Source organism: Chamaea fasciata, unplaced genomic scaffold, assembly GCF_029207755.1.
Source record: "Chamaea fasciata isolate MVZ Bird 193981 ecotype frontalis unplaced genomic scaffold, bChaFas1.0.hap1 SCAF_32, whole genome shotgun sequence".
Lineage (NCBI taxonomy): Eukaryota > Metazoa > Chordata > Aves > Passeriformes > Sylviidae > Chamaea > Chamaea fasciata.
The window spans coordinates 3380128-3450289 of record NW_027094117.1 but is presented as its reverse complement, the minus strand read 5'-3'; the positions used below and the strand labels follow the sequence as shown (position 1 = coordinate 3450289).

General features: G+C 52.6%; 3 protein-coding genes, 1 long non-coding RNA gene and 1 pseudogene across 5 annotated transcripts; 3 read left to right on the top strand and 2 right to left on the bottom strand.

Annotated features, from left to right (window-relative positions):
- The first annotated feature begins 6572 nt into the window (after window positions 1–6572).
- On the top strand, window positions 6573–10462 carry LOC136303345 (zinc finger protein 892-like). The gene has a single exon (XM_066207038.1). It carries the CDS (start codon window positions 8045–8047, stop codon window positions 8951–8953), a length of 909 nt encoding a protein of 302 aa, XP_066063135.1. The 5' UTR covers window positions 6573–8044; the 3' UTR covers window positions 8954–10462.
- A 13990-nt stretch (window positions 10463–24452) lies between these two features.
- On the top strand, window positions 24453–28808 carry LOC136303344 (uncharacterized). Of its 2 annotated transcripts, none has more exons than XM_066207036.1 (2): window positions 24453–24554; window positions 26486–28808. In XM_066207036.1, exons 1-2 carry the CDS (start codon window positions 24513–24515, stop codon window positions 27419–27421), a joined length of 978 nt encoding a protein of 325 aa, XP_066063133.1. In that variant the 5' UTR covers window positions 24453–24512; the 3' UTR covers window positions 27422–28808. The 2 variants fall into 2 exon arrangements, with proteins under 2 accessions (XP_066063133.1, XP_066063134.1); XM_066207037.1 differs by lacking the exon at window positions 24453–24554 and adding an exon at window positions 26045–26160.
- A 3744-nt stretch (window positions 28809–32552) lies between these two features.
- Window positions 32553–35004, bottom strand: LOC136303377 (uncharacterized). The gene is made up of 3 exons (XR_010724211.1): window positions 34049–35004; window positions 33266–33388; window positions 32553–32901 (listed from the first exon to the last, which is right to left on the bottom strand). It is a non-coding gene; the product is annotated as an uncharacterized lncRNA (long non-coding RNA).
- Window positions 35005–37411: 2407 nt separating this feature from the next.
- LOC136303358 (zinc finger protein 256-like) lies at window positions 37412–39416 on the top strand. The gene is made up of 3 exons (XM_066207052.1): window positions 37412–38039; window positions 38460–38525; window positions 38997–39416. Exons 2-3 carry the CDS (start codon window positions 38517–38519, stop codon window positions 39342–39344), a joined length of 357 nt encoding a protein of 118 aa, XP_066063149.1. The 5' UTR covers window positions 37412–38039; window positions 38460–38516; the 3' UTR covers window positions 39345–39416.
- Window positions 39417–41496: 2080 nt separating this feature from the next.
- LOC136303359 (zinc finger protein 850-like) lies at window positions 41497–58396 on the bottom strand (annotated as a pseudogene).
- Between the last annotated feature and the right edge of the window lie 11766 nt (window positions 58397–70162).

The following is a 70162-nucleotide window of genomic DNA, read 5'->3' as shown; positions in this document are numbered from 1 at the left end:
CAGATCGTGAGCCCTCTCTACCTGGTTACCCGCAAGAAGAACAATTTCCACTGGGGCCCTGAACAGCAACAAGCCTTTGCCCAGATCAAGCAGGAGATTGCTCATGCAGTAGCCCTTGGCCCAGTCAGGACGGGACCAGATGTGAAGAATGTGCTTTATTCTGCAGCCGGGAACAACGGTTTGTCCTGGAGCCTTTGGCAGAAGGTGCCAGGGGAGACCCGAGGCCGACCACTGGGATTCTGGAGTCGAAGTTACAGAGGATCTGAAGCCAACTACACTCCCACAGAGAAGGAGATCTTGGCCGCCTATGAAGGAGTTCAAGCCGCCTCAGAAGTGATTGGCACAGAAGCACAACTCCTCTTGGCACCCCGACTACCAGTGCTGGGGTGGATGTTTAAAGGAAAGGCTCCCTCCACGCACCATGCCACCGATGCCACATGGAGCAAATGGACTGCCCTCATCACACAGCGTGCCCGTATTGGAAACCCAAATCGCCCTGGGATTTTGGAGATAATTACAAACTGGCCGGAAAGAGAAAACTTCGGTTTCACGGACGAAGAGGAGCAAGTGACACGAGCTGAAGAAGCTCCTCCATACAACCAACTGCCAGCAGAAGAAACACACTACGCCCTTTTCACTGATGGTTCCTGTCGCATCGTGGGAATGAACCGTAAGTGGAAAGCAGCCGTATGGAGCCCCACACGACAGGTTGCAGAAGCCACTGAAGGAGACGGGGGATCAAGTCAGCTTGCTGAACTCAAAGCTGTTCAATTAGCCCTTGACATTGCTGAAAGAGAGAAGTGGCCAAAGCTCTACCTCTACACTGATTCGTGGATGGTAGCCAATGCTCTGTGGGGCTGGCTGGAAAGGTGGAAAAAGGCCAACTGGCAGCGTAGAGGAAAACCAATCTGGGCTGCTGATGAATGGAAGGACGTTGCCACTCGTGTAGAGAAGCTGCCTGTGAAAGTCCGCCATGTAGATGCCCATGTTCCCAAGAGTCGGGCTAATGAGGAACACCAAAACAACAAGCAGGTAGATCAGGCTGCCAAGATAGAAGTGTCAAAGATAGATTTAGATTGGCAACACAAGGGAGAGTTGTTCCTAGCCCGATGGGCCCATGATGCCTCGGGTCATCAGGGCAGAGATGCCACCTATAAGTGGGCCCGAGACCGAGGGGTGGATTTAACCATGGACAGTATTTCTCAGGTTATCCATGACTGTGAGACATGTGCTGCAATCAAGCAAGCCAAGCGGGTGAAGCCCTTATGGTATGGTGGGCGGTGGTCCAAATATAAATATGGGGAAGCCTGGCAGATTGACTACATCACCCTTCCCCAAACCCGCCAGGGCAAGCGTTATGTGCTAACCATAGTGGAAGCCACCACTGGATGGTTGGAGACCTACCCTGTGCCTCATGCTACTGCCCGGAACACCATCCTGGGCCTGGAAAAACAAGTCCTATGGAGACATGGCACCCCTGAGAGAATCGAGTCGGACAATGGGACTCATTTCAAGAATAGTCTTATAAGCACCTGGGCTAGAGAACATGGCATTGAGTGGGTGTACCATATTCCTTATCATGCACCAGCGGCCGGGAAAGTTGAACGGTGCAATGGCCTGCTTAAAACTACCTTGAAAGCACTGGGTGGGGGAACCTTTAAGAATTGGGATACTAATTTAGCAAAGGCCACCTGGTTGGTGAACACTCGAGGTTCCACCAACCGAGCAGGTCCTGCCCAATCTGAGCCCTTGCAAAAGACAGACGGAGATAAGGTTCCAGTGGTACACATGAGAGGTATGCTGGGAAAAACTGTTTGGATTAATCCTGCCTCCAGCAAAGACAATCCCATCCGTGGGGTTGTCTTCGCTCAGGGACCAGGTTGCACCTGGTGGGTGATGCAAAAGGATGGAGAGACCCGATGCATACCTCAAGGGGACCTTGTTTTGGGGTGAACTACCCATGACAATGTGGCTGCATCCATATTTGCATATATATATATGTAGTTTTACTAGTTAAAACTCAATGTAATATGTTTGTATGGGAAAAAAATTCGGGGTGGATAATGTTGGGGGTTGGGTTTGTTCCTTCTTTCTCTGGGGAATTTTTTCCCCACGGGTTGCCAAGGGGACCGGGTGTTGGATACTTGAGAGTGCTTGGCTGAAACAAAGAGGTGGACAAAAGGTGGAAGGGGGAGATAACGCAGGTAAAAGACACAGCTTGAGGCAGCTGCGTGCTTTTCTGCTTCCGGCGTTCGGGAGACGCGTGTCGGCCGCTCCTCGAGGATCTCAGCCGCCGTTTTTCTGCCTCGCCGTCGAGCTGCTTCGGCGCTGCTCCTCTTGCTGCAGCGTGACCCTGCACTCCCTGCGCTGCCGGGACATCCTGCCCCTGCCTGCCGGGACACCCTGCCATCCCAGCTACCAGCCCGGGACTTTTCCACTGTTTCAGCTTGGTGCTCTGAGGATCCTGCAGGGACACCGAAACCAAACTGCTCTGGGTTTTGTGAAACAAAGCCCTCAAGGTTCTTGGTACTGTTGTCGTTTGTCATTAATGCTGTAGTTGTTTGGTGGGGGGGGAGGGTTTTTTTGTGTTTGTTTGCTTTGTATTACATACTAGTAAAGAACTGCTATTCCTATTTCCCAAATCTTTGCCAAAGAGCCTCTGATTGTAATTTTACCTAGCAGATACCTGTCTTCCTAAACCAAGACACCGGGTGAACAGGGAGGGGAAGCTCGCCCCACATCTCTCAGAGGGTGTCCTGGAGGGCCTTTTGCAACGGCTGGGATGTTTGGATCTCACAGGACCTGAAAGTTGAGCCACAAATGTCCCTTGGGAGAATCATGGAGGATCCACATGGTGATTGCCCAGTACCGGAGGACGTGGGGGGGTGACATCGGTTTTGGGGCTCGCGAGGAGTGGGGAGAGCAGCATGGGGAGATCCCGAAGCTAGGGTTCCTCAGCAGCCTGGCAGGGTGGGGGAGGATAGAGATGAGCAGGGTCTCGGCCCACCCAGTGGTGAACAGGTGGTGACTTCTTGAGCGGGACTTGGGCAGCGGGACCAGCTAACCCAAGGTGCTCACCCCTGCCTTTTCCCCCAAGCCAGGATTTGTCAATCTCAGACTGTGTCTAGATGGAGGTAAAGGAGGCTGCGAGGAAAAAAGAAGATGCCTGGGATACTGAGGCAGGTGAGGAGGAAGTCATTGCCCCTTTCCCCCTCTTCTCTGCTCCATCTCCCAGCCCAGCCTCACCCCCGGCTGCAGGATAACCCCACTGCCGACGCTGTCCTGCCAGGGGTAGGCTGGGGGAGATCTCCTTCCCCTTCCCTCTGACAGAGGCAAATCCTATCCTCTCCTTCCTTCCTCTCATCTTTCTGTCCTGCTTCCTTCCTCATTCCTTCCTCTCCTTGTCTTTCCTTACTCCAGGCACTGAGCTGCAGACAGAGACCAGGGAGAAGAAATCCCTGCCACAGAATCTTGTGGAAGAGGTTGTTTTGAGTGGCTTCCTGGCACAGGAATCCAATGGGGAGGAAAAGCCCAAGAGCACCCACACAAGGAGGGGCTGCAGACCAAGCCCAAGGAGCTGTGAGGAGGAAAGACCCCCACCCCTGTGCTGGGGAGGTGGCCGGAGATACAGCCAGATCTTAGAGATGGTGGAGAAGGCTCAGGCCAGTGAGAAGCCCCACCGGTGCTTGGAATGTGGAAAGGGCTCCAGGTGGAGCTTCGAGCTGAGGAGACATCAGAACATCCACACTGGGGATTGGGCCCTACAAGAACGGGGAATGTGAGATGAGCTTCAGGCGGAGCTCAGCCTATTCCTGGTGCCTCCAAAGACAGCGGTGCCAGATGCAGAGACCCCCCTGCAGCCCCTGGAGATCCATGGGGATGCAGAGATCTCCCCGCAGCCCCTGGAGGAGCAACGCTGGAGCAGGGGGATGCCTGACAGGAGGCTGTGACCCTGTGGACAGAGGGGCCCCCGCTGGAGCAGCCTGTCTTTGAAGGACTGACCCCGTGGCAGGGGACCCATGCTGCAGCAGTTTGAGGGGGGCTGTTGCCTATGGGATGGACTGAGGTTGGAGAAGTTCTAGAGAACTGTCCAGTGGGAGTTCCCCAGGGTGCAGCAGGAGAATGGCTCCTGTCCCTTAGCAGAGGAAGAAGCCTGAACTGAGGGGCATGAATTGAGCGTGGCCCCCCATTCCCTGTCTCCCTGCACTACCAGGATAGGAGGTAGAGGTGGAAGGAGGGAGGGCTGGGGATGGTGTTTTGAAGGGTTTTTTCCTCTCATTATCCTACTCTGAGTTTGTTAGCAATAAATTCAATTCATATCTCCAGTTTGGAGCCTGTTTTGCCCGTGACGATGTTTGATGAGGGAACTCTCTTGCTCCTTAACTCATGAACCCTTGGTTTAATTTTCTCTCCCCTGTCCTGCTGTGGAGGGCACTGACAGAGCAGCTTTGGTGGGTGCCTGGCATCGGACAGCACCACCCCACTACAATGGGACACGTCCTTGTGTGCCCCCGTGCTATGGTGCCACTGTTGCTGTTGCTTTTGTCTCCCTCATCAATTTTATCTTTTGCATTAAATGCTTGCGAAGTGCCCCCGGTGTCCCTCGTGTTCCCCCGGCGCCGGCAGCCCCGTCCCTGCCCTGCTCCCCCTCCCACGTCCCGTCCCGGCTGGCGGAGCCTTGGAGCTGCCGTGGGGGCCGTGGGGCTGCCCCGGGGGCTGCGCCCTGAGCCGGGGCCCCTTCCCAGCGCTCCCAGTCTGCCCATCCAGCCCGGAGCAGCCGGCGAGGGCTTCAGCTGGGACGGCAGGGGGGCGATGCTGAGGGGTGGGACCCACCTCGCTTGGGCTTGGTTTGCTCTTCCCAGCCTCAGGAAAAAAGATTTTTGGAAGTTTCTGCCAGAAATCTCTCCCCTCCTCCACTCAGCCCAAGGGCCTGGGGGATTTTCCCTTTTTTTTGGCGAAATCAAAGCCATGAACTTCATGCTCATAATTAGGGCCAGGAGAAGTGACGGCTTTCCTCGGAGCCGGTGCCGGCGAACACGCCGGGCTGGGAAAGGCGGGCCGGGAGGTGCGGAGAAGTTTGTTTGTGTTTCCAGCTCAATCCCGACTCGAGCCCGGGCCCGTCCCAGCGCTGTTCCTCATCTGCGCCTTTCCCCTCACACAGCCCGGGGGCGGGGCCTGAGAGCGCGGGGCGGGTGTGGGCCGTGTGCAGAGCCCGCCCTTGGCTCGCTGCCATTGGCGGATTGTGCCGTCACTCCAGAATCTCGCGCGCCGATTGGGCCGAGCAGGGCCAAGCCCGGCCCCGGGGCCGCCCCCCGGGCGGGCGTGGCTCGGCAGAGGCGCCATTGGCGGAGCGTGTGTGCGGGCCCGGGAGCGGCGGCAGCGGCCGGAGCCCGGTGAGGCGGCGGCGGAGCTCGGAGGCGGCCCCAGCGCGGGTGGGAGCCGCGCTCGGTTCTGCCGGGGCTCGGGGCCGGCTGCGGGCGGAGGGGGCGGCAGGGGGCTCTGGCGGGTTCCTTGTGCCGTGTCGGCGCCGTGTTCCCCGTGGCCTGAGGGCGCTGCGGGAGCGGCTGCCCGCGGTCTCCTTCCCGCCGCTGCCTCGGCAGGAGCCGGTGCCGGAGCAGCGCTGCCTCGTCCCGCTTCCTGCGGGTAGGACGGAGATGGCCGCCCTGTCCCCGGGGCTGTGCGGAAAAATTCCCGTCGCCAGAGCTTTGTGTCCCCAAAGGAGACCGAGGAGTCCTGTAAAAGTGACTTTATTCCTGAACAAAGGGAGAGGCCGTGCGGCGTTTGCCGTGGGGTCTCTCCAGTTGTTGTAGTACGGGAGCTCCTTTTTATCATGAGTTTCCCTTGTGCATCTCCCTGTCCCTTTGCCCAGTGGCGAAGGTTGGGGTTCCCAGGGGTTGGTCCATGGTGTTGCAGGATTTGTTCTGATGGCCGTTCATCTTTTCCCCATTTTTGGGTGCTCCCTCCAGCCAGGGCTGCATCAATTGATCTCTTTTCTCTAATTAAATCATTGAATACTTGGATTCCCAAGTGATTTCTCTGAACTTGTGGTAGCACAAACACCCCAGTGGTCTAATGCTCCCTGTGTGACACAGACAGTGAGAGCACATGTTGGAGTGGGGAGAGGGATGATTCCCCCCACTTATTTTAGTGAAGTTTTCACAACATTCTCCATTTGCTGTTTCCCTTTGCAGCTGAAGCATCCTGCATTACCCCAGTCCCTGAGGGTGTGGTAAATTCTTTTGATATTTTTTCTGCAAGGCTTGCCCAAATAAGGCTGGTGCTTCTGTGCATCCCTGCAGAAGGACCGTCCATGTCTTTCCCATTTTCCCTTCTCTTTCTTGTTCCCACTCAAAGGCCAAATCCTGTTCAGCATCCTGTGTCAGTGGGCATCCCCAGAAAGCATCTTTGACATCAAGTCCTGAATGGCAGCAGTGTGAGGAGAGAACCTGGTTCCAGCTGGTGTAAGGATCTGAGACTGTGGGGTGCCTGGGTTTGATCATCTCATTTCTTCTTCTTAGGTCCTGCACCATTCTGTGGATTCCATCTGATTTCTTGGTTGGCAGCATAGGAGGAGCATTATAGGGAGAGATGCCTGGCTCCCAAAGCCCTGCCTTGAACAGGGGCTGGATAACAGGCTGTACGCCCTTCCTTCCCTCCCTTGGAATAGGGGATTGCTTTTAGACACCACTTGTCCTGGTTGCTGCAGAGTAATTTGGAGAGGCTGGGTGTCTAAGTTTTCCCTTTTTCCCTGGGGCTGCCCACACTTGTGGGTTCACTTCAGCACAGGCCTTGCCAGACATTTGACACAAAGGTACCACAGAACTGGCCTCTGTATCATCTTTTACAATATTAATTTGCATTCCCAATTTGACCATCAAATCCCAGTAAATTACAATCACAATTAGGAGCAAATAAAAATTCCTGCATTCCAAAGCCATCCCCCACATCTGCCGGTAGTGGTTGACTAAAACACATCTGCTCACCTTTCCCACTTGTCCCCTGAATAATCAAAGACATTTTTGGGATTTTCCCCCCTTAGGTCTAAGATCCAGAGTGGATGGAGAGGCCCCTGTGTGTATGAGGAAAGGCCTCGTGTGGATCCAGCCCCAGCCTGAATGTTGTCAAGGGCTGCAGTGTGGTGGGTCCCTGGTGGAATGGGAGCTCTGGCAGCCCCAGGAATCCATGTCCATGCAGGGGTGGACTTGCTCCTGCTGAGGGTGCTGCCGTGTGTGCCTGCAGTGTCCTTGTGGCCTGCAGATGGAACCCTGCTTCCTTGCCAGGGGAATTTGGTGAGGTGGGAGTGGGGAGCGCCAAGGCCGGGCCCCCCCGCGCTGTCGTGGCGGGAGCGGCTGCAGTGGGCAGCGAGTGCGGGCGGGAGCGGCCGAGAGCCCAGCGCTGCCCCAGCCCGACCTGCCCCAGCTCCATCCGTGCCCCTGCGGTGGGATGCTGTGGGTTTGGGGGGAAGAGGGAGCCGGCAGTGGGTGCTGGGCCTGGGGGCAGGAGGAGAAGGGGAGGGGAAACCGGGCTGAAGAACAAGATGGTCAAATGTGCACGTGGGACTAGAAGGTGGGATCGTGCAGGAGAAAGAGGAATAGTAGGAGGAAGAGGAGTGTGAGGAAGAGTAGGGACACAGGAGGAGAAGGAGCAGGAAGAGGAAGCACCACAACGTTCCATGCCTCCCTGTACCTGCAGCTTCTCCCCCAGCCCCGGGAGCATTGCCTCCCCACATGCAGCAAGTGACCAGGGAGCAGGGTCCATGATTTTCATGGGGGTTAATCTTGGTGTTTCTGAGCTTTACTGGGATAAATGTGGATGCTTTGGTGTTTTTCAAGGGGCTGAATCTTTATATCTTAGAAGAGGTGTTGTCTGAGCCTTGATGTTTGGAGGATTTTGGGGCTGAATCTTGGTGTTTTGGAGGTTCTGCAGACACAAGGTGCCAATGACTTCCTGAGATGAAGTTGGGCAAGGGGGAACACCCATCCTAAGGTGCTCTCCTCTTGTTTTCTCCTCATACCATGATTTATCATTCCCAAGGTGTGGCCAGATGGAGAAGGAGGAAAAGCCCCGGAGATCCCGCAGGAGGAGGGGCTGCAAACCCAGCCCAGGGAGCTGTGAGGAAGAAAGACCCGCCCTGTTCCAGGAGGGCGGCCGGAGATCCAGCCGGAGCTCAGAGCTGGTGGAGAAGCCTCATGGAGGGGAGAAGCCCCACAGGTGCCCGGAATGTGGGAAGGGTTTCAGCTACAGCTCTGCCCTGATCCGGCACCAGGTGATCCACACTGGGGAACGGCCCTACGAGTGTGGGGAATGTGGGAAGAGCTTCAGGCACAGATCCAGCCTGAGGAAACACCAGAGGATCCACACTGGGGAAAAGCCCTACGAGTGTGGGGAATGTGGGAAGAGCTTCAGCCGGAATGGCTACCTAATGAAACACCAGAGGATCCACACCGGGGAACGGCCCTATAAGTGTGGGGAATGTGGGATGAGCTTCAGCCAGAAAAGCCACCTGACACAACACCAAAGGATCCACACTGGGGAAAAGCCCTACAAGTGTGGGGAATGTGGGAAGAGCTTCAGAGAAAGCTCAGCCCTGATCCAGCACCAGGTGATCCACAGTGGGGAGGGGCACTACACCTGCTTGGAATGTGGGAAGAGCTTTGGATGGAGCTCCAGCCTGAGAAAACACCAGCGCATCCACACAGGGGAGAGGCCCTACGAGTGTCCCGAGTGTGAGAAGACGTTTGTAATGAGCTCCAATCTCCTCGTCCATCAGCGGATTCACACGGAGGAGAGGCCCTTCCGCTGCCCCGACTGCGGGAAGGGCTTCAAGCAAAACTCTGCCCTCACTGTCCACCAGCGCATCCACACCGGGGAGAGGCCCTACGAGTGTCCTCAGTGTGGGAAGAGCTTCTCACAGAGGTGTAACTTGATCCAACACCAACAGAGGCACAAGTAAGGGAAGCCCTGCGAATGCCCCGAGTGCAGGAAGAGCTTCGTGCGCTGCTCCAGCTCCATCCCCCATGGGAGGATCGGCGTTGGATTATCCCCAGTGACCCCCGTCGGGCAGAGCCCTGGTGATCTGGGTTCTGGTGATCCGTGTTGGGAAGACACTTGGCTATGGGGCCTGCACATCTTCCTGTCTCCCTGTGGGTACCTGGATGAACACAGGGGCAGGAACATCCATTGGAACACAGACTGCCACTGGGAATTCCTTGGGGAGAGCAGATTCACTGATTTTCACCCCCAGAAAATCTTTTGCGTTCAGTCCTATCTTCTGGGGGTTTGGGAAGACAGAGATAGTGCTAAAGGCAATCCTGCCCCCGATATATTGCAGCTGTGTTAATTACCAAAGAGTGGGAACAGCCTTGCCCTCACAGCTGTGGGTGTGATAAAAGAGTGAGTTAGTCGGTAGAGAGTCAGTTGGAGTCTGCTGACTGTGCTGTGAGGAGGAAGGGACAGGAGGTCGTGTGAGGGACAGATAATTAAACCACTCTACGAGGGTTAAGTGGCCTTGCTAGGGACAGGAAGCAGCGACTTGGAACTGCAGAAGGAAGAGAGAAGAAGGAAAGAGCCAGAGCTGTGGGGAGCTTCCCATAGGATTGCTACATAGAAAAGGTATGAAAGATGTGTAGATAATAAGGTGCTGATACTTGAAGCTCTCTGAAGTTTTTAGTGAAACACCTTGTGTGCATGGCCATCTCAACTCCGACAGGACCCCCAGCCGGGCATTGGGCTCCTGGAAAGGAGTGAACGTCCTTGTCCTCAGGAGGGAAATCCCAGCACTCCCAGGGTGTCGGGGGCAGCTGAGAGGCCACAGCAGGGAGGGGAAGGCCAGACAGAGCTGATCCCCTCAACAACTGCACCCCAAAAATCCCAAAACTTAGGGATTCCTCCCAGGAAAAAAGATGCCAGGTGCTGTCTGAATTAATGAAAGGGGGTATGGGACCCCCAGACTGAGAGGAGGAACCTGGAACCCCCAAAACCAAGCATGGGTGACAGCGGTGGTAGATTCACGGGGAGTGGGGAAGGGGTGGAAGAGTGAGGGAGAAGAGGGGTTTGAGACCCTGAAAGAGTGGGGGAGGGTGCTGGGACCCCCAAATTGCTTTGGGAGGGTTCCCACTCCTCCTCCTTTCTAATCCCCTGCATGGAGCTCGGGCAGGTCAGGCTGGGGCAGTGCTGGACTCTTGGCCCGGCCTGGGCGCCCCCCATGCACCCCCTCCCCAAATTTCCCTGGTTGCTTAGAGGGGTCCCTGTGCCTTTTGGGGGTTCGCTGAGTGCTGTGCTGGGGTTCAGGTGCCTCCCAAGGAGTCACCAGAGCGGGGTGACACAGGGGAGGACACACAGGGGTCCCCATTCCCAATCCATCCCAGGTCCTGTTCTGCTCTCCCCCAATCACGGTCCCTTCCCGTGGTCCCCCAAAGTCCGTCCCCAGTGCCCCCATAAATTGGACTGGAGCAAACTGAGAAACTTTATTGGGAGCAGCTGGGCAGAGACAGAGTGACAGTGGGGCTGAGGGGACACACGACCCCCCCAAATCATCATGGGGACGGAGTGGGGGGTCCTGGCTGGGCCCGAGGCCACGGGGAGGGGCTGCGGCCGCCGGCGGCTCAGGAGCTCTGTGGGCAGAGAAAAGGGGGCGACACCGGGCTGGGGGCCCCGGGGGGAGCACACACGCTCTGGGGGAGGGGGGATGCAACCCCCGGGACCCCCCCTCACCTTCTTGCACAGGCAGAAGCCCAGCCCCAGCGCCAGGAAGACCAAGCCCAACCCGAAGCCCCCGATCCCCGTCAGCATCCGTGGGGCTGCAGGGGCAGCTTTCGGGAGCAGGGGGGCACAGGATCCGGGAAACAGCAGCGGCTGCCGGGAAGGGACTGGGACGGAATGTGACAGGCTGGGATGGACTGGGACAGACTGGAACACCAGGATATACTAGGACCAGGACCCAGCAGGACCAGAATTGGAGCACAAGGGACCATACTGGGATTTGTTGGGACCACACTGAGGACTACTGGGAACATGCTGAGGGGAACTCAGTGCTGTTGGCCTATACTGGGCATGATTGGGATCATACTGGGACTAACTGGAGTCATACTGGGAGTGACTGGAACTGTAGTAGTGGTGAAAGGGTGCAGTTGGAAAAATGCAGGGGGCAGCTGCACCCATGCTGGGATCATACTGGGACTGACAAAATCACGCTTGGGGCGACTGGAGTAATACTGGGAGGATCTGGGCATGACTGGGATCATACTGGGAGTGACAGGGATCAAACCAGACTCATACTGGGAGTGACTGGGGTCATACTGGGAGTGACAGAGATCAAACCAGACTCATACTGGGAGTGTCTGGAAGTTGTTAGGATCATAGTGGGGGTGACTGGACTCATACTGCAATCATGCTTGAAGTGACTGGGACTACACTGGGGGCAAATGGCATCCTAGAGGGAGTGACTGGGAGTGACTGTGTTCATACTGGAAGTGGCTGGGGCCATACTGGACTCCTACTGGGAGAGACAGATGGATTTTTTTAGGGGAAAAAAAAAGTGTAGCCAGATGCTACAACTGCTCTCCTCTGGCCCCTGTGTTCTGTACACAGAAGTTAGTTTAAGTACCCGTAAGTACCCAGTAGTTTGTCTTCTAGCAACTCATGGGGAAAATTTCTGTAAGTAAAAAAGAAAGAAATCTGATCCCCAACATACAGGCTCCCCAGGTAGCACTGAATTGCTTACTCAGCCAGCACCCCAGTCAATCCAGTTGTTTTAGTGCTGCTGTTGAACTGAGTTGCGGTAATAAAAGAGATGCCGAGAACCTTTTTCCAAAACCCCAAGGCTGAAAATTACTTTTGCAGTCCGAATTGCATTGATGGATAAGCCTGTTTCCTTTATGTCTCATGATGGAAAACATTTTTGCACTGGGTGTTAGCACAGTAAGTCTCCCCAAGCTACAGGGCCCACCTGTGATGTGTGCTGGAATACCAGGCCAGGCTCTGTTTCCACAAAGGAAAAACATTTTCTGTGGGAACTGAAAGGGGCTATCATTAAATGCGGACTGAACTAAAGAAGTATGATTGCACCAATTAATCTCGTTTTTGTATACAGAGTGGTAAGGACAAACATCCTTAACCAAAATTTGATCTTTCCCTGTACAGTTTAATTTGGCATGAAAAAATCATGTTTACAGAACCAAAGATCTCCAATTCTTCAGGTTCAGAAGATGCCTTGGGAAGGTGAGCAACCCACCATTTCCATGCATCTACAGGGGACCAAAAATCCCATGTGGATGATCCTGCAATTGTACCTTGAATGGCTCTGTCAGTTTTCTCTGGAGCTGGCCAAGCATCCACTGGCACACCAACCAGACAGGTGGGAAATGGCTTTTCTGGGGTTGTATTGGACAGACATACGGTATCTGAACCTGATGCACTGGCTAAAGTCACCCAGACATTTGTTTTAGGTTGACTAACTGGCAAATTTGCATTACTAAAAGCAAGCATGCAAAAAAGCATAACATTTGATTGAACCCCGTATTTCCCTTAAACTATTCTCTAACAAAAGAATTCTACAACACTACTGATCCCCAAGTGTTGGTCTTTGGTTGATCGACAGGTAAGGTTGCATTGATGAAGGCAAACAAAATAAGAATATAAAGACATACCTGATTTAACTTAATGCTTTTTGATTTAAGGCACTTTCTTTTTCATTTTTAATTTCCAAGCATATCTTTTAGCACATTCCCTTTTTTGGTTCTTCCACAAAATTCACTCAGGACTGGCCAGATATAAGGCACTGAATTATTTTGTTTGCATTAAACTCTCCAAATTTGAATCTGATTCTCTCAAAAATTCCCTCCTCCATTCCTCCCGAAGAATGGGAAGATGGGGGCTGCTTTCTTCATCATGACCCACTGCAACGAAAAATCCAATGGCCTTGTGCTTTGTTTGGGATTCTAAATCACAACACGATGTTCACCACGCTTGTGCCAACAGAGCTCTACGATACCAACGATTCCCACACCTTTTACACTAACACAAACCCCAGGGTTGACAGTTCTTGCACGTGGGACGGAAGATGTCTGCCATCAGCTACAGTCTCTGTGCAGCTCACGTCTGCGTGCTGCTTCTCTGCTCTTGGAGCTGTCAGCGTGTTCCTGTGCTTGATTTGGCTTCACGTTCTCCGCTGGAATACACCTGGGTCCTGTACCTGCAGAAACACAACCTTTGTCCCAGGTTATTAGAGAAAGTGGACCTTCAGTTTGTCCTGATTCTGGATTTCTGAACAAAACTAAAGGGTTTCCTTTTCTTTTTCCCTGTGTGTACCGATGTAAAGCTGCACTTCCAGATAAATCCACTGACAGATACAAATTTGTATTTCTCAAAAGATGGGTATTTGGTATAATCTGCTTCCTATAATTGCAAACTCTGCAATCCTCATGGGTTGACTGCTCCTGTGGATACAGGAGGTTGCGCCAGCGCGCAGACTATTTATGATTTAAGACTACTTATGATTTTTGGCAGACTATTTATTATTTATGATTACGTAAATGCATTAATGATTGCTTTGGCTTGATCCCTGGAAATACAAAACATTGCATAAGTGCGCAGGTACTCTGATGAAAAAATGCATGACTTGTTGAGAACTGACAGCAATCAAGAAAATTCAGGTACAACAACTAAGAATATTTGAAATGACAGGCATATTAATGACTATTAACGATAACACATGTGAAATTGGATGAATATTAATCACTAAAACACTGTATCATCACGCCAGATTCTGCAAACAGCTGACAAACCTCTCTCCAGTGAGGACCCCGACATCCTTTCCTGGGCAAGGTGCTCAGGTCCACTCCAAAAATCTGTCCAGCTGTCATTGTATAGGGTCAAATTGCCAAGTCAGTGACTTTAACGCTGTTTTGATGCAGAAAACATCTGGGCTTGTTGGACAAACATCCTTCCAGGTAGAGTCAGGGCCTGGAGTGATGTCCCTTAGTACATTTCTAAAACAAAGCTCTTAACAACAGTTATGAAATGTTCAAGGAGGTAGAAAATAAAAAGGATCTTGAAATGACACGTGTCCTTTGGATAATTAGAAATGTTAAAGCACAGGAGAAGTCAGTTATAAATATAGAAAATTAACAAATTCGCATCACATGATCAATATATCAGCACCAATCATCTTAGGAAGTTGAGGTAACACCTTTCTAAACCTTCATGTATTTATGACCTTGAGAAAAAAAACAGAAAAACCACTAAAACAGCTTAAAACGGCGGAGATTGTAAGGAATAATAAAACCTTTCAGGAAATCAAGAGTCCAACAAACTATATCTTCTTCAATCCACAAAGAACAGGTGTTCATCAGTGTTCCATCACAGCTGTTTCAGTCTTACCTCTAAAGAGAAAATAACTAAACTTTGCAAGTTAGATAAGCATATCTTAACAATACCTAGGATAATTTTTAAATTAAATGAAACTTAAGCTCGACTTGGATAAATTTTGGCAAAAAGAATCTTAAATTGTATTAGCTTAATAAAACTTTCATGAAATAGAACTTCAAATTAATAGAATATAGACCTAATATCCCTCAAGCTTTATAAAACTTAAACAAAACTTAAAAATAACTTAAGCCTAGCACGGGCCTTAACTTAACAGTACTTTATAAACAAAGTAATTTAAGAGCACCAATGGTTTTTATAACATACTGTCAGATCTCCTTTTCTCTACAAACTTTGATCATTTGGAGTAAGGCAGGCTGTGGGTCAGGCAAGGCTCTCATTATTCGTTTACATTCCTCATTAGCATTGACAAAGGCAAGGTTTGGAAGCAGATAAAGACGTGCCAGCTCGTCCTTGCACTGTCTCTGTCATATCTGTGACCAGTGTGAGATACGGCTCTGATGTTCCTTGCTCTATTTCTGTAGACAGTGGATCAGTGAGGAGCCCTTCATCCTCCCGGTGCCCCCCATTCCCCCCTCTCTCTGTAGCACCTGAGGGATGTGAGACTGGGGGGGGCAGAAGTGGGGCCTGGGGGATTTGTAGGTGTTGTGACGTCAGGCGGTTGTGATTGTCTCATTTTGGGGTGTGCTGGAACTCTGGATGATGAGAATTTTGGACTCTGTATGGATGGGCACTGACCCCCAGGGAAGCACTGCGTTTGACCTGAGGCGTTGGAACAGGCTTCCAAAAATGAGGGATAGCACTGAGATCACGGGGTGGAGTTTGAATGGAGGGAGGTGTGGCATCACAGGGCGGAAAAATTAAGAGTTTGGGGTTTTAGTATATAGTGATTTGTAGAGAGCAAGATGGAGGATTTGGGGTGCAGATCAGTTGTCTTTTTACACCTTCTTCACTTTCTTCTTCATTGGCTTGGGTGGTTTCTTTGATTAGTTAATAAAGTCTGCGTTGCGGACCACAGGTGATGGGTCATTGGGTCAAAATTAGAAATAATTTGAGTGTCATTTTCTCATTGGATGATTTGTCCTTGAAAAGAGCGGGTAGGGATAGACAGAGACTCACCATTCTGTGCTTAGCTAGTTAGTGTGCAAACCTCATGGCTTGTGAGGCTGTAATGCAGATAAGAATGAATAAAATCCTGAGCCCGAACACCAAAACTGCGTCTCCCGTGCTCCAATCCTGGCGCTGGCAGAGGCTGAAAAGAAGCCGGCACCTCGACACGGCTGCTCCCCGCGGCAGGCTCATGCCGATGGTGGGGGTGCTGAAAGCCTCTTTGGCCGCGCTCCGGGGCCACCCGCCCCCATGGCTGGTGACTCCTGCTCTGGGGGGTCACAGGGACCCCCGCCGGCGGCACCCCGGGGCCGCGCACCTCCGGGGCCGGCCGCAGCCGCGGCACCTCCGCCGCCGGTGTTCCGGGGCCGCCCGACCCTGCAGCGGGCACGGCGGCCAGAGATGGCGCTGTAGATGGAGGCTGAGTCTCGGTGGTTACAAAATGGCGCCGGCAGCAGTGCGCATGCTCCGTGTGGGGCGCCGCCATCTTGTTGTACGGAAACAAACAGGGAGCGGCCATTTCGTTGTACGGAAGGTCTTTGCAGGGAGCCGCCATTTTTCTGTGCGGGCGGCTGTGCCGCACATGCGCAGTAGCGCTGCAGGAAGTTGTTGAAATTCCCGCGGTGTTCAAACCCGTTTCGTTCAGGAGGGCTGCTGTTCGGAGTGGGCAGCCCGCTGTCAGCACCGGGGGGGTCGCTACGAGCCCAGGTAAGTTACGGGAGGATTGAAGGGGCCCCTCACGGGTTCACTGGGAACGGGCGTGGGGCTGTTCTCGGGTTCGGCGGGGTCGGAGCCGGCTGCAGGTCCTTTGCATCTCCTTACAGTAAAACCGTCCAGTGATACCTTTGCAATGGTTCTCCTCTGTTGATGGCTGGAACCAAAAAGGCAAATCCAGCAGCATCCTCTGGATGCAGCGAAAAAACAAACTTTTAAGTCAATGACAACAAGAGGCCAGTCTCTTGGAATCAGTGAAAGAGAAGGAAATCCAGGTTGTAAATGCCTCACGTCTTCTATCACTTGGTTGATCATCCTCAAGTCATGAAGCAATCTCCAGGAATCAGAGAAGTCTTCTGAATGACAAACACTGGGAATTCCAGGGACTATTTGTGGGCTTGATGCAGTCTTTCTGTAGCTGTTCGCTCACTAATTTTTTGAGGGCATTCTATATTTTCTCTGTTCAAGAGGCCATTGATCTATCCAAACAGGCTGATTGGTTTTTCATGGTAACTGAATAACGGTAACTTAATGACGTGTGGCAGGCATTGCTCTGGTTTCCATTAAGAATCCACTTCCATCTTTGTTCCCCACTGGAACATCACGTCTCTCCCCCATACTGTTGAGTTATTCCACACCACGTAGGGCCGGATGTCTGCTGTCTTTCCTTCGGGACCTGTGACAGTAATCTCGGATTTACTTTGCTGAGAACGTGTGACTCCTCCATACCCTGTGAGAAAACTCTTGTGTGGCTCCAGATTCCAATCTGGCGGCCAATCATCATGAGAAATGGCAGTGACATCCGCCCCCGTGTCCAGCATGCCTGTAATCTTGACTGTTTCACCAGACTCCATGTGTGTCAGACTGCACTCCAGCTCCGGCTGTTCATTGGTGATATGTTTTACCCAACGGTCATTAGGGACCCGGCTAAAGCCCTCACAAGGTATTTCTCGGTATCCAGCTAGCTTATTTGTATTCATTGGCAATGCAATAGCAATAGCTATTGGTGTTTTTGGTTGAATTACAACTGGAGCCTTGCGAGCAAGAGCTAAAATCCTCAGCTCTTCATTACAATTTGCTGAAACAACAGTTGGAAAAACTGAAAGTCGAAGAGTTCTATTATTGTGCTTGCCTATAATTAGAAAGTCTTGTCTATGTTTTGGAATACCAGTAACCCCTATGGCAATCCATCCATGGCAAGAGTTTTTAAAAGAACATATCAATTCAGAAGTTGCCAGTTCACATCGTGTCCCTGGGGATAATAAGTCGGGGTAGCTTGGGAGATGGTTGGCTGTGTCACAAACTGCACCTGGCTCGGGTTTTCCCCAGGTATCCTCAGGTTGTTCAGGTGTTCCTGTCATTGAGCTGCCATTACTTGTTTCACCGCACGACGGCGCTGTGCGCTGCTTTTTGCACAGCCTCTGTATGTCCTCAACGGCTGCTTGGTGCCGCTTGGCCACCGAGCGGCCACTGGGGCCGCCAGGGCTAACAGGGCCAGGCCTTGAGAGGAGGTTGTAGATGTCCTCAAGTGTCCCCAGGTGATGCGTGGTCAGGCTGGCGCTGGCCTCACACAGCTGCTCAACCTTGGCCATTGTGACCACCAAGGCCTTGAGGAATTTGGGGGCCACCTTCTCTGTCCCCTTCAGGACAGCCTTGATGTAGTCAAGCTGGTACAGCAGCTCCCAGGGGAACATGATGATTCTGCCACACGCGACTGCCAACTGCACCAGCAGCCTCAGGGCCTCCTCCAACCAATGTCCCCTCCTGGTGGTTGCCCCCACCTGGCTGGTGGCCGTCACGGCCTCGTCCTTCCAGGTATTCAGGACCTCAGTGACCTCCTTAATCAGCCAGATCGAGCTCTTCAAGTGCAGCAACGCTGCCTTCTGGCAGGCTCTGGTCGCAGCTCTCACATCGGCCCAGGTGGGCCTCGGTGTGGCCGTGAGGGCGGGCAGGGCCACAGAGGTGAAAGCACTGTGCTCCAGGGCGTCCCGGAGGGTCCAGGTGAATTTACACAGGGCTGCCTGCAGGTACTCTGGGGACAGGAACAGACGCACGTCCCTGCATGGTGCGGTCACAGTGTCCACCAGCTCGCTCAGGGCAGCCACCATGTCCGCCTGGGCCTTCCACATCTGGGGAGGGGATACGGGAGGTGGCAGGGACCTTGTGGCACTTGCAGCCTCCTGGGGTCCCCTCTAGCCCCTCCCTGGAGGGCTCAGCTGTCCCCTCTCTCCTGTCAGCCCCTGCCACCACCTGCTGTCCCCTCCTGCCACCTCCTCGCTGTCCCCCTTGCCCCCAAATCCCCCCAGGACCCCCCAAAGCCCACCTGGGACCTCCCTCCAAATCCACACAACCCCAGCTGGGATCCCCAAAACCCCACCTGGATCCCCCCAAAATCTCCCCCAGGATCTCCCAAAACTGCGTGTTCCGCCCCATCCCCTCTAACCTCCCTGCGCTGGGATTGTCGCACCTCGCAGGCATCCATGACTTCTGGGGAGACGGCAAGAACGCCTTGGGGACACTCTGGGGACACTCTGGGTGTTACAAATGCATATTGTATGATTGGCTTTTGCAAATATTAAAATGAATATTACATGTGTTATGTTAGAAAGTTATGCTGTATAATTATAGTCTCTTTTACTAGTGTGATAAATACAGTTTTTAGGCTATAGCATATGCTTTTTGTAACTAATTGTCCTGGGTTGAAGTATATTCTATCACCATCTTCATGAACTGTTGAAACCAGGTGAGGCAGTGCTCCCTGCCTCCTCCACTCTGGCTTATCTTCTGTTAATGGGCCCATCAGCACCTTTGCTACACAGCTCACAGATAACCCCCTCCTGGACTACCTCCTGTTAATGGGCCCATCAGGCCTTATCACATGACTCACCATCCCATTGTGAGATCCTCCGCCCAGAGGGAGAAACCAAGCATTCCAACCTGGATATAAGCTGAGACTCTGAACACCAGAGGGGCGCTTACCCACTGGATTCCCAGAGGACCCGAGCGACCAGACCTTTCTACAGGATCACTGCTTCAGGAAGACCACCTCATCTGGACTGCTTCCATCACTCCGCTCAGGTTGTATTCTGACTCTGTCAGTGGTCTTTTGTATTATTGCATCGATTTTATTTTACTTTCTTTCCTTTTTTTCCTATTAAATTGTATCTCTGACTTGGAGCCTCACATTTGTTTTGCTTTCAAACCACTACACAGAGGAGGAGCACCCACAGGCACTCAGGGGGGCTGCAGGAGTGGCACAAGAAGCCCCTGGAGCACTTGGGCAGAAAGGCACAGCAGGTGAAGGCAAGAAGGGAGGAGGAAAAGGCCAAGCTGGAGGCAAAGGCCATGGCAGAGTTTCTACAGCCCCTGAGGGATGAACCCCAGCGCCCAAGGGGGCCCCAGCACCGAGGGGACGGGCTCGGCCACAAGCACCTGGCACAGGCATTGCCCTCCTCGGCGGGGGAGAGCCCACCCAAACAGCCCCTGGCAAGGAAGCAGGGTTCCATCTGCAGGCCACAAGGACACTGCAGGCACACACGGCAGCACCCTCAGCAGGAGCAAGTCCACCCCTGCATGGACATGGATTCCTGGGGCTGCCAGAGCTCCCATTCCACCAGGGACCAACCACACTGGAGCCCTTGACAACATTCAGGCTGGGGCTGCATCCACACGAGGCCTTTCCTCATACACACAGGGGCCTCTCCATCCACTCTGCATCTTAGACCTAAGGGGGGAAAATCCCAAAAATGTCTGATTATTCAGGGACAAGTGGGAAAGATGAGCAGATGTGTTTTATTCAACCACTATCAGCAGATGTTGAGGATGGGTATGAAGTGGAGGAATTTTTATTTGCTCCTAATTGTGATTGTAATTTACTGGGAAGGCACCTGATGAATGAATTGGGAATGCAAATTAATGCTGTAGAAGGTGATACAGAGGCCAGTTCTGTGGTACCTTTGTGTCAAATGTCTGGCAAGGCCTGTGCTGAAGTGAACCCACAAGTGTGGGCAGCCCCAGGGAAAAAGGGAAAATTACATACCCAGGCTCTCCAAATGACTCTGCAGCAACCAGGACAAGTGGTGTCTAAAAGCAATCCCCTATTCCAGGGAGGGAAGGAAGGGCGTACAGCCTGTTACTGAGCCCCTGTTCAAGGCAGGGTTTTGGGAGCCAGGCATCTCTCCCTATAATGCTCCTCCTATGCTGCCAACCAAGAAATCAGATGGAATCCACAGAATGGTGCAGGACCTAAGAAGAAGAAATGAGATGATCAAACCCAGGCACCTCACAGTCTCAGATCCTTACACCAGCTGGAACCAGGTTCCCTCCTCACACTGCTGCCATTCGGGACTTGATGTCAAAGATGATTTCTGGCGATGCCCACTGACACAGGATGGTGAACAGGATTTGGCCTTTGAGTGGGAAAAAGAGGTAGAAAGGAAAATGGTAGGCGTGGAAGAAGTGGTAGAAGAAGCCTCTATGGAATGGCTCCATTTTCAGGATAAAAAGCATCTTTGAGTGTTTGAAAAAAAAAAAAAGCACAAATGGTGGAGAAAAAGTTTAAATATTTGGGACATATTTTGACTGAAGGTTTGTGCTGAACTGACCCAGAGAGGGTCCAGGGAATCTCAGAAGTAATGTTACCCAGGACTAAAATGGAGCTGGGACAACTCTGAGGATTAATGGGGAATTGCAGGACCTGGATTGAGGATTCTCTATTGTGTCCAGAACATTGTGTGACTTTTTAACCCCAGACAGCCACAATGTTATGGTATGAACATGAGAAAGAGAACAAAACATAAGAAAATGAAAAACAAAATGATCGATGCCCCAGCCATGGCTCTCCCAGACTCCCAAAAGGAATTGGAATTGTCTGTGGATGTTAAACAGGCCACGACTGACCCCGCACTGAAGGCACCGGAGCAGCAGCCAGGGCTCCACAGCGGGGGAAGCCCCTGTGCCTGCCCACAGATCCTCTGCTGGAATCGTCTGCCTGGGCACCTCCTGGGGCATCTCCACACACTGGGGGCCAAGCCTTGCTGCCACTGCTGGAGCTTCAGTGGTTTCTGTGCCTGCACTCGCCACAGGGCTGGGGAAGACAACGGGAGAATTCCACTCTGGCTCTCAATCACACTCACACACTGGGCTGGAAGGGATTACGTTGTGGGAAAATATACCAATGTTAAGTTTATTTTTTATTTTATTTCTCTATCCACGCTTCGTTTTCCTTTGCCCTGGGGAAAGGAATTTTAAAGATTGTTTTTTAAGGGATGTTACACCACTAAACAGAGATGATTTTAACATCTCAACAGATTGCGAATAGACCAATGAACACCCACAAAGATAACCATCAGCAAAACATCAACAACCATCAGCAAACAGCAACCAACATCTACCCCAGACCCTGCCCCTGGAATAGCTGGAGACACCTGGTCTGGAAAAGGCTGGTAAGGAAATCCAGGAGTGCCGACCTAATTAACATCAGAGGCAAAGAAATTCGGGTTCAATAGGAAACCAAATACTGAAAACTTCCCAACTTAGGAGCGATGAACATCAAACCAATGGATTTCTATGGGTTCAGACTGTATAAAGTTTAGAAAAAATCTAATAAAACTCAGATGTGAGAGAATGATTTTCTCTGCACACCTGAGCTATGTGTGGTTCAAATGATTTCTGTTGCACATCCTTGGCTATGATCAAGTAATGCCTTGACTCTCTAACCCTGAAGATATTGCTGGAGAATTTTTGTATTTCCCACAGTTTCAGTGAGAAGATTACATTATTGGAAAAATCTTCCATAATAACCATACTTTTATATTGTCAGTTAGGAATGGGCCAGGGGTGTGAGAATCAATTTTTACTCCTAGCAAAAGAAGTAGAAAAAACTTGATAGCTTTGCAATGTTTTTGTGTATGTCTGTGTGTGACTTAATGATGGAAAAATTTTGGTAGGGGTTTTTCAATGTTCACCTTTAGGTTGCATTATGCAAAACTAGAAAAGCTTTAAAGGTGACCCTTTGACGCAGAAACCGTTAATAAAATATCGCAAAAAACAACAACAACAAAAAAACCCCAACAACAACAAAAAACACCCAAAAAACCAAAAAACCCCACCATACTGTGGAGGGGCCACATGTGAGTCATCCAAAGGCTGCTCTGGAAGAGAAGCTTCCTTCCAGGCAGCCAGGAGAGGAGCTTTAGAAATGCAAATTAACACTGCTGAGGAAAAGTGTGGACAATGCACCAGGCTCTACTTGCCCGGGGGAGGAATTGGGCTCATTCCCTGTGTCCCTCACCCCAAGCTCTGCCTGCTGGCACAGATGGAATTGGCACAGCCAAAGGCAGAGCCCACAGTGAGGAGATCTGACTCTGCAACACAAATTGCTTCAGCTGCAAAGGGAAACAGCAAATGGAGAATGTTGTGAAAACTTCACTAAAAGAAGTGGGGGGGAATCATCCCTCTCCCCACTCCAACATGTGCTCTCACTGTCTGTGTCACACAGGGAGCATTAGACCACTGAGGTGTTTGTGCTACCACAAGTTCAGAGAAATCACTTGGGAATCCAAGTATTCAATGATTTAATTAGAGAAAAGAGATCAATTGATGCAGCCCTGGCTGGAGGGAGCACCCAAAAATGGGAAAAGATGAACGGCCATCAGAACAAATCCTGCAACAACATGGACCAGCCCCAGGGAACCCGAACCAATTCAGATCAGGAGCCAGAGAACCCACTGATCATTTCAATGGCAGAATTAGATTACAAGATGTCCACAAAATAATAACCAACCAGATAGATCCATCTCCTCAGCCTGGCCCACCAATCCACTCAAACGAAGAATGCAACATCTCACCGTGGGATGGGATCAGATTATCCATTAGCAGAAGGAGGAGGACAGGGTGGAAAATTAAATGACTCAAGATAAAAGCAGCTCATGTGCCGGTCGAAACGTAGAAAGGATGGGAATGGGACACGGTTTCGTGGTTCCCTGGCACACCATGGGTTAAACGAAGGCTCTTTCTCCTCTGTTGTGCTCCAGCAACTCTCATCTTTGGACCGTGCACACACCTCGCTGAGGGCAGCTCATTCAGCAGCTGAGCAAGGGGATGCAGGTGGCAGCCAGGCCTCCTGATCCACACACGGCTACAAAAGGACAGGGAATGAGGGCACTGACAATAATCCCAAAACCAAAGAGGACCCAGCAAGGAAAAACAGAGTCAACGAGTGAATCTGCTTGGAGATCGGCCAGGCAATTGGAGATAAGGAAGGAACGGGAAAAACCATCAGTTTCAGAAAATGTTACTCATTGACAGGGACTGCTGCTCAGCCAAGATCCTGCGAAATTCCTGAAGATGGAGAAGAACAAAGACTGAACAGAGTCACGAATATCGGATGTCTTACAAAAGGGGGGTGCATATTAACGAGGACATGCAGGAGGCGGATCGGGAAGTCGGAACTTTCCAAGGACCTTCGCCACTGGGCAAAGGGACAGGGAGATGCACAAGGGAAAATCAGGATAAAAAGGAGGCCGCGGACGACAACAACTGGAGAGACCCCACGGCAAACGCCGCACGGCCTCTCCCTTTGTTCAGGAATAAAGTCACTTTTACATGACTCCTCGGTCTCCTCTGGGGACACAAACCTCTGGCCACGGGAATTTTCCCGCACAGCCCCGGGGACAGGGCGGCCACCTCCGTCCTACCCGCAGGAAGCGGGACGAGGCAGCGCTGCTCCGGCACCGGCTCCTGCCGAGGCAGCGGCGGGAAGGAGACCGCGGGCAGCCGCTCCCGCAGCGCCCTCCGGCCACGGGGAACACGGCGCCGACACGGCACAAGGAACCCGCCAGAGCCCCCTGCCGCCCCCTCCGCCCGCAGCCGGCCCCGAGCCCCGGCAGAACCGAGCGCGGCTCCCACCCGCGCTGGGGCCGCCTCCGAGCTCCGCCGCCGCCTCACCGGGCTCCGGCCGCTGCCGCCGCTCCCGGGCCCGCACACACGCTCCGCCAATGGCGCCTCTGCCGAGCCACGCCCGCCCGGGGGGCGGCCCCGGGGCCGGGCTTGGCCCCGCTCGGACCAATCGGCGCGCGAGATGCTAGAGTGACGGCACAATCCGCCAATGGCAGCGAGCCAGGGGCGGGCTCTGCACACGGCCCACACGCGCCCCGCGCTCTCAGGCCCCGCCCCCGGGCTGTGTGAGGGGGAAGGCGCATGGGAAATGGAGTCCTGGAGGATCAATCTGGGCCCCGAGGGGTTGAAGCCGGCTCCAAAAGGGTCACTGTGGCCCTGGCAGGGTGAATTCTACCCCTTGGGGGAGGATGCCCCCGAGGTTACCCCCAGCAGGCACCGGAGGGTCTGGGGTATTTGTGGAGCTTGGGGGATTTTGGGGGGGGGATTGGGGGGTTTTGGTGAAGTTTGGAACCCTCAGGGCCATTTCTGTGGCCAGGAGGGAAAAGGGAAGTGGAAAGTTCCAGTGTCTATGGAGTTCAGAGGGGCGGGGAAGGAGAAAAGGGGGGGTGGGAGCCCCCAAATTCCCAGCGGGATTCAGGTGGGACTCCCCAAAATCTCACCTGTGTACCTGAGAGCCCCAAAACCTCCCTGGGACCTCACCTAGGACACCTGGGAAACCCCAAATCCTCACCTGGGCAGCTGGGATAGCCCAAATCTTTTGGAATTCTCACCTGGGAAACCCAAAACCTCATCTGGGAACCCTCCAATCCCTCGGGAGCCTCACCTGGGACACCCCTCCTCGCCTCGTGTCCACTCTGCCCCCCCTGTGCCATGTCCCCTCAATGTCCCCTGCTCACCTGGGACGCCCAAACCTCACCTGGGATGCCCAAACCTCACCTGGGATCCCCCGAAACCCTTCCAGGGTCCCCCTGAAACCCTCCCAGGGCCTCCCAAAGGCCCCTCAGGATCCCCAAAACTTCATCTGGGACCCCCCACCCCCTCTAAAACTTTGCCTGAGACCCCCCCAAACCCCACCTGGGACTCCCAAAGTCCCCTCAGGACCCTCCAAACTCCCCCTGGAATCCCCCAAACCCCACCTGGGACCCCCCAAACCTTCCCTCACCTCCTGAACCCCCTTTCCTGTCCCCAGGTGTCCCCCCCGCCCTCCCGTCTGAGGTGGCCCCGGCAGTGGCCGTGTGGCATGGGGCTCTGGTGGCTCTGGTGGCCCTGGCCAAGGCCTTGGGGACACCGGGCAGTGACCCCGTGGTGCTGGCCCAGGCTGAGGCCGAGCTGGGCCAGGTCCGGGCGGCCCTGAGGGGGCTGGAGGTGGCCCAGGAGGCCGTGGTGGCCCCGGCAGTGGCCCAGGGGACGAGGACCCGGAGCGGCTGTGGCTGCTCGGGGCGGTGGCCGAGGTGGCAGCAGCGGAGCTGGAGCGTGAGGAGCGACGGGCACGGCGGTGCCAGCGCTGGCTGCGGGCTGAGCACAGGCTGGCCGTGGGGCTGATGGTGCTGTGTGCGGCTGTGTGGGGGTAAAAACCAGTATGGACCAGTATGGACCAAATGTGGACCAGTATAGAGCAGTACAAACCAGTTCAAACCAGTTCAGACCAGTATGTATATATACAGACCAGTAGAGACTTCTACCTGCTCTGACCCGTATGAACCAGTTCAGATCAGTTCAGACCAGTTCAGACCTTCCCCTGCCCCAGGATGGGGACACTGGGAGGGGATCGGGGACACTGGGCTGATGCCATGGGTGGCACTGGGGATACTGGGATGGCTCACTGGGATGGTGACAGTGGGGGTGGGGACACTGGGCTGGTGACACGGGGGTGGTGGCACTGGGCTGGTGACATTGCCATGGTGACACTGGGGTGGTGACGTCACTTCTTCCTGTTTCTTCTTCCTGTTTGCTCCCGGCCATGCCACAACCTCGCGTGTCTGCGACTGTCACTGGGTCCTGTTCGCCCCCCGGAGTGTCCCCAGAGTGTCCCCAGCAGCCATGGAGCCCCGGGAGGTGCAACAATTCTCGCGCGGGGTGGCAGTAGGGGACAGGGGGCCGCAAAGGGGACAGGAGGGCCTGGGAGGAAGGGAGGAGGTGACAGAGGGGTGGAGGGGACCGAGCGTGGCAGGAGGGGACAGGAATAGCAGGTGGTGGAAGGAGGGTGGCAGAGTGGATGAGGGGGTGGCAAAGTGACAGACAGGACAGCTGAACCCTCCAGGGAGGGGACAAAGGGGACCCCGGGAGGGGCACAGGGGCCACCCCGGGAGTGGCACAGGGGCCACCCCAGGAGGCCACAAGTGCCACGAGGTCCCCGCCACCTCCCCTGTCCCCTCCCCAGGTGCTGGAGCTGCTGGTAGCCCCCGTGGCCACCCTGGGCAAGCTGGCAGCCACCGTGACTGCACCACGCAGGCGCGTGCGGCCACTCCTGTACCCAGAGTCCCTGCACGCAGACCTGAGGAGATTCACCTGGCGCCTCCGGGACACCCTGGACCACGGCAATGTCACCTCCCTGCACCGGTGTGGTGTCACCCCCCTGGGCCAGGCCCTGGCCACCCTCAAGGCCACCCCGGGGGCCACCCGGGACAATGTGAGAGCTGCGGCCAGAGCCTGGTGGGAGTTGATGTTCGTGTTCGAGGACAGGTGGGCCCAGCTGTCCTGGGAGTCCAGGAGGCTCCTCAACACCATGGAAGACAAGGCCATCGCCGAGGCCATCACTGAGGACACCAATGAGGCCACGACCACTGGCCTGGCCAGGGAAGAGGCCGTGGTGGCCACCAGGCAGGCGGGGGCGGCCACCAAGAGGGAAGAGCGGATGGAGGAGGCCTGGGAGCTGCTGGAGCAGTTCTTAGATGCGTGTGACGAAGCCATTGTGTTCCCCTGGAAGCTGCTGCACCAGCTCTGGTACATCAAGGCTGCCCTGGAGGGGACAGAGGAGGTGTCCCCTGATGTCCCAAAGGCCTTGGTGACCATGGTGGCCAAGGCTGAGCTGCTGTGGGAGGCCAGCGCCCACCTGACCACGTGTCATCTGCTGGTGACACTTTGGGAAATTGACTTCCTCCTCTCGAGTTCTTCACCCTGTGTATGGGGGGACCCAGGGGGTCCGGGATGGTCCCTGGGGCTCGTGGAGGATCCCGTGGGGGGTTCTGGGCCCTGGTACCCTCCTGAATTTCCATGCCCGGGCACTGGGACCCCTCTGCACTCCCTTTTCCTCCACCAATCCCCCTCTGCACTCCCCTTCCCATCCATCCTTCCTTCCCCAATCCCTTTTCATTGACCCTAAGAGGCCGTGGACCCCCATTCCTGCTTTTCCCAGCCCCCAGGCCCCCCTTTCCTCTGCATCAAGGATCCCTGAGCCTCCTATTCCCAGGTCTCCCCACCTTGTCGTCTCTCTTTCCTTGGCACTGGAGAAGGTGCGAGAGCTCAACAACGTGGCGGGGCTCTTCCCGGCCCCCAGCCCCCGCCCCGGCCGCCGGCCCCTCGCCAGCCCCGCGGCATCTTCCGGCAGAAGTTGCAGGGGTGCCAGAACCTCTGGAGCTTCGCCCGCTTCATGGCCGAGCGCAGCGCCGAGCTGGGCGCCGGGGGCCGCCGGACGAGCCGGAGATCGCACCCGGGCTCACGGCTGTCTGCACGCCCCTAGGGCAGCCCCGCCGGCACCGGAACTCCCGTCTGCATGTCCATCATCTCCATCGTCTCCATCATGGCCATCCCATGTGACAGGATCCCAACCGCATTCCCAGGATGGAGATGCAGCCGATGGCCGGGATGCCCCACGGAGCCCCTCTCACCTCGCCGGAGCGAGGGCTCAGAGGCACTAACGGCATCTCCCGCCTCTTCGGCTCCTCGTGGGGACCCTGCTGTCCCAATGCCACCACTCAGCCGCAGGACTGCCCTGGTTGGCTCTCCCACATCCTGCCCCACTTCTCCGTGGATCCAGGTGGCCCCAGTGGAGCCGGGTGTCCCCCGGGTGCTGTTCCCTGTCCCCGAGCCCTCCCGGATTTTCGAGTGATTCAATGGGTCAGGTTACACAGCCTAAGAGCTGCTCACCCAGCGCCTGCCACCGGGCCCACGGAGAGCGCTGCTGTCACCGGTGTTGTCACACCCTGCCTGCCCTGTGCCGGCTCTGCTCCCAGGGAGCACAGTCAGTGTCCCTGCACAGTCTCCGTGCTTAGTGTCCCCGAGCTCAGTGTCCCTTTGCACATCCCCGTCCTCATCCCTGTATGCTCAGTGCCCCCTGTGCTCGGTGTCCCTGTGCTCTCAGTGTCCCCAGGCTCACTCTGGCACACTGGGTGTTCCACACTCCCTGCATCCCTGTCCCCTCCGTGTCCTCCCTGAGCCTCTCAGGCCAGGAGGGGACACGGAAGGGACAGGGGCCACCACAGCCCTGACCATGCCCAGCAGGGACTTAGCTCTGACCGCTGCACTGCGACAGTGGGTGTCAGCCCTCACTGCCTCCCCTCTAATTTATACATTAATATTTGTGTATTTCTTGATTATTAGAGTTAATTTAACTACTGCAGCTTGCAGAAGTATTTAAGGACATTTCTAATATGTAAATATCTATTTTTTCTTACATTTTTTGTATGGTGCTAAAGTATGGACATTGCAAGGATTTATTTATGTATATTGATATTTTTGGTACACATAGAAGGGCAGTACCCCCACCCATGTGGCATTTCTTTTTTTTGTACAATGGCAGAAGGGAATAAAGTGCTGGCCTTGGCCAATGGGCCACTGGGACGTCGTGTCCCTGGGTCCCTTTGTCCCTGTGTCTGTCCCAGTGCCTGTGGGCAGGTATTCTGCTGGCCAGGTTGTGCCTGATGTCCTTGCCAAGGCACATGGGGTGTGACATGGAGTGGGGCATGTGGGACAACATGGTGTGACACATGGCATGGCACATGCTGGGATGTGGCCCATGCCATGGCACAGAATGTGGCACATGGTGGGATGTGGCACAGGATGTGGCACACGACACAGTGTGGCACAGGGCATGTGACATGACAGGCTGTGGTGTGCCATGACAGGGCCTGGCACTGCCAGGAATGTGCCACGCCATGGTGTGGCACGGGCCGCACGGCACCTCCGGCCACATGTCACAGCCCTGTCTGGGCCAGCGCCACCGCCACACTGAGCGCAGCGTCCTGCAGTCTGGCCAGGGCCACCATGGGGACCGAGCCACCCACTGCCACCAGTCCCTCTGAGTCAAAAATCCTAAGACCTGGTCATGTGTCCCCATGGAGTCACTCGTTCCCCATGGGTGCCATGTGCGGTGCCACTGCACTGCCCGGCTCTGCCGCCGGCCCTGAGTCAGTCCCAGGAACATCGCCACCAGGACGGCCACCACGGCCCTCTGGGGACACACGTGCTGGGACAATGTCACCATGAAGCAGCCTGGGCCGGCTTGGCGTGCTGTGGGTGCCCGTGACAGTGACCGTGACTGTGCCACCGCCAAGCTGCCCACCCAGCTCTGGAGAGGGCTTCAGAGGGGAGGGTGCAGGTATGTGACCCCCCTGGCACCGTGGAAAGGGCTGGGGGTCCCCAAACACGGGGTGACACCAGATGAGTGTCACTGAAGGGGTGGTGGCTTCTCTGGTGTCCCCAAGGCCACTCGTGGGAAAAGCCTGTGGGTGATACCTGTGAGATGGCACTGCTGGGGTGGCACTGCTGGGGTTGCACCGGTGGGGCACAGGGGTGGGGTGAAGCAGCCCCAGCAGGGCCCCACCGTGAGTCAAAGGGGAATTTGGTGCCCTCCGTTACTGGGCTCTGGGTTTCTCTGGGACAGGAGCACCTGCCCCACTCAGCCCTTGCTCAGCCCCCCGGGACGGCCCCCGGACACCCCCAATCCCACCACAGCCCCAGCCCCACACCTGGGGACACCCGGGGCTTTTGGTGACCCTGGAATCTGTGTGTCCCCCCTGCACGGGGACACCACGGGATGGGGACCTGGAGGGGAGCCAGAGGGGGATAAGGGGGGTGTGGGGGGGAATTATGGGGTGGGGCAGTAATGGGGGGAGCTGGGGCAGTTCTGGGAGGGGCTGGGGCAGTTCTGGGAGGGGCTGGGGTGCGGGGGCAATGATGGGATGGGGAGGGGCAGGAGGGAACAGTTGCTGGCTGGGAGAGGAGAGGTCTGGGGTGGGGAAGGGGCAGGGGGCAGCTCCGGAGCAGGGATGGGGATGGATCAGTTCTGAGTTGGGCGGTGGGGGCGATTATGGGATGGAGAGAGGCCAGTTCTGGCTGGGGCAGCAGGGGGAAGCACGGAGACGGATGGGAACAGGGATGGGGGAGGGATGGGAGGGCATGGAACAGGGATGAGAAGGGGGCAGCATAGGGACAGGGAAGAGGGAACAGCACGGGGACAGGGATGCGGCAGTGAGGCGTCATGGGGACAGGGAAGGGGACAGGGATAGGGTGGGATGTCTGCAATGGAGCTGAGGACAGTTATGGGCAGGGATGCTCAGAGGGGACCTCTCGGAGGGGCACGGAGCAGCAGCATGGCAGCGGTGCCCTTGGAACACCCTGGGCAGGTCGGTGGTGGGGATGGAGGGGACAGTGAGGACAGTGGGGACAGCGGGAACAACTGTCCCCTGACCAACCTGCCCCAGCCCCTCCTGGCACCCCCAGACCCCCCAGGACCCTCAATCTTTTCTGACCGGAAAGGCTGGCTCCCCCCTTGCCCATTTCCTGCTCCCTCCTTGGGGCACACTGGGACCCCCCACCCCTGTCACCGTCTCCTCAGGCTCCTGCATCCCTCTTCCTGCTGCCCGTCTCCAGGGGGCATCGGCACAGGATCCGTGCGGGGATATTCCTGTTTCCAAAGGGATTGGAAAAGGGAATATTCCTGGGCATCATCTCCCATCCTGGTACCTCCCACCCTGGCATCTCCCATTCTGTCATCTCCCTATCCAGCCTATCTGGACCAGGAATTCGGGTTTTCCCACCAGAGCATTCCCGCCAGCAGTGGCTCAGCATCTCCCCACGGGTTTGTCTTTTTTCCTAGAGAAAACCCATCCTTTAATCCTAGCGCTTTTGCCCGAAGGGCTGAGCTGGTGGGGACACCGGTGGAGGCACCGATGTCCCCATCGGTGCCACCTTGATGATTCCACCATGACCAGGGGTCCCACACCCCTCAGGGGGCCCCAGCTCAGCTCCAGCCTGGACTGAGTAGTTCCTGAGAAATCCAGGAAAAGGTAAAATCCATGTCAACCCCTGCACACAACCCCCCAGGACGTTTCCTATGGTAATAATCAAGTGTGATAAATTCCTCAGTTAATTAAGTGCGTCAGGCCATCAGATGTCCATCAGTATGTGATGTGCTGCTCCCCATATCCCAAAAAGATTTGGGATGAGGCTGCAGGGCGGGAGATGGAGCTCATGGTCCCCACCCTCCACAGTCCCCAGTTCATCGCTGATGTCCCACTAAGACCGGACTGGGCTAAACTGGACTGGGTCATCGATGCCACCGGCAAACCAGGCTGGTCCTTGCGTGGGGAAACTGAGGCACGCAGCAGCTATGGCCCAACTCCATCAGCACAGGGAGGGTCTTCGTGTCCCCCTTCTCCATGTCCTCCCCGCCAAGGGAGGACACCCAGGGTTGTGGTGGCTCTTGTGTCATCATTCCTGGGCTGTCACCGCTGGTTCACCTGCCGGGACACAAACTTGCTAAACCTAATTAAAGTTCCAGTTTGGCCCCGGTGAGAAAAAAATGCAGAGAAGGAAAAAAAAATCTCCATTTAACCTGTTTTTCACCCAAATCGGGCAGCAAACAGCCTCGCAGTGTCCTGATCCCATGGGATCCCCACGAGACGGTGGCTCGGAGCCCTCCTGTCTGCTCCAGCACCCTCTGCCTGCTCCGGGCAGGGGGCAGCCCCGCCGACGGAAGGGTTAACCCTGGGCCTCTCCCTCTGGGTGGGTTTGTTCTTTTTCCTGCAGAAAACCCACCCTTTACTGATAATACTTTTGCCCAAAGAGATGAGCCTGCGGCGGGCTGGAGGACACCGCTGCCACCGCGGCCATCCCACCGTGACCAAAGAGTGCGGTACCTCACCACCACTGCCCCGCACCTTCCATCTTTCCAAGACTCCCAAAAAACCTGAAACCAGACCTTTTTTTACCTCCTTCGTTTTATTGCCTGCTCTGGCAGCCAGCGGGGAAGCCCCGGCCCGGGGAGGGGAAACGGGGGGGTGAAAGTGCTTGCGGCTCCTGAGTGTCAGCACCGCGCGTTCGCCACCGTGCCTCAACACCCCCGAACCCCCCATGCGACCGCGCATCTCCCTTGGGGAGTTTCAATTCATCGTTCCCAGCACACCCACCCGCGAGCCTGAAACAAAAGACGACACTAAATTCCTCTGACATCAACTTTTTTTCAGAAGTTTATTTCTAAGAATCATTCATGATTTCCAAAGCCTCGACTTCCTCATTTCCAGTTTCAATAGAAGTACGATAGCGGCTGATTCTCCCCCAGCCCCTCTCCTCCCCTCTTACAACACAGGCTGCCGGACCGGTATATAAACCCCGAGAAGTCCCCCAGTACGAATATGAATTTCTGAAAACTTCCTCTGCCAACACCAATCCCTATTAAGTCGCTCCCGGGACGCGGTTCACAATGAAGTTCGTGCCGGCAGGTAAAGAAAAAGGGGGGGGATTTTTTTTTTTTTGTACTGTTAAATACTTTCGCCCCCCCCTCCTGCTTTTCCTCCTTCTGGGTCTCCCGATGTCGCGAGGCGCTGCCGTGTCGGGAGCACTGGAAGGATGGGGAGGCTGCCAAGTACAGGAGGAGGGTTGGAGGGAGCAGCCCCCACCGCAGAAGCCGTTCTGGGGGGTCCCACGGGGCAGCACCCACCTGGGACCCCCCACCCACCCAGCCCCTGGCACAGGTGGGTGCCGAGCCTCCCCCTGCCCAGCCGTGAAATGGGCAGAAGCAGCGGCCGAGGGGACGCAGCGAGAGGGGCTCGTGAGCGGTCAGGGAATCTGCATCCCGTGGGAACACCCGGGGCCCTGGGGGCGCGGGGAGGCAGGGTCCCCCCGTCCCGTGCGGGAGGGGAGCGGCGGGTCGGGGGTCGGAACACACCCAGGTAAACCCTCTCCCACCTGGGTAGGGCAAATAAATCGAGGCTTGGATTACCTGGCACCGGCGGCACGTCCGAGGCGCTGACAAGTGCGGGCCGTTTCGGTGCTCGTCACGGCCCGGGGACTTCGCCCGGCATCACCCTCGCGGCGGGGCACGGGACCCCACCCTGACGGGGCCCTGCTGGTGACATCCAGGTCACCCAGCAGCGGCGACACCCGGGTCACCCTCCCCGAGGATGCCCAGCGCAGGGGCGGGCTCCAGAGGCGGTTTGCCCTCCCCGAGCAGGGGTGGATCCCGGTTTGGGGGAATCTCCGGGAAACTGGGGGCTGCAGCGCCCCTGTCTCAGGAGGAGACGCCGGGGCGACCCAGTTGCCGGAGGCTCAAGGGTCCCCTTGTTCCGCGTCCAGGGATTTCCTGGCTGGAGCCTCTGGCAGCTGCACTGTCTCTCCCCAGGACTCCTCGGCACTGCGCCCTCTTGTCAGACGGGGAAACTGAGGCAGGCGGTGGGGCCGGGGGCGGGAGGGAGGAGGCACCCCTGGACGCCTTTCCCTGGACTGGGGATCCCCTGGAACCCTCATCCCACCTCTCCCAGTCCTTCCACTCCCCCCATTCCATGACTCTGGAACCCCCTGAGCCCCCATTCCTGGACACCGGGACCCCCCTGCACGCCCTTTCCTGTCCATCCCAGCTCTCCCACCCCTGAAAACCCTTTTCTTGGCCCTGGGATCCCCAAACCCCTTCCCAGCTCTCCCAGTTTCCCCTTTGATTGATCCATGACCTCTCCCCCACCACCCCCCAAACCTCTGTGTCCCCCCACTTCTCCACTCCCCGCATTACCTGGATGTGGCAGTGTCAGAGCCCAGCCCGGGGGTCCCCCAGTTCATGGCAATGGGGTTTGTGGATGGGATCCCCTCCGTGCGCTACGACAGCGAGCGGGGCCGGATGGAGCCGCTGACACAGTGGATGAAGGACGGAGCTGAGCCGGGATATTGGGATAGCCAGACCCAGACCAGGGAGGGGAACCAGCCCGTGGCTGCCAGGAGCCTGGAGACACTGCGGGACCAGTACAACCAGAGCGGGGCTGAGTGGGGGGATCTGTGGGGTTGGGATGGGATCCATTGGGGTGGGATGTAGATCCATGGGGTCGAAGTAGCTGGGATGAGGCTCTGTGGGTCTCCATCAGGCTCTGGAGCTCCATAGGGCTGGAATGGGGCTCTGTGGGGGTGGGACACAATTTCATGGATCCCTATGGGTACAATCCCCCCAGGTCTTCACACAGTGCTTTATGGCTGTGACCTCCTGTCCGACGGGAGTGTCCGTGGATCCTTCAAGGATGGCTACAGCGCGCAGGATTTCATCTCCTTCGATCTGGGATTCAGGAGATTCGTGCCAGCTGACAGCGGTGCTGAGGTCACCAGGAGGCGCTGGGAATAGGACAGGACCGAGGCTGAGGGTTGGACAAATTACCTGAAGCACAAATGCCCAGAATGGCTCCAGAAATACGTCGGATACGGGCAGAATGAGCTGGAGCACAAAGGTGGGTGGGAATTTGGGATTTGGGAATGGAGGATTGGAGAACACGGTAATTCATGTCAGAATTCCATGGGCAGATCTCACCCCCATCCCATTCCCATGGAATTCCATGGATGCATCTCACGGTTATCCCATTCCAGAGCCCCCTGATGTCCATGTGTCCAGCAAAGAGGAACATGTGACGCTGATCTTGTCCTGCCATGCGTACGGATTCTACCCCAACACCATTGCAGTCAACTGCATGAAGGGGGATGAAATGTGGGATCAGGAGATGGAACGGGTCGGGATCGTTCCCAACAGCAACGGCACCTTCCGCACCTGGGCCAGGATCCAGGCGCTGCCGAAGGAGTGGGAGCAGTACCGGTGCAGGGTGGAGCATCCTGGAATGCCGGAGCCTGGGATCTTCGCTTGGGGTGAGGCTGGGAATGTGGGAATTGGGAATTTGGAATTCCCAGATGGGGATTCCCCTTCCCCTCCTTACCATCCTGCATTTCCCAGAGCTGACATTGGGCAGAAATCTCACCATGGTTGTTGCTGTGTCCATCACCACTGCCATCCTCATCCTCATCCTCATCCTCATCCTCATCCTCATCCTCATCCTCATCCTCATCTTCATTGTCCTCATCGGATTACTCATCTGGAAGCGCCAATCTGGTAACACACAGGATGGGGGTCAGGAAGGGTCACGGCTCCACCCGGCACCATTCCAGGAATCCTGTGCCACTGACGCTGATCCCACTGTTTTTTCACAGGGAAGAGGGACAGGAATGGATACAGCATGGCAGCCGGTGAGTTCCAGTGGCGGATCCAGCTCTGGATCCCCTCTGTGTGGATTCCAGGATGGATCCTGGGGTTAATGCTGGTGTGTGATCTGTGCTGGAATCTGATGGATCTTCTCTTTCTGCAGGAAAACATGTGGGAACCAACAGCTCGACTGCAGGTACAGAAGGGGATCAGGGTGGGATTCCTGAGGGAGACTGGGGCAGGATGGATGGAATGGGATCAGGGAGGGATTCTGGATCACAGCAGGATCAGATGGAATTGAAGAGTGGGATCAGGGCTGGATTCTGGAGTGGGATCAGGTGGAATGGATGGAGCAGGATCAGGGCTGGATTCCAGACAAGAATCAGGTGGGATGGAATGGAGCAGGAGTGGGGCAGGAGGGATGGGGCAGGATCAGGTGGGATTCTGGATCAAGGCAGGATTCCAGTGTGGGATTAGCTGGGAAGGATGGAGCGGGATTGGAGCAGGATGGATGGTGTGGGATCAGATTAGAATTCCAGAGAGGGATTGAGGCAGGATTGGGGTGGGATCAGGTGGGATTCTGAAGCAACTCCCGCTCTCCATGGGCTCCAGCCAGGTCCATCCTTTGCGATGGGGACAGGGACAGGGTGACACCGTGACCCTCTCTCATCCCGGCAGGAATCACCGCCTGAGCGATCCACAGAGCTGGATCCAGCCCCTCCCTCTTCCAAGGAAAACTGAGAGCTGCCGACAGAGCTCACCCCGCTGCTCCCGCCCACCCCACAACTCTTGCTAACGGATCAATTTCCCATTTTCCAATGTTTTAAAGTCAAGAATGACGATTGTTCCCAATGCTTTATTTCTGGTGTGAAATTATCCTGCTTTGGGCAATAAATCCTGCTTGGGCAATTGCGGAATCCCTGGAACCCCTCAGGGGAAAATCCCGGGCCTCGCCTTGGAGGAATACACCGCAGAGTCTGGAAGAGAAGTCTTCTCCTCGCAGTGCCCTGTGACACGGTGTGACCTGCCCCAGGCTGGTCTCCCCTGTGCTCCCAATTCCCGCGGTCTCTCCTTTCCCTGGCCATGGTGCCCCTGGTGACCGTCCCGTTGTCCCCAAAGGTCTCTGCCCTTTGCCCTGCCCTTTGCCCTGTCCCCGTGCCCTCAAACCCTTGGTTCCTGACCTCTGTTCAGGCCTGTGCACAGCTCGTGGCCCGACCTTTGTTCCCGATCTCCCTTCGGCGTGCTGGAATGAACCTTTGCCGGAATTAATCCTGCCAAGGCCCTTCGGCCTCTCCTCGCTGAGCTCAGCCGTGGCGTGTGCGGGGTGTGGGCTTGACCGCCTCGCCTGAATTCCCCCCAGGTGGCTTTTCCACAGGAGATGGTTACTGGGAACCGGGCGGCAGCGACCGCCATCTAAGCCCACAGTGCTACAGGCAATAAATCCCCGTTCCCTCCTCCAGTGTCCGGCAGTTCCTCTCTGGGAGTCAGGAGTGGGAATGGGGATGGTGGGGACAGTGGGGACAGGGATGGGGACACCAGGAGCAGGGTGGGGACACCAAAATCAGGTTGGGGACACCAGAATCAGGTTGGGGACACCAGAAGTGGGATGGGAACACCAGGAACAGGAGTGGGGACACATGAAAGGAAATGGGGACACCAGGAGCAGGGTGGAGACACCAGGTTGGGGACACCAGGAATGCAATGGGAACACCAGGAACAGGAGTGGGGACACAGGAAGGGGAATGGGGACACCAGGAACAGGATCGGGACACCAGGAGCAGGGTGGGGACATCAGGTTGGGGACACTAGGAACGGGATGGGAACACATGAAGGGTGTTGGAGTCCGGGGCATCCCTCTGGACGCCCTGGCAGGTCACAGGCCTCAGCAGAGAGGACTGGGACCCAAGCAAGAGGGTTTGAGATCTGTACAAGAGGGTTTGATTGCTGGACCGGGGGGTGTGGAGCCGGTCCAGGCAGGTTGGAGACCCTGGCACAGAGCCCAGAGAGACCCAGCCTTTGACTTCAGTCCGTGGAAAAAAGCTTCTAACACTGAGAGAAGAATTAATTAGAAGTGACAAAGGTGTGACAGACAGTAGTGTAGTGTGTCACAGGGCGGAAAATTTTGTAGTTTTAGGGTCCTTAGTATATAGGTGCATGGGGAACAAGATGGGAGGATTTAGGGTGGTGCCCTGAGTTCTTCCTTCTCCCCTGGCCTCCATCTTCTGGTGACGGTGGCACAAAGTAGTTCAAGGAGATTGGGTCAGAGTAGAGATGACCCATTTGGTATAGGTGATAGGCATTGGCACGTAATTGTAAATAATATACACGTAGTTATCTGGATAAAAAAACAGCGACCTCTCATTGCGGGGGGAGTCGTCCTGTGTCCGAGCAGCAGAACAGACCTCGGCCGGGCACACAGAACATTGTGAGATAACAAAATAATAAACAACGCGGGAAACCAAGAAAAACAAGGCCTTGAAGACTCCGTTTCTTTCTCATGTCTGGCTCAGGACCTTCAGAGGCAAAAGACTTTTAACCACCTGAACCTCAGGTGAGAGAACCAAACCCGAGATCACCCTGCCCTGGGGGGGCCTTGAGAGGCACCTGAACCCCAGCAGGGCATCCAGCGAACCCCAAAAGGTGCCGGGACCCCCCGTAAGCCACCGGGGGAATTTGGGAGGGGGCGCGTGGGGGGCGCCCAGGCCGGGCCCAGAGCCCAGCGCTGCCCCAGCCCGACCTGCCCCGGCTCCATTCCGGCTCCTCCCGCCGGATGACGCGGCGTTGGAAAAAGGGGGACAAAGGGTGGGCGCTGGGCCCGGGGGGAGCGGGAGAAGGGGTGGTGGAGGAGGAGGGATGAGGAAGGAGCAGTGGAGCGATAGAGGAGGAGTCGGGGCCATGCGGGAGGAAGAAGAGGGAGAGAGGAAGAGGAGCAGGAAACGGAACAGGAACAGGAGGAAATTCTCGGTTCCAGCGCCCGCTGTGTCCGCAGCACCTTTGGCCTCGGCAGCATCACCTGCCTCCACCCCACATGCCGCAGGTGAGCGGAGACGGGAAGCTCCCCCCAAATATCCCGGGGCGTTCCTGGTGGTTTTTCTGGGGGTTGTGGATATTCAGACCTTGGAGGGCCGCAAAGCTGAACCACAAATGCCCCTTGGCAGATAATGGGGGTCCACGACGGCTTGGGGTTCTCTCTTGGGGAGGGGTGCAGGTGGTCGCTGCCGGCGGAGCGTGGGCGGATGTGGGATCGCCGGATCATCCCTAAGCGAGATCCTAGAGAGGGGGGACAGCAGGAACCACGGGACCTCCATCGGCCTGGGGAACGGGACCCGCGAAACACCAAAGTGTGCAGATCAGAGAGGGGGAACTCCTGGGAGGGTGTTTTGGGATGAATCTTGGTAGTTTGAAGAATTTGACGGACACAGAATGCCTGGTGACTTCCTGACATGGACTTAGGCAGTAGAAACCCCCATCCCAAGGCACTCACCCCTTGTTTTTTCCCCCAAACCAGGATTTCTCATTCCCAAGCCTTGGCCCGATGGAGAAGGTGGAAAAGCCCCGGAGATCCCGCAGGAGGAGGGGCTGCAAACCCAGCCCAGGGAGCTGCGAGGAGGAAAGACCCTCCCTGTGCCAGGAGGGCAGCTGGAGATCCAGCTGGAGCTCAGAGCTGGTGGAGAAGCCTCAGGCTGGGGAGAAGCCCTACGAGTGCTTGGAATGTTGGAAGAGCTTCAGCTGCAAGTCTAGCCTCAACAACCAGCGCAAGATCCACACCGGGGAGAGGCCCTACGAGTGTCCCGAGTGTGGGAAGAGCTTCTCCAGTAGCTCTAACTTGACCAAACACCAATGGAGGCAGCACTAAGGGAAGCCCTGCGAGTGCCCCGAGTGCGGGAAGAGCTTCGTGCGCTGCTCCAGCTCCATCCCCCATGGGAAGATCGGCGTTGGATGATCCCCAGTGACCCCCGTTGGGCAGAGCCCCGGTGATCCATGGTCCTGGTGATCCGTGTTGGGTGTGGGGAAGGTGTTGGAGAGATCTCTTCTCCTTCTGCTGCTGTGGTTTGGTTGGGAATAAATTCCTTCCCTGTGGCCACGCTGGGTCTGTTGTGGCCGTGCTGGAGTTTGCTGAGGGATCTCTCCCTGTCCTTGTCCCCATCCAGGACCCCTCAGTTCCATTTTCTGTCCCCTGTGCAGCTGTGGGGGGCAGGGACAGAGTGGCTTTGGTGGGTGCCTGGCATCGGGCCAGCATCGCCCCCTGCCATGGGCACCCCTGAGATCCCAGTGTGGGGCTGCATTCCCCCCTCCTCCTTTCCAGGCTGCAGTGTGATCTGAGAAACGCTCGTTAGGTCTTGTCCTTGGAAACAGCACCTGGGCTCAGCCTTTTCCAAGCTTATCAGAAATACTGCCCGCCACCAGGAATTGCCAACAGGCTCCTGTTTTCCTTATGACCAGCCTTGGAAAATATTCCTCTTGCCGGAATGGCTCAACATTCCTGTTCTCACACATTTCGAGAAAGTGCTGACCCAAACTGTGGCCGGGGTGAAACATTGTTATGACTGAAGCCCACTCTCCTGTGGCCCCATCAACAGTGGTCCCAAAGGAGACCCTTTGAGCTCTCCTGGGCCACCGTGGGCTGTGACAGCAATGTCCCTCTGAGGGGCCTCTCAGAGCCAGCAAACCCTCGGGTTGGCTCTGCCTGGAGGATCCCTCAAACACGACGTGTCCTGGGCCGATGCCCTCACTCCTCAAGGCCCCATCCTTCGCCCAGCGGGAGATGCAAAAACATCCCAAGTGAGGATTTCACTGAGCTCTGAGGGGAATTTGTCACAGTCATTGCTTGCACTGACTGTTCCTGTCTGTGAGTGTGCACCTGCACATTTGCTATAGTAAATCTGGGAGAAATACTGCTTTCTTAGCTGTGGAAGTACCTTGGACATCTAAGTTAGGCCTGTAAGTAAGGTTCAGTTATAGTTATGAACATACTGAAATGCAGGGAAGTGTTGTCCTTTTTCCTAAGTTGTTAAATGGAAGTTTTGAGCAAAGTTATGTGTTGCTAAATGTAGTTTTTCTGTTAAGTTGCCAAGTAGAACTTGGAAGTTATACTGTAAGTTAGGTTAAATGCTATTAAGTGTTATTCCTCTGTTGAATTAAGGTTAAGCTATAAGTTAAGTGAGGTATAAGTTCAGTGTTGTTCCTCAATGAATTGCTAGGCCTAAGGTATAAGTTAGGTTACAAATTAAGGTAGAAGTCAAAATGCTGCTCAGTGTTGTTAAGCATTTGGGCTGTGATCCTTTCAATCCTTGGCTGCCTTGTCTTTTGTCCCATTCACCCAAACACAACACACACCCATCCACACCCCCTAGAGAGTTCTCAGTTCATTTCTGGTTTGGTTGCCTGGATTTGGTTTTGTTTTTGCTTGTTTTCCCTTGTTGTGCCTTAGCTGTGCTGTAGGCAGCAGAGTGAATCTTCCCAACCAACTTGTTGTGCTCTGTCCCTTCATATTAAATCTGACTTTTGTTCATGCCCCTGCCACTGATTTTTAAGCAATCTCAAACACTCATTCATGACAGCACCACCATGTCCTGCATCACCGAGGGCGCTGACACCGCCCGTGTCACAAAGGGCCACACCCGGCCCCCAACAGCAGAGGGACAGACTGGAAGCGCCCGGAGCAGCCCCGGCCTTGTGGCCTTGTAGCCCGTGCCGTGCCCAGAGCCCCGGGAGGCTTTGGCCACGGTGCCCCCGACAGCCCCAGCCCCGCCCCGCAGAGCCCTGGGGCTGCAGCCCGGGCTGACCCTGCGGGCCCCCAGAGATGCCACCGGACGCTGCCCACAGCAAGGTGCTGACGGGGATCGGGGCCTTCGGGTTGGGCTTGGTCTTCCCGGCACTGGGGCTGGGCTTCTACCTGCGCCAGAAGGTGAGGGGGGCTCCTTGGGGTCGTGTCCACCCTCCCCCGCAGCGTGTGTGCTCCCCCCGGGGCCCCCAGCCCGATGTCACCCCCTTTTCTCTGCCCACAGAGCTCCTGAGCCGCCGGCGGCCGCTGCCCCTCCCCGTGGCCTCGGGCCCGGCCGGGCCCCCCTGCTCCGCCCCGCGCTGATTTGGGGGGATCATGTGTCCCTCCAAGCCCTGCTGTCACTCTGGTCCCCACCCAAGACGATCTCAGTGCTCCCAATAAAGCTTCCCAGTTCGCCCCAGTCCCAGGGAGCAGCTGGAGCAGCTGCCCCAGAACCTCCGCCAGGGTCTCCCAACGCAGCCGGAGCCGCTGGGCCTGGGGTCCCCAAAGCCCTCAGCAAGCCCCAAGGCCCTCCCAGGAACCCTCAACTCCCTCAAACCCAGCATCCCCCACAGCCCCTGCAAGTTCCCCCCATGGCACCAGCCATGGCCATGTCCCCACATGTCACTGGCCATGTCCCACCATGTCCTCACCCACGACTGTCTCCCCACCATGTTTCCATCCCTGTCATTGTCCCCCACGTCCTTATCTGTGCCCGTGTTCCCCCCGTGTCCCCATGAATGGCCACATCCCACTCAAATGTCCATGTGCGCCCATGCCATTCTCCATGTCTCTGTCTCACCATGTCTATGTCCTCCCATCATCCCAACCATGTCTTAGTTCAACGTCTTTATTTTTACCCCAGTGTTGGACATTTAAAAGGCATGAAGAGAAATGAAAAGCAAATCAAGGCCAAAAGAAAACGATTTCCCTGTCCATGCCGGCTGAGGATCCACGTGCTTGGGTCGGAGGGAAGAACCATTTTTGGAGGGATTTCCACCCCACTGTCTCCAAAATCTTGGTCTTGGCCCCAGATCATCACCATGTGGCTGCACAAGATGCCCTCGGGCAATAGGAAATCAAAATCGTGTAGAATCCCTGAGGTTGGAAAAGATCTCGAAGACCATCCAGTATTCCTTGATGCCACCAAAAGATAGGACTGAACAAAAACAAATTTTCTGGGGTTGAAAGTCAACAAATCCACTCTCCCTAAGGAATTCCCAATGTCAGTCTGCGTCGCAAGGGATGTTTCTGCCCCTGTGTTCATCCAGGTGCCCACGGGAAGACAGGAAGATGTGGAGCCCCCTCAGCCACATCTCTTCCCAACACGGATCACCAGGACCACGGATCACCAGGGCTCTGCCCAACGGGGGTCACTGGGGATCATCCAACGCCGATCCTCTCATGGGGAATGGAGCTGGCACGAAGCTCTTCCCGCACTCTGTGTGCTCTAAGGGCTTCCCTTAGTGGTGCCTCTGTTGGTGTCTGGTCATGTTAGATCTGTCTGAGAAGCTCTTCCCACACTCAGGACACTCGTAGGGCCTCTCCCCGGTGTGGATGCGCCGGTGCCTGATGAGGGTGGAGTTGTACTTGAAGCCCTTCCCGCAGTCGGGGCAGCGGAATGGCCTCTCATCCGTGTGAATCCGCTGATGTTGGAGGAGTTCGGAGCTCCTTACAAACCTCTTCCCACACTCAGGACACTCATAGGGCCTCTCCCCAGTGTGGATGTGCTGGTGGTACATCAGGTTTGAGCTCCATCCAAAGCTCTTCCCACATTCCAAGCAGGTGTAGGGCCCTTCCCCCGTGTGGATCACCTGGTGCCGGATCAGGTCATAGCTTCCTCTGAAGCTCTTCCCACATTCCCCACACTTGTAGGGCTTTTCCCCAGTATGGATCCTCTGGTGTTCCCTCAGCTGGAATCTCTGGATGAAGCTCTTCCCACATTCCCCACACTCATAGGGCTTTTCCCCCGTGTGGATCCTCTGGTGTTTCCTCAGGCCGGAGCTGTACCTGAAGCTCTTCCCACATTCCACACATTCATAGGGCCGTTCCCCAGTGTGGAGCCTCTGGTGCTGCATAAGACTGCCCTTCTGGCCGAAGCTCATCCCACATTCCCCACATTCACAGGGCCGTTCTCTGGCGTGGATCATCTGGTGTTTCACCAGGTGGCCCTTCCGGCTGAAGCTTTTCCCACATTCCCCACACTTGTAGGGCCGTTCCCCGGTGTGGATCCTCTGGTGTAGCACCAGGCTGGACCTGAAGCTGAAGCTGTTCCCACACTCCCCACACTTAAAGGGCCGTTCCCCGGTGTGGATCCTCTTGTGTTGGATCAGGTGGGAGCTCCAGGCGAAGCTCTTCCCACATTCCCCACACTCGTAGGGCCGTTCCCCACTGTGGATCACCTGGTGCTGGATCAGGTGGCAGCTGTAGCTGAAACCCTTCCCACATTCCAGGCACCTGTGGGGCTTCTCCCCTCCATGAGGCTTCTCCACCAGCTCTGAGCTCCGGATGGATCTCCGGCCGCCCTCCTGGCACAGGGGAGGTCTTTCCTCCTCGCAGCTCCCTGGGCTGGGTTTGCAGCCCCTCCTCCTGCGGGATCTCCGGGGCTTTTCCTCCTTCTCCATCTGGACACTCCTTGGGAATGACAAATCCTGGTTTGGGGAGAAAACAAGAGGAGAGTGCTTTAGGCTGGGGGTTTCTCCTTGCCCAAGTTCATCTCAGGAAGTCATTGCTACCTCGTGCCTGTAAGAACCTCCAAAACACCAAGATTCAGCGCACAAGTCCTCCAAATGTCAAGATACAGCTCAAAAACTCCACAAATACTGTACTTTACACCAAACTTTCTCCAAAATATAAAGATGCAGGCCCTTGCAATAAACCAAGATACCAACATTTAGGCCCAATAATACTCAGAAAAACCAAGATTCACTCCCACAAAAATGATGAAGACCCGTAAACAGGGAATCCCCATGAAAGGAAGAAAGGAAAGCGTCTTTAGAAACAGATGCTGCGAATCTGCTTGGGGATAGGGCCAGGCACTTGGACATAAGGAAGGGACAGAAGAAACCATCACTTCCACAAAATGTTACTAACTGACCACACAGACTGCTGCTCAGCCAAGGTCCTGCTAAATCCATGAACATTGAGAAGAAGAACAAGGACTTAATAGAGATATGAACATCGTTACATATACAGAAGTGGGGTGCATATTAAGGGAGGGTATGTAGTAGGTGGATTGGGAAGTCTGTACCTCCCGATACTTCAGCCAATGAGGAAAAGGAGAGGGAGATGCAGGCAGGAAAATTAGGATGGAAAGGAGACTGTGTGCTCCAACAGCTGGAGAGATCCCATGGGAAATGTCCCATAGCTTCTCCCTTTTTCTATAAATGAAATTACTTTTACAAGACTCCTCTGTCTTCTTTGTGGACACAAACCCCTGGTGATGTCAATTTTTCCACACACCTTGGGGCTCCTCTGGAATTCCTTCCACCGTCCGGGGCGGCGGGCAGTGAGTGGAGCTGAAGGTGCCTCACCCAGTTTGGGTGATCGGCTCCCTGGGGTGGCGGCGGCACCGGGGGTTTGTCTGGGGACCCGAGAGTGTCCAGGAGACAGATCAGCAGTGACACATCAGGGGGGTCTGTGAAGAATCGGCAGGGAGACAGCACTGAAAATCTCATCAGTGAGGACACTGGGATCTTCAGGGAGTGAACATGGCAGGGCATCCATGGAGGGTGGAAAAGGGAAAGCCAGGAAGGCATCCTGGCAAAAGGGATGGCGATCCCGAAATATCTCTGAAGGGTCCCTTGGGAGAATGTTGAGGCAGTCTGCACATTCTCATTAATTACTCCCAGAGGTAATTAAGGACATGAACACCCAGCAAGGCAATAAAGGAAGTCCAGAAGGGATTTAGACAAGTGGGGATGGATGGCGTTGGTGTGCTGGGAAGGCACTGGGTGAAGGGGAGTGTGCAGGAATATGGTTAATGCTAGAAGCAGCAGGAGGAATCTCTGCGGTAAAAATAAGGATGATGGAAAAGAGGAGGAAGAGAAAAATACTGAGGATTGGGACATTTTTCAGCAGGGTTTTAGACTCTAAATTTGCCAGCTGCTGCAGATCCTTTGAACCCCGGTTTCCAGGAGAGGAAAACAAGGAGGTCAGGATCCCGGGGGGTTCTCCGTGCTGGGGAGCGGCAGCAGCGGGCGCAGAGGTGCGGCACCGGGAGCAGGGGCTGGGGGCCTGTGGGGAGCTGTGGGGCAGCCGGGGCTCAGCAGGAAGGAAGGAACAGCTGGGAAATGTGGATTACTCCAGGAAGGATCAAGATTCTCCTTTAAGGATTTTGTTTGGGTCGCTGAAGAAAGGAATGACTCTGCAGAAAGCTCAGCAGCGGTCAGAGGAGGAGCACCCACAGGCACTCAGGGGGGCCTCAGGAGTGGCACAAGAAGCCCCTGGAGCACTTGGGCACAAAGGCACAGCAGGTGAAGGCAAGAAGGGAGGAGGAAAAGGCCAAACTGGAGGCAAAGGCCATGGCAGAGTTTCTACAGCCCCTGAGGGATGAACCCCAGCGCCCAAGGGGGCCCCAGCACCGAGGGGACGGGCTCGGCCACAAGCACCTGGCACAGGCATTGCCCTCCTCGGCGGGGGAGAGCCCACCCAAACAGCCCCTGGCAAGGAAGCAGGGTTCCATCTGCAGGCCACAAGGACACTGCAGGCACACACGGCAGCACCCTCAGCAGGAGCAAGTCCAGCCCTGCATGGACATGGATTCCCGGGGCTGCCAGAGCTCCCATTCCACCAGGGACCCACCACACTGCAGCCCTTGACAACATTCAGGCTGGGGCTGCATCCACACGAGGCCTTTCCTCATACACACAGGGGCCTCTCCATCCACTCTGGATCTTAGACCTAAGGGGGGAAAATCCCAAAAATGTCTTTGATTATTCTGGGGACAAGTGGGAAAGGTGAGCAGATGTGTTTTAGTCAATCACTATCGGCAAATGTGGGGGATGGGTTTGAAATGCAGGAATTTTTACTTGTTCCTAAACGTGATTGTAATTTACTGGGAAGGCATTTGATGGCTAAATTGGGAATGCAAATTAATGCTGTAAAAGATGATACAGAGGCCAGTTCTGTGGTACCTTTGTGTCAAATGTCTGGCAAGGCCTGTGCTGAAGTGAACCCACAAGTGTGGGCAGCCCCAGGGAAAGAGGGAAAATCAGATACCCAGCCTCTCCAAATGACTCTGAAGCAACCAGGACAAGTGGTGTCTAAAAGCAATCCCCTGTTCCAAGGGAGGGAAGGAAGGGCTTACAGCCTGTTACTGAGCCCCTGTTCAAGGCAGGGCTTTGGGAGCCAGGCATCTCTCCCTATAATGCTCCTCCTATGCTGCCAACCAAGAAATCAGATGGAATCCACAGAATCGTGCAGGACCTAAGAAGAAGAAATGAGGTGATCAAACCCAGGCACCTCACAGTCTCAGATCCTTACACCAGCTGGAACAAGGTTCCCTCCTCACACTGCTGCCATTCAGGACTTGATGTCAAAGATGATTTCTGGGGATGCCCACTGACACAGGGTGGTGAACAGGATTTGGCCTTTGAGCGGGAACAAGAGGGAGAAGGGAAAATGGGAAAGACATGGACGGTCCTTCTGCAGGGATGCACAGAAGCACCAGCCTTATTCGGGCAAGCCTTGCAGGAAATATCAAAAGAATTTACCTCACCCCAAGAGACTGGGGTAATGCAGGATGAGGATGACTTGCTCCAGTCAGGAGGACAAGAAGCGGTAGAAGAAGCCTCTGTGGAATGGCTCCATTTTCAGGCTAAAAAGAAACTTCGAGTATGTGAAAAAAAAAAAAAGTGCAAAAGGTGGAGAAAGAAGTTAAATATTTGGGGCATTATTTGACTGAAGGTTTGTAATGAATTGACCCACAGAAAGTCCAGGGAATCTCAGAAGTAACGTTACCCAGGATAAAAAGGAGCTGCAACAATTCTGAGGATTAATGGGGAATTGCAGGACTGGATTGAGGATTCTCTGTTCTACCCAGAACATTGTGTGACATTTTAACCCCAGACAGCCTCAATGTTATGGTATGGACATGAGAAAGAGAACAAAACATGAGAAAATGAAAAAATGAAAATGATCGATGCCCCAGCCATGGCTCTCCCAGACTCCCAAAAGGAATTGGAATTGTCTGTGGATGTTAAACAGGCCACGACTGACCCCGCACTGAAGGCACCGGAGCAGCAGCCAGGGCTCCACAGCGGGGGAAGCCCCTGTGCCTGCCCACAGATCCTCTGCTGGATCTGTGGGTCAGACTGTAGAAAGTTTAGGAAAAAACCAATAAAACTCATGTGTCATGGAATGATTTTCGCTGCACACCCAGGCTACGTGTAGATGAAAAGGTTTCTGTTGCACATCCTGGCCAAAAGCAAGTAATGCCTTGACTCTCTAACACTAAAAGTATTATTGGAGAATTACTGTTTTTCTCACAGTTTCAGTGAAACGATTACACCATCAGAATAATCTCTCATAATAATCCTACTTTTAAATTGTCAGTAATGTTTGGACCAGGGGTGTGAGAAACAATTTTTAGTCCTAGGAGAAGAAGCAGAAAAAACTTGATGGCTTCGGATTGTTTTTGTGTATGTTTGTGGAAGGCACTTAGTGATGGCAAAATTTTGGTATGGGTTTTTCGATGTTCACCGTTAGGTTGCATTTTACAAAACCAGAAGAGCTTTAAAAGCGACCCTTTAACAGTAAACAGTGAAAAGAATTAAACAGTTAAATTCACAGTTAAAACAAAAGTAGATTGTAGGGAACCACATCAGAGTTATTCCATGGCTGCTCTGGAAGAGAAGCTTCCTTCCAGGCAGCCAGGAGAGGAGCTTTAGAAATGCAAATTAACACTGCTGGGGAAAAGTGTGGACAATGCACCAGGCTCTACTTGCCCGGGGGAGGAATTGGGCTCATTCCCTCTGTCCCTCACCTCAAGCTCTGCCTGCTGGCACAGATGGAATTGGCACAGCCAAAGGCAGAGCCCACAGTGAGGAGATCTGACTCTGCAACACAAATTGCTTCAGCTGCAAAGGGAAACAGCAAATGGAGAATGTTGTGAAAACTTCACACAAATAAGTGGGGGGAATCATCCCTCTCCCCACTCCAACATGTGCTCTCACTGTCTGTGTCACACAGGGAGCATTAGACCACTGGGGTGTTTGTGCTACCACAGGTTCAGAGAAATCACTTGGGAATCCAAGTATTCAATGATTTAATTAGAGAAAAGAGATCAATTGATGCAGCCCTGGCTGGAGGGAGCACCCAAAAATGGGAAAAGATGAACGGCCATCAGAACAAATCCTGCAACACCAGGGACCAGCCCCAGGGAACCCGAACCAATTCAGATCAGGAGCCAGAGAACCCACTGATCATTTCAATGGCAGAATTAGATTACAAGACGTCCACAAAATAATAACCAACCAGACAGATCCAGCTCCTCAGTCTGGCCCACCAATCCACTCAAACGAAGAATGCAACATTTCACCGGGGGATGGGATCAGATTATCTATAAGCAGAAGGAGGAGGACAGGGTGGAAAATTAAATGACTCAAGATGCTGTTGGCAAATAGATGACAACAGAGAAGTGGTGAAACAGATAACAAAGGAAATAAGAAAGCAGATCATGTGCTGGTCCAAACGTGGAAAGGATGGGAATGGGACATGGTTTCGTGGTTCCCTGGCACACCATGGGTTAAACGAAGGCTCTTTCTCCTCTGTTGTGCTCCAGCAACTCTCATCTTTGGACCGTGCACACACCTCGCTGAGGGCAGCTCATTCAGCAGCTGAGCAAGGGGATGCAGGTGGCAGCCAGGCCTCCTGATCCACACACGGCTACAAAAGGACAGGGAATGAGGGCACTGACAATAATCCCAAAGTCAAAGAGGACCCAGCAAGAAAAAACAGAGTGAATCAGTGAATCTGCTTGGACATAGGGACAGGGACTTGGAGAAAGGAAGGAATGAGAAAAACCATCAGTTTCAGAAAACGTTACTCATTGACATGGACTGCTGCTCAGCCAAGGTCCTGCAAAATTCCTGAACATCAAAAAGAAGAAAAAAGACGGAACAGAGCCATGAATATCGGATGTCATACAAAAGGGGGGGCATATTAACGAGTACATGCAGAAGGCGGATCGGGAAGTCGGAACTTCCCAAGGACCTTCGCCACTGGGCAAAGGGACAGGGAGATGCAGAAGGGAAAAATCAGGATAAAAAGGAGACCGCGTACGACAACAACTGGAGAGACCCCACGGCAAACGCCGCACGGCCTCTCCCTTTGTTCAGGAATAAAGTCACTTTTACAGGACTCCTCGGTCTCCTCTGGGGACACAAAGCTCTGGCCACGGGAATTTTCCCGCACAGCCCCGGGGACAGGGCGGCCACCTCCGTCCTCCCCGCAGGAAGCGGGACGAGGCAGCGCTGCTCCGGCACCGGCTCCTGCCGAGGCAGCGGCGGGAAGGAGACCGCGGGCAGCCGCTCCCGCAGCGCCCTCAGGCCACGGGGAACACGGCGCCGACACGGCACAAGGAACCCGCCAGAGCCCCCTGCCGCCCCCTCCGCCCGCAGCCGGCCCCGAGCCCCGGCAGAACCGAGCGCGGCTCCCACCCGCGCTGGGGCCGCCTCCGAGCTCCGCCGCCGCCTCACCGGGCTCCGGCCGCTGCCGCCGCTCCCGGGCCCGCACACACGCTCCGCCAATGGCGCCTCTGCCGAGCCACGCCCGCCCGGGGGGCGGCCCCGGGGCCGGGCTTGGCCCCGCTCGGCCCAATCGGCGCGCGAGATTCTGGAGTGAGGCCACAATTCGCCAATGGCAGCGAGGCAGGGGCGGGCTCTGCACACGGCCCACCCCCGCCCCGCGCTCTCAGGCCCCGCCCCCGGGCTGTGTGAGGGGAAAGCCGCAGATGAGGAACAGCGCTGGGACAGGCCCGGGCCCGAGTCGGGATTGAGCTGGAAACACAAACAAACTTCTCCGCACCTCCCGGCCCGCCTTTCCCAGGCCGGCGTGTTCGCCGGCACCGGCTCCGAGGAAAGCCGTCACTTCTCCTGGCCATAATTAGGAGCATCAGCGCACGGCTTTGATTTCTCCCCAAAAGGGAAAACCCCCAAGGCCCTTGGGCTGAGTGGAGGAGGGGGGAGATTTCTGGCAGAAAACTCCCAAAGTGGTTTTTCCCCAGAGTCGGGAAGAACAAACCAAAGCCAAGTGAGGCGGGGCCCCCCACCCATGCCGGGGGTTCGGCCCCTTCCCTTTCACCCCCCGGGAACAGCGCCGGGACTGGGGGGGCCCGGGCGGGACTGGGGGGCACAGGGGGGTCCCCAGCACCGGGGGGTCCCTTGAGACTCGGTCCTGTTCCCCCAACCCCCGTTATCAGCCGGGTCCCCCCGTTATCACCAGCCCCCCCTCTTCAATTTACCGGGCCCGCCACGCACCGATACCCCCTCCCCATTCTCTGCCCCACCTTCACCGACACCCCCAAAGCGCTGGGACCCCCCGATCCATGAGCCCCCCCCAGTGCGCCAGGACCCCCCCCTCACCGCCCTTCCCCGACTCACCAGGACCCCCCCAGTCCATGGAACCCCCCCCACTCACCACATCCCCCCCTTCGGCACCCTCTGGGCCCCCCCATTGATTGATCCCCCCCAAAACGCCCCCAGCCCCTCCCCCCTCGGTTCCCCACGCCCCTGGCCTGCATTCTCAAGTGGGAAACCCCGAATCCTTTGGAATTCTCACCTGGGATCCCCCAAATCCCCCCAGGAAACCGCAAACCCCACCTGGGACCCCCCCAAACCATCAAAAGACTGGTGACACTGGGATGGGACTTGGTATACTGGGGCACAACTGGGAACACTGGGACAGGATGGGGGACACTGGGATGGGACTGGGGGGCACCAGGACAGGGATGCTGGGACAGGGCTGAAAACACTGGGATGGGACTGGGGACACTGGGACAGTGACACTGGTATGGGGACAATGGGGTGATGGCACTGGGCTGGCTCTGGGAGCACTGGGATGGAACTGGTGACACTGGGGTGGAACTGGTGACACTGGGGTGGTGACACTGAGGCAGCCCTGGGGGACACTGGGCTAGTGGCACTGGGACAGGGAAACTGGGATGGAACTGGGGACACCTGAACAAGACTGAGGGCACTGGTACTTCACAACAAAGACAAGACTTTCTAGTTATAGCCAAGGCCGGTAATGGACTTTCTGGACTTTCAGTTATTCCTGCTGTTGTTTCAGTAAATTGTAATGAAGAGCTGAGGGGTTTAGCTCTTTTTCATAAGGCTCCAGTGCTAATTCTACCAAAACCACCAACAGCTTTTGCTATTGCATTGCCAATGAATACAAATAAGTGAGCTGGATACCGAGAAATGCCTTTTGAGAGCTTTAGCCCGGCGCCTAATGACCGTTGGGTAAAACATACCACCAATGAATGGCCAGAACTGACGTGCAGTCTGAGACACCTGAGTAAAACAGTTGAGATTACAGGCACACTGGACACAGGGGCACACGTCACTGTGATTTCTCATGAATTTTGGCCGAGCAATTGGAATCTGGTGACACCTAGGAGTGGTCTCACAGGGATTGGAGGAGCTACAGTGTGTATGCAAAGTGACTTCATGATTACTGTCACAGGTCCCACAGGAAAGACAGCGACCACCCATCCCTACGTGGTGAAGAAGCCCGTTACACTATGGGGGAGAGATGTGTTGTCCCAGTGGAGAACAAAGATGGAAGTGGATTCTTAATGGAAACCACAGCTATGCCTGCCACTCATCATTAAGTTACCGTTATTCCGTTATCGTGGAAAACCAATCCGCCTGTTTGGATAGATCTGTGGCCTCTTGAGCAGAAAAAATTGAATGCGCTCAAAAAATTAGGAGGCGAATAGCTACAAAAAGCCCACATCAAGCCCACAAATAGTCCCTGGAATTCCCCAGTGTTTGTCATTCACAAGAAGACTTCTCTGATTCCTGGAGATTGCTTCATGACTTGAGGAATGAACTGATAGAAGACATGATGCATTTACAACCTGGATTTCCTTCTCTTTCAGTGATTCCAAGAGACTGGCTTCCTGTTGTCATTGACTTCACAGATTGTTTTTTCACCATTCCACTGCATCCAGGGGATGCTTCTTGATTTGCCTTTTTGGTTCCAGCCATCAGTAGAGGAGAACCACTGCAAAGGTACCACTGGATGGTTTTACAGCAGAGATGCAAAGGACCTGCAGCCGGCTCCGACGCCGCCAAGCCCGAGAATGGCCTCATGGCCGGTCCCAGTGAACCCGTGAGGGGCCCCTTCCATACTGCTGGTGACTTACCTGGGCTCGTAGGGACACCCCCCCCCGCCCCGGTGCTGACAGCGGGCTGCCCACTCCGAACAGCAGCCCTCCTGAACGAAACGGGTTTGAACACCACGGGAATTTTGAAACTTTCCTGCAGCGCTACTGCGCATGTGCGGCACAGCCGCCCGCACAGAAAAATGGCGGCTCCCTGCAAAGACCTTCCGTACAACGAAATGGCCGCTCCCTGTTTGTTTCCGTACAACAAGATGGCGGCGCTCCGAAAGGAGCATGCGCACTGCTGCCGGCGCCATTTTGTAACCACCGAGACTCAGCCTCCATCTACAGCGCCATCTCTGGCCGCCGTGCCCGCTGCAGGGTCGGGCGGCCCCGGAACACCGGCGGCGGAGGTGCCGCGGCTGCGGCCGGCCCCGGAGGTGCGCGGCCCCGGGGTGCCGCCGGCGGGGGTCCCTGTGACCCCCCAGAGCAGGAGTCACCAGCCATGGGGGCGGGTGGCCCCGGAGCGCGGCCAAAGAGGCTTTCAGCACCCCCACCATCGGCGTGAGCCTGCCGCGGGGAGCAGCCGTGTCGAGGTGCCGGCTTCTTTTCAGCCTCTGCCAGCGCCAGGATTGGAGCACGGGAGACGCAGTTTTGGTGTTCGGGCTCAGGATTTTATTCATTCTTATCTGCATTACAGCCTCACAAGCCGTGAGTTCTGTACACTAACTAGCTAAGCACAGAATGGTGAGTCTCTGTCTATCCCTACCCGCTTTTTTCAAGGACAAATCATCCAATGAGAAAATGACACTCAAATTATTTCTATTTTTGACTCAATGACCCCATGGTCCACAATGTGGGCTTTATTACCCAATCAAAGAAACCACCCAAACACATGAATTGAAGGTGAAGAAGTAGTTGTGTTTGTGCAGGTCCAGGGCCCAGGTGGATTCCAGCGGAGAACGGGAAGCCAAATCAAGCACAGGAACACGCTGACAGCTCCAAGAGCAGAGAAGCAGCACGCAGACGTGAGCTGCACGGAGACTGTAGCTGATGGCAGACATCTTCTGTCCCACGTGCAAGAACTGTCAACCCTGGGGTTTGTGTTAGTGTAAAAGGTGTGGGAATCGTTGGTATCGTAGAGCTCTGTTGGCACAAGCGTGGTGAACATCGTGGTGTGATCTAGAATCCCAAACAAAGCACAAGGCCGTTGGATTTTCAGGTGCAGTGGGTCACGGTGAAGAAAGCAGCCCCCATCTTCCCATTCTTTGGGAGGAATGGAGGAGGGAATTTTTGAGAGAATCAAAAGAGATTCAAATTTGGAGAGTTGAATGCAAACAAAATAATTCAGTGCCTTATATCTGGCCGGTCCCAGGTGAAATTTGTGGATGAACCAAAAAAGGGAACGTGCTGAAAGATGTGCCTGGAAATTAAAAATGAAAAAGGAAGTGCCTTAAATCAAAAAGCATTAAGTTAAATCAGGGATCGTGTTTATATCTTATTTTGTTTGCCTTCATCAATGCAACCTTACCTGTCGATCAACCAAAGACCAACACTTGGGGAGCAGTGGTGTTGTAGAATCCCTTTGTTAGAGAATAGTTTAAGGGAAATCTGGGGTTCAATCAAATGTTACGTTTTTTTTGCGTGCTTGCTTTTAGTAATTTACTTGCTTTTAGTAATTTACTTGCTTTTAATGATGCAAATTTGCCACTCAGTCAACCTAAAACAAATGTCTGGGTGACTTTAGCCAGTGCATCAGGTTTAGATACCGTATGTCTGTATAATACAACCCAGAAAAGCCATTTCCCACCTGTCTGGTTGGTGTGCCAGTGGATGCTTGGCCAGCTCCAGAGAAAACTGACAGAGCCATTCAAGGTACAATTGCAGGATCATCCACATGGGATTTTTGGTCCCCAGTAGATGCATGGAACTGGTGGGTTCCTCACCTTCCCACGGCATCTCGTGAACCTGAAGTACGGAAGACTTTTGGTTCTGTAAACATGATTTTTTCATGCCAAATTAAACTATACAGGGAAAGATCAATTTTTGGTTAAGGATGTTTGTCCTTACCACTTTGTATAGAAAAATGAGATTAATTGGTGTAATCATACTTCTTTAGTTCAGTCACACATCAGTCCACACAGACATGAGGTACAAATTCAAGTTTAGTTTTAAATAAATAGAGGGTTCTTAAGTGCCTTAGCAAATAAGAGACGAAATCAGTTAGCAAGAAAGAGACCTAAAGTCTAGTTTAAAGTTCAAATGACATTGCCTTTTGCAAAGTTAGTTGAATTCTAATCATAACAAAAATAATGTAGCCTTGCTGAAACATGCCTAGATAGAACAGACAGAGCTACATGTGTAGAATTTGTGTAAGAAATTGCAAATATTGTCGCACATCAATCTTAGCTTAGGCCAGGCCCAACAAGGCAATACTGGACTCGTGTTTCTACCTGATTGGTAGAAACCAATAGAATAAAATGCGCTGCTTTAAAGCTCAGGGAAGACCAATCACAAATGCCACTGTTGTTGTTTCTGCGGCTGCTACTGATAACACAGTAGATATATATATGTATATATAAATATATGCACACTGATAAGACTCAGGGGACACAGACTACAAGTGCTGCCGCTGCTGCTGTTGCTGCTTCTGCTTAGGACTCAGAAACTTGTGGGAATGCATTTCCACACCCAAGCAAATGATTCTATTTAAGGAAAAAAGTTTCAGTTTACCTTTGAACTTAGAAGGAAGCCAAGCTGGAAAGTTGTGTGCCCTTCTCATGGACATCAGCCCAGTGCCAGCACAGGGGCACTGGTTGGGCTTTGGAGATGTTTCTCAGGACCTGTGGCTGCTGCTATTGGCAGCAAGGCAAATTGTCCCTCCTTAATCATCCTATACTTGAGAATGAGCTCAGAGGTGCTCAGGCGCTTTTTAATGTGTCCTGGCCAGGGGTCAGAGGCTTCTCTGACACCTGTGCTCGCCTTTTGTTTCCGTATAGTTAGTCATTTTATTATTTGTAAAATGTTTTATCTTTCATTAAAACCTTTCTTTGTTAAAACCTTTGCATTACAAAACACATTTGAAGAGACATCTGGCAAATGTTATGAAGCCACTCTGGGAGGTTGCAGGCCAACCCTCAGGCTTGATGCATCTTCATGGGGCTCATTACACGCTGGCCTCATGTGAGAATGTATCAGAAACTTTGTTCTTTATGTTATGAAACTTCATGTTCTTTATGAAACTTTCTGTTAGAAGGCTTCCTGCACACTGCTGCTGATATGATGCCACCGCTCCTGCTGGGGACACGGGGACTTCACTGGCTTGAGCTGTGACAGCCTCTGCCTCCATGAGGCTGATTTAGCTATGCAATAAAGGACTTTGCTTTTACAACTGCCCATCACCATTGATTTCAGTGAGGACACCCCAAAAGCTTGACACAGGATGGCCCCTGTGGCCGAGCAGTGCCAAAGAGCCATCGAGGACATCTCAAAGCTGCTACGGGCACAGCAATGTCCTGTCATAGGGGTGGTGATGCCATCGGGGACATTGCTGGTGGCACTTGTCCCCTCCCCCATCCCCGTACGCTGTTTTAAACAAATTTGGGGAATTTTCCTGGAATTTTCATTGAAACTGTCCCAAATCCTGATGGGAATTCTTAAGGTGACGTCAATGGGGACAGTTGGGGACAGTCAGGGATGCTCAGGGACACTTTGGGACATGCAGGGACGCAGGGCCAGAGGGTGAATTAGCCCCCTCGGTGCCTTGCAGAAGAGGCAGCAGACCCGGGTTATAAATGACAACATAAATGACAATATAAATGACAATAAAATATTGGCTTTTGCATTCATGCTTTTGCCCGTTGTTATTGATTGAAACGATTTTGATACGGTGCCATTTATAATTCAGCTGGTTTTTGGTGTAATATAATCAGTTTATGTATGTGCAGTAAAGCCAACAGAAATGGCACCATGATAAATCAATATTATATCATAGGCCTTAGCGAAATATTAAAATAGAGACTGCGCAGTGCTGAAATGCTTCTATATTATAACTATTATTACTGACTTTTACATTATAGCTAACTCAGACAATGGCGTTGTCTTAGTTTGAAAGACAGGTGTCTGCCAGGGAAAGCCGGAGCCTCCCTTGGAATGGAGAATTCAAACCCCCTCCCTCCAAACTGTTATAATTTAGAAAATTAATGGGCTCTCAGGCAGAGGTCCCACCATGTCTATGTCCTCCCATCATCCCAACCACGTCTCAGTTCAATGACTCTATTTTTACCCCAGCGTTGGATATTTTAAATGGATGAAGAGAAATGAAAAGCAAATCAAGGCCAAAAGAAAAGGATTTCCCTGTCCATGCTGGCTGAGGATCCACATTCTTGGGTGGGAGGGAAGAACCTTTTATGGAGGGGTTCCCACCCCACTGCCTCCAAAATCTTGGTCTTGGCCCCAGATCATCACCATGTGGCTGCACAAGATGCCCTCGGGCAATAGGAAATCAAAATCGTGTGGAATCCCTGAGGTTGGAAAAGATCTCGAAGACCATCCAGTATTCCTTGATGCCACCAAAAGATAGGACTGAACGAAAAAAAAAATTTCTGGGGTTGAAAGTCAACAAATCCACTCTCCCCAAGGAATTCCCAATGTCAGTCTGCGTCACAAGGGATGTTTCTGCCCCTGTGTTCATCCAGGTGCCCACGGGGAGACAGGAAGATGTGGATCCCCCACAGCCAGGTGTCTTCCCAACATGGATCACCAGGACCACGGATCACCAGGGCTCTGCCCAACGGGGGTCACTGGGGATCATCCAACGCCGATCCTCCCATGGGAGATGGAGCTGGAGCAGCGCACGAAGCTCTTCCCGCACTTGGGGCACTCGCAGGGCTTCCCTTAGTGCTGCCTCCGTTGGTGTCTGGTCAAGATAGAGCTACTGGAGAAGCTCTTCCCACACTCAGGACACTCGTAGGGCCTCTCCCCAGTGTGGATGCGCCGGTGGACAGTGAGGGTGGAGTTTTGCTTGAAACCCTTCCCGCAGTCGGGGCAGCGGAAGGGCCTCTCCTCCGTGTGAATGTGCTGATGTAAGAGGAGATTGGAGCTCCTTGCAAACCTCTTCCCACACTCAGGACACTCGTAGGGCCTCTCCCCGGTGTGGATGCGCTGGTGTTTTCTCAGGTCGGAGCACAATCCAAAGCACTTCCCACATTCCAAGCAGGTGTAGGGCCCTTCCCCCGTGTGGATCACTCGGTGCCGGACGAGACTGGAGCTGTCTCTGAAGCTCCTCCCACATTCCCCACACACGTATGGTTTTTCCCCACTGTGGATCATCTGGTGTTTCCACAGGGTAGAGCTCTCTCTGAAGCTGTTCCCACATTCCCCACACTCGTAGGGTTTTTCCCCAGTGTGGATCATCTGGTGTTTCCACAGGGCGGAGCTGTTCCTGTAGCTGTTCCCACACTCCCCACACTTGTAGGGTTTTTCCCCAGTGTGGATCCTCTCATGTCTCCTCAGGTTACTGCTGTGGCTGAAGCTCTTCCCACATTCCCCACACTCGTAGGGCTGTTCCCCACTGTGGATCCTCTGGTGCCGGAGCAGGTGGCAGCTGTAGCTGAAACCCTTCCCACATTCCAGGCACTTGTGGGGCTTCTCCCCTCCATGAGGCTTCTCCACCAGTTCTGAGCTCCGGCTGGATCTCCGGCCGCCCTCCTGGCACAGGGCAGGTCTTTCCTCCTCGCAGCTCCCTGGGCTGGGTTTGCAGCCCCTCCTCCTGCGGGATGTCCGGGGCTTTTCCTCCTTCTCCATCTGGGCACTCCTTGGGAATGACAAATCCTGGTTTAGGGAGAAAACAAGAGGAGAGCACCTTAGGCTGGGGGTTCCTCCTTGCCCAAGTTATTCTCAAAAAGTCAGCGGGCATCTTGTGTCTGTGAAAACCTCCAAAACACCAAGATTCAGCCTAGAAGTCCTCCAAACATCGACACAGATCAAAAACTCCCCACACATCGAGACTCAGACAAAAACTTTTCTACAATATAAAGATTCAGCCCCTCGCAAAACCTCCCCCCTCCCACCTCCCCAAATTCCCCTCGCGGGGGCGCTGGGGCCGAGGGCGGGGCGCACGTGGCGTCCAGGGGGGCACCGCTGGGACCTGCGGGTCTGCCTGGCAACTGGTGAGTCATCAGCGCCGCGCGCTCCCATTGGCTGAGCCTGCCCGAGGGGTGGGGCTGCAGCAACGGGGGACACCCTGCTCCAGGGGGGATGTCCCGCAAACGGGGAACCCCCATGAAAGGGAGAAGAGGAAAGTGTCTTTACAAACAGATGCTGCGAATCTGCTTGGGGATAGGGCCAGGCACTCGGACATATGGAAGGGACAGAAGAAGGCATCAGTTCCAGAAAATATTAACTGACCACGCAGCCTGCTGCTCTTGTAACATTAATTTTGAAGAATTAAAGATTTTAGTTAAACCAGATATTGCTGAAGTAAGACAGATAGACTTCCCTTTTGATAAGCAGAAGCCGGATTTAAGGAACTGATAAATCATGAGGCCTGTCAACTTATGTTTGTGTATTCTGACTAATCAATAGGCTTCAAGAAGGACAATGAATTCATAAATCAAATACTCCTGGGAAAACAGGATTCAGTTGTCACACAACACTAAAAGGTTAAAAAGTCAAAGCGAAGAAGACTCACTCACTTCATCATTTTGAGACCCTGCCCCATAAAAAAGACCACTGACCCATTTCAAAGAACAAACCACGCATGCTTAATAGCTTTTGGCTAATTACCATACGAAGCGGGAAATGGGATGTACTAAAGTCATGAATATACATTTGTGTTTTGGGTATTCAATCCTTCTGTACATAAAAAGACCCTGTGATCTTCTGTAGGTGCGCGTGTGTTTGGGAGCTATCCCGCACGCTGCCCGGCGTCGTCATTAAACATACACTTCCTAACTTTAAACTGTTAGAGAGTCTTTTGTCCGTCATAGTTGGATATCGGCATTAGGGCGATATTCATATTTTTTTAATAATTCACTCTGCCAAGGTCCTGCTAAATTCATCAACTGCGACAAGAAGAACAAAGACTGAACAGAGCTGTGACTATCGTTACCTATACAGAAGTGGGGTGCATATTAAGGGAGGTATGTCGTAGGTGGATTGGGAAGTCTGTACCTCTCAAGTTCTTCAGCCAATGGGGAAAAGAAGTAAAGGAAAATTAGGATGAAAAGGAGGCTGCGTCCTCCAACAATTGGAGAGATCCCATGGGAAATGTCCCACGGTCTCTCCATGTTTTTATGAATGAGATTACTCTTACAGGACTCCTCTGTCTACTTTGTGGACAGAAACCCCTGGTGATGTCAATTTTTCCACACACCTTGGGGCTCCTCTGGAATTCCTTCCACCGTCTGGGGCGGCGGGCAGTGAGTGGAGCTGAAGGTGCCTCACCCAGTTTGGGTGATCGGCTCCCTGGGGTGGCGGCGGCACCGGGGGTTTGACTGGGGACCCGAGAGTGTCCAGGAGACAGATCAGCAGTGACACATCAGGGGGGTCTGTGAATAGTCAGCAGGGAGACAGCACTGAAAATCTCATCAGTGAGGACACTGGGATCTTCAGGGAGTGAACATGGCAGGGCGTCCATGGAGGGTGGAAAAGGGAAAGCCAGGAAAGTGTCCTGGCAAAAGGGATGACGATCGCAAAATAACTCTGAAGAGTCCCTTGGGAGAATGCTGAGGTAGTTTGCCCAAAGTTTTACCTTTCATGTTTTTCAGGTTCTGCGCTGCATAGGGGTGTAGTTCTGAGCCTCAGATTAAGTGCTGCTAAGCTCTCATCACAGAGTAGGTACGCAAAATAAATCCTTCTCCTGCTGAAGACCAAGGACAACAAGCACAACTTTCAAGCCCAAATACATAAAAAACGGTGGACTAAAGAGACAAACAAGGAGCACGACACCTCACAACCTGAGGCTGTGGTTGGACAACTGGGCTCCAATATGCAAATGGCCCAAACTTAACAAAATTTAGGACCTTGTGACCAGTCGTCCATTTTGTGACCATTCTACGTCCCCCTGGAGTGTAGCCCTGGTCAGGCTCCTGCCCTGCCCAAGGTGTACCCTAAAGAGCTTTCAATAAATATCGACTTTATTCTCTAGCTCTGTGCAGTCCCTGTTACAGGTCAGCCTTCCCAAGGCATCGTTCTCCCAGAGGTAATTAAGGACATGGACACCCAGAGGGGCAATAAGGGAGGTCTAGAAGGGATTTAGACAACAGGGGGTGGATGGTGTTGGTGTGCTGGGTGAGGGTGAAGGGGAGGGTGCAAGAGTTTGATCAAGGCAAGAAGCAGCAGGAGGAATCTCTGCGGTAAGAAAAAAGATGATGGAAAAGAGGAGGAAGAGAGAAATACTGAGGACTGGGACATTTTTCAGCAGGGTCTTATCCTCTAAATTTGCCAGCTGCTGCAGATCCTTTGTTTCCCCAGTTTCCAGGACAGGAAAACAGGGAGGTCAGGATCCCAGGGAGTTTCTCCGTGCTGGGGGGCGGCAGCAGCGGGCGCAGAGGTGCGGCACCGGGAGCACGGGCTGGGGGCCTGTGGGGAGCTGTGGGGCAGCTGGGGCTCAGCAGGAAGGAAGGAACAGCTGGGAAATGTGGATTACGCCGGGAAGGATCGAGATTCTCCTTTAAGGATTTTGTTTGGGTCACTGGAGAAAGGAATAATTCTGCAGAAAGCTCAGCAGCTGTCAGAGGAGGAGCACCCACAGGCACTCAGGGGGGCCTCAGGAGTGGCACAAGAAGCCCCTGGAGCACTTGGGCACAAAGGCACAGCAGGTGAAGGCAAGAAGGGAGGAGGAAAAGGCCAAGCTGGAGGCAAAGGCCATGGCAGAGTTTCTACAGCCCCTGAGGGATGAACCCCAGCGCCCAAGGGGGCCCCAGCACTGAGGGGACGGGCTCGGCCACAAGCACCTGGCACAGGCATTGCCCTCCTCGGCGGGGGAGAGCCCACCCAAACAGCCCCTGGCAAGGAAGCAGGGTTCCATCTGCAGGCCACAAGGACACTGCAGGCACACACAGCAGCACCCTCAGCAGGAGCAAGTCCAGCCCTGCATGGACATGGATTCCTGGGGCTGCCAGAGCTCCCATTCCACCAGGGACCCACCACACTGCAGCCCTTGACAACATTCAGGCCGGGGCTGCATCCACACGAGGCCTTTCCTCATACACACAGGGGCCTCTCCATCCACTCTGCATCTTAGACCTAAGGGGGGAAAATCCCAAAAATGTCTTTGATTATTCAGGGGACAAGTGGGAAAGATGTGTTTTATTCAACCACTATCAGCAGATGTGGGGGATGGGTTTGAAATGCAGAAATTGTTATTTGCTCCTAATTGTGATTGTAATTTAATGGGAAGGTATTTGATGGCTATACTGGAAATGCAAATCAATATTGTAAAAGGTGAAACACAGGCTAGTTCTCTTGTACCTTTGTGTCAAATGTCTGGCAGGGCCTGTGCCGAAGTGAACCCACAAGTGTGGGCAGCCCCAGGGAAAGAGGGAAAATCAGATACCCAGCCTCTCCAAATGACTCTGCAGCAACAAGGACAAGTGGTGTCTAAAAGCAATCCCCTGTTCCAAGGGAGGGAAGGAAGGGCTTACAGCCTGATATTGAATCCCTGTAATGCAGGATGTGGATGACGTGCTTCAGTCAGGAGGTCAAGAAGTGGTAGAAGAAGCCTCTGTGAATTGGCTCAATTTTCAGGCTAAAAAGCATCATGGAGTATTTGAAAAAAAACCAAAAAAAACCCCAAAAAAACAAAAAAAAAAAAAGCGCAAAAGCTGGAGAAAAAAGTTATATATTTGGGGCATATTTTGACTGAAGGTTTGTGGTGTATGGACCCACAGAGGGTCCAGGGAATCTCAGAAGTAATGTTACCCAGGACTAAAATGGAGCTGGGACAACTCTGAGGATTAATGGGGAATTGAAGGACCTGGATTGAGGATTCTCTGTTCTACTCAGAACATTGTATGACTTTTTAACCCCAGACAGCCTCAATTTTGTGGTATGGACATGAGAAAGAGAACTTGAGAAAATGAAGAAACAAAATGATTGATGCCCCAGCCATGGCTCTCCCAGACTCCCAAAAGGAATTGGAATTGTCTGTGGATGTCAAACAGGCCATGACTGACCCCGCACTGAAGGCACCGGAGCAGCAGCCAGGGCTCCACAGCGGGGGAAGCCCCTGTGCCTGCCCACAGATCCTCTGCTGGAATCGTCTGCCTGGGCACCTCCTGGGGCATCTCCACACACTGGGGGCCAAGCCTTGCTGCCACTGCTGGAGCTTCAGTGGTTTCTGTGCCGGCACTCGCCACAGGGCTGGGGAAGACAACGGGAGAATTCCACTCTGGGTCTCAATCACACTCACACACTGGGCTGGAAGGGATTACATTGTTGGAAAATATACCGGCTTGAAATTTAGGGGGTTTTGAATTTCTCTACTCAGGCTTGGTTTGCCTTTGCCCTGGGGAAAGGAATTTTAGAAGATTTTTTTTAAAAGGGATGTTACACCACCCAACAGAGATGAGTTTACCATCTCAACAGACTGGGAATAGCCCAAAAGACACCCACAAAGATAACGACCAGCAACAAAACATCAACGACCATCAGCAAACAGCAACCAACATCTACCCCAGACACTGCCCCTGGAATAGCTGGAGACACCTGGTCTGGAAAAGGCTGGTAAGGAAATCCAGGAGTGCCGACCTAATTAACATCAGAGGCAAAGAAATACGGCTCCAGTAGGAAACCAAATACTGAGAACTTCACAACTTGGAAGCAATGAACATCAAACCCATGGATTTCTATGGGTTCAGACTGTTTAACGTTTAGGGAAAATCCAGTAAAACTCACGTGAAACATTAATTTTGAAGAATTAAAGATTTTAGTTAAACCAGATATTGCTGAAGTAAGACAGATAGACTTCTCTTTTGCTAAGCAGAAGCCGGATTTAAGGAACTGATAAATCATGAGGCCTGTCAACTTATGTTTGTGTATTCTGACTAATCAATAGGCTTCAAGAAGGACAATGAATTCATAAATCAAATACTCCTGGGAAAACAGGATTCAGATGTCACACAACACTAAAAGGTTAAAAAGTCAAAGCGAAGAAGACTCACTTACTTCATCATTTTGAGACCCTGCCCCATAAAAAAGACCACTAACCCATTTCAAAGAACAAACCACGCATGCTTAATAGCTTTTGGCTAATTACCATACGAAGCGGGGAATGGGATGTACTGAAGTCATGAATATACATTTGTGTTTTGGGTATTCAATCCTTCTGTACATAAAAAGACCCTGTGATCTTCTGAAGGGGCGCGTGTGTTTGGGAGCTATCCCGCACGCTGCCCGGCGTCGTCATTAAACATACACTTCCTAACTTTAAACTCTTAGAGAGTCTTTTGTCCGTCAGAGTTGGATATCGGCATTACGGCGATATTCATATTTTTTTAATAATTCACACGTGTCATGGAATGATTTTCTCTGCAAACCCAGGCTGTGTGTGGATGAAATGATTTGTGTTGCACATCCTGGCCAAAATGAAGTAATGCCTTGACTCTCTAACAGTAAAAATATTGTTGGAGAGTTTTCGTTTCTCTCACAGTTTAAGTGAAAGGATTACACCATTGGAACATTTTCGGTAATATTCCTACTTTTATGTGGTCAGTTAGATTTGACCAGGGGTGTGAGAAACAATTTTTAGTCTCAGGAGAAGAAGTAGAAGAAACTTGATTGTTTTGGAATGTTTTTTGTGTATGTTTGTGGGAGGCTCTAAGTGATGGCAAAACTTTGGTATGGGTTTTTCGATGGGCAAAGGGACAGGGAGATGCAGAAGGGAAAATCAGGATAAAAAGGAGGTCGAGTACGACAACAACTGGAGAGACCCCACGGCAAACGCCGCACGGCCTCTCCCTTTGTTCAGGAATAAAGTCACTTTTACAGGACTCCTCGGTCTCCTCCGGGGACACAAACCTCTGGCCACGGGAATTTTCCCGCACAGCCCCGGGGACAGGGCGGCCACCTCCGTCCTACCCGCAGGAAGCGGGACGAGGCAGCGCTGCTCCGGCACCGGCTCCTGCCGAGGCAGCGGCGGGAAGGAGACCGCGGGCAGCCGCTCCCGCAGCGCCCTCAGGCCACGGGGAACACGGCGCCGACACGGCACAAGGAACCCGCCAGAGCCCCCTGCCGCCCCCTCGGCCCGCAGCCGGCCCCGAGCCCCGGCAGAACCGAGCGCGGCTCCCACCCGCGCTGGGGCCGCCTCCGAGCTCCGCCGCCGCCTCAGCGGTGGTTCCCTTTAAGCAGCAGGCATTAATTAATTAGTATCAATAAAATAAATTATGAATGTCAATATGGAAAACATGAAGCTACGGAAATCAGCCAGTGTGAAGGCTACTGCTCAAATATATTTACCAAATCATTCTTTAAAGTAATTTGATAAATAATTTGAAAAATAAATTAAGAAAACAGAAGGATGCCTTAAAATGTGTATTTGGTAGTAAAGTTGTTGCTTCATCACTGCAAAAAAACTGTACATTTTTTTTTCTGCTCTTGTGTTAGCTTTAAACTTTGTGTTCATTTATTTTTGTATAAGTTTGCCAGTTTCCTATATACTGTGTGCACCTCCACTCAAAAACTGTCTCTCCTTTCATGGCTTTTAATCTATAATCTATGCTCCTTCTCTATGTCACTGAGAAAATTCAAAACTTTGGCAATCTTTAGAACACAAAAACATAGCAAGCTATTTATTTATAAATATAATTCAGTGGTTGACAGATTCCATGTGAGACAGGGCTTGCTACCTGCAGAATCTCTTTTCCATTTGACAGTGCACAAACTCACCAAACACTTTGAAAAACAATAAAAATGGATTTGGACACGTTAGATGTTTGAAAAAGAGGCAGTTTCCAAAAAGTTAATGAATCAAACATAATATCCTGGCTTACTATTCCCTTCTTTTCCTTTAAAGGATACCAGAAAAAAGTCTTTGTGCCATGTGACAGGTTTATTTGAGAGGGCACTTTTTTACAACTATTTCATTGTAGGGGTTGTTAAGCAGCAAATGAACATGATGGTGTGCTCCACTGAAATTTAAAATGAACTACCACTACTAGTTGAAGGGAGATGGAGAAGAACTGTTTATGAAGTAAAGGGGGGAAACCCCACAAACCAACAATCATAGTGAAATTAGTTCCAAAAACTGTTGTTGTGGATATTAACACTAGAAATCTTGCTGCTGTATGGTCTGAATGAAATAGATATAAATACAGAGTCACAGAAAAGGTGAGATTAGAAGGCTCTCTTGAGGCTGCCTATTCCAAATGCCCTGCTAAAATCGGATCAGCTAGAGCAGGTTGCCAATGACCCTATGCACTAGGGTCTTGAATGGCTCTACAGAAAGAGACTGCACAGACTTTCTGAGGAACCTATTGGGCACTCTCAGAAACAAAATGTATTTTTTCTTATGTTCAGATGGAATTTATTATATTTCAGTTTCTGCCCACTGTCTGTTCTATGTTTACTGAATACAATGGAGAGGACTACGTCTCCATGTTCTTTATCAGTTATAAATACTTATGTTTCCTTCTGTCTTCCTTGCCTTCCGCGGTTTGAATCATCCCAGCACCTTCAGCATCTTTCTGTAGCAACAGATGCTTCAGCCTCTACTCGACTTTGTTGCCTTTCAAAGGAATGTTCTTATCTCTGTTGTATTTGAGAGTCCAGAACTAGGTCTGGCAGTCGAGATGTTTCTCCCAAGGAAAAGATCCCCCCCTGAACCTACTAGCAATAATATTACTAAAGTAACCCAGTGGGCTTTGCCTTAAGAGCACACTGCTGGACATAATTTGTTATCTGTGGAAAGGGATTGGTTAAAACAAAGGGAAAGTAACTCATTTTGGAGTAAACACCTCCTAAAATTTGTCTTTAACCAAGGCAACTAGGAAAAAAATGCCTATTGGAATACCTTTAAGACTTATATGCAACAGTGTGTTTCACCATAAACTAAACTAGAAGGTAGATGCTAATGAAACAGATGAAAATTTCCTCCTTGATGACGTTTAAGTAATTTAAATCTTATCCTAAAAGTAGTTCAAAATTCTGATCAAATTCACCTTTTATTAGAGTGAGATTAGCAATTCAAAGTTGCTATTTGTGAATGTCAACAAAATATCAAAATTTATGAGTTAGTATTTGAAGGAAGAAATATGCCATATAATCAAAAAATTATTTAAATTAACATGTTACTGGAATGTTGAATAAAGACTAATACAATAAAGATATTTTAATAAAATTAACATATTAAACAGTGAAGGTGCAAAGGGCTCCACTAAAAGTGATGAAGTCACAAAGCTTTCTGAAATCAGGAGAATTTTAAATTATGCATTCCAATTCATGTCTCATTAATATTAATATTGGTTAGATACCTTGGAGAGGCAGAACTGAATATATACTTCCCAGTTTTCATCTTTACCCAAGCAATGTTTTCAGAGGAGTTAAAGGAGCTCTTGTAGCCAAGCAGGTCAACATCCTACTGAGTTACTTTGGCAATACTATTGCTAGTAGGTTCTTCCAGGTGATCCCTCTAATTTCATCTCACTCTTCTGTCTCCCACTCCCAATACCAAAACTCTATTCACTACTCTTCTATGTCTCTGACAGATAGTAGGTAGAATAGTAGCAGTCACAAGCATATCTTTCTTCCCTTAAGTCCACAACTCTTACTTTAAATCACTGGGGCCCATGAAATACTTGCTAGATGTCAACAAAACTTATTTCTTTTTAAGATGTATGGATATGTCTTGCAACCAAAAAAAATCCAAACAAATGCAATCCAAATAAACAAACAAACAAAGTATGAAAGAAATACATATCAGCTCATTTCCATGTACAAAAGAGAATTGACCAAACCAGGAAAGTCTGGAAAGTTATGAACCTGCTATAACATCTGCTATGTTAGTGTGAAAAAATACATTATTTAATAAATAAACAAATAAATAAATATCTCTGCAAAAATGTTTTCTTTTTATAAAAGTTATTATTATGTTCTTGGTAAATTAATAACTATAATAAAAAAATATCTCAGGTGTTCTCTATGAGGGTCAGACTGGCAGACAAAATGTAGCTAGAATGTTCATAGGTTAAGATGTATATATATTTGTCAAGACTATGACAGGAATAAAAAGTTTAAAAATTCACCCATTTCAATATATACATGCTTGGTCTTCCAATGATCACACTGGACCGTCAAAAAAAATAGAAATCCTTAGCAGGGGCAGCATACCTGTAGAGAAACCAACAAGCTAACTTCTGACTTAAAACACATACAAAATATATATCATGTATTGACATAACAGATAAAAATAATTGATTTAATTTGTTCTGGAGTGTGGCAAAATCAGAGTTCAGGTCAAAATATGCTATGCAACCGTGTTGCTATGTGTGAAGCAACTGCGGTAATTTTTGGGAAAAAACTCAAATTAATATCATTATCTCACTAGAAAACCACTTAAACATTGGAATATGAGGTCTGAAGATGCTATTATCTAAAGCAAGAAAGAGGAAATGAAAAGTCTAAATATTAAGAAAGTATAGATAAAGACATGGAAATTGCATAAACTAATCAGGAAAAAAGAGATAACAGAAGTAACAGCCAACAAAATTTCGAAAATGACAAGCAGAAGTTGTAAAATATGAGTTAAAGTAATGACAGAACCAAGACTCCATGAAGACTTTGCCTTTACTTTGCAAAAACTTCAACATCCCCTCCAAATGACAAGCAGGCACGCCTGGTCTCCTGAAATCTTGCCCTCAAATGGTTTTCTTGGGTTTTTTAAAAGAAGTTTTTTAATGTGAAAGAAAAAGACAATAGCATATATTCATTTCAATAAAGTGCTCTTTGCATCCAGTAACAGAGTGGGTAAAAAGTAAATTGGAGAAGACTGCTAAACCAGTCTTCTGTACAGGTACAGAAGAATAGCTTTGAAGTTGCTTTTGCAAGAGAAGATAGAAATAGCCCTTTGTAAAACTTAGGAAGAACTGCTTATGTCAAACCAGAAGATGAGTTCTGTGGTGGTCTGTGTAATTCACTGAGAGTGTAAGAAAAAAGTCAGACGTGACAACCATTATATTGTCTTTCTGAAATTCTTTCTAGCTTGTGCAGCTTGTGTATGTGCTTCTTAGCCTACTTTTAGTGTGGCATCCTGCAGATCTATCCTTTTTTTTAACAGAGCATTCTACCTCAGGGTGTATTGATAAAGGGAGCTCATTTGACAGGAAACCTCTTATGCAAGAATAAAGGCAGGATTTGCTTTTTCTTTGCAGCCTCATGGAAAACTGACATCTATGGGACAGAAGGTCACATAGCCCCAGCTCTGAGGCTGTCATCAAAGTCCATCCAATGCTGTAGAGTACTTGAAGGTTTCACAGATCTGTTCAAAGGTTTAGAACTATTTTCTGACGAGAATATTATGCCTTTCCAGAACATTTTGTAATTTTGTTTACATGGCAATTGCAAGGTAAAACGGGTGTTACCTTAGGCATGGGATGATATGCTAAGCTAAATTTTCTGTAGGTGCTCCTGGTGCAGAGATATCACATTTTCCTGATACTAGCTTGTCATTAGTGGACATTGTATTAAATTAGATGAAATTGTGTTTTATAATTTTTGTGCAAAACAACAACTTTTGTTAAAGAAATGTGCAAGATTATTAAAGGTAAAAAAAACACCCTTTAAAGCCCTTTGTGAAGACTCATTTGGCGTTCACCAGAAAATCAAGAATTAATCTGATGATAAAACTAACATGTGACTTATCTCTTTATACACATCTCTTTCCATCCCAATAAAAAATAATTAAATCTGATTAATTGTATTCAAGCAACCTAATACATAGATTTGAAAAATTATTTCCTTCCACTCTACAGTGGTAAGGGGCAGCATTTTCAGCTTGCTTATGTTAACTAAAATATTTTCTGTTACATACAGGATATTTCTGCAAGTGGGTTCCATTTTACAGAGATTTCAAGGTTTGTCAGTCTGGGGGCACCACAGCACAAGTTGGTTCAAGCAGTTAAGTCCAGGGCCAGAAGTCTAAACAGACAAAGGTATGATAATCCAGTCATTCATGGTCAGGAGCCAAGAATCTAATTACACAGAAAAAGCAGCTCTAATGAAAATCTCAGATTTACTTTCCAAATAGATATGATATCTCTGGAGTTCTGAGACCCCCAGAATTCAAGATTTCCTTTTTCTATGGCCATCTCAGTAAAAGAAGATTGGTTGCATTGGAGGTTTTAGAACCCCCAAATTAATTATGTGCCAGCTGGAAAGCCTAGTCAGATGACTAAGAGTGCATGAAGTTTCAGAAGCCATGGCTTTCTGGTATTTTGCAGTATCTGGAATTGTCCTGGGAGTCAAGAAACTACAGAGCCATATATGTATTTATATGTAAAAAATTACTCTTTATGATCCCCTATGTTTTTACTATCGTGAGATTGTCACCTGGATATGTGGATTTTTACCTGGACATTGGTAAAGC

Excerpts from the sequence above, each read along its gene's own strand:
- LOC136303345 (XM_066207038.1), top strand. The coding sequence starts at position 8,045 with ATGGAGAAGGAGGAAAAGCCCCGGAGATCCCGCAGGAGGAGGGGCTGC.
- LOC136303344 (XM_066207036.1), top strand. The coding sequence starts at position 24,513 with ATGCCCCCGAGGTTACCCCCAGCAGGCACCGGAGGGTCTGGG. Across the intron at positions 24,555-26,485 it reads CAGGCACCGGAGGGTCTGGG|GTGCTGGAGCTGCTGGTAGC; the intron begins GTATTTGTGGAG and ends TCCCCTCCCCAG.